The 72,089-nt window shown below is 49.8% G+C and overlaps 1 long non-coding RNA gene across 9 annotated transcripts; it reads left to right on the top strand.

Moving 5' to 3' along the window:
• The first annotated feature begins 23,726 nt into the window (after positions 1 to 23,726).
• LOC120644390 lies at positions 23,727 to 29,554 on the top strand. 9 transcript variants are annotated; one of them, XR_005663697.1, is made up of 11 exons: positions 23,727 to 24,260; positions 24,332 to 24,487; positions 24,623 to 24,702; positions 24,967 to 25,030; positions 25,413 to 25,450; positions 25,556 to 25,618; positions 25,783 to 25,881; positions 25,991 to 27,122; positions 28,253 to 28,574; positions 28,809 to 28,899; positions 29,321 to 29,554. It is a non-coding gene; the product is annotated as an uncharacterized LOC120644390 (long non-coding RNA). The 9 variants fall into 9 exon arrangements; XR_005663694.1 differs by adding an exon at positions 24,790 to 24,854 and having other exon boundaries at positions 23,728 to 24,260; positions 25,783 to 27,122; XR_005663691.1 differs by having other exon boundaries at positions 23,729 to 24,260; positions 25,783 to 27,122; positions 28,253 to 28,394; positions 28,473 to 28,574.
• Positions 29,555 to 72,089: the final 42,535 nt, after the last annotated feature.

Genomic DNA, 72,089 nt, shown 5'->3' on the forward strand with positions numbered 1-72,089 from the left:
TATGGAGTAGAGGGCCCACCAGAGCAAGAAACCGACATTATAAAAGCTAAAACCCATGCCAATGACAAGTGGGCCTAGCAAGGAAGCTATGGACCAAAAGAGAAGGTCGGTGGGACCACTGGGAGGCCGGCCGACCTGCTGGTCGGCCGACCTGCCGGTGGGCCCCACCAACTTAAACTGGACACATGGAGAAAGCTGATTGGATGCTTAAGTTGGTTCGCCAAGGATTAGATGCTGAAGATGCCTCCCTCGGCCGCGGCTCCCTCCTATAAATACAGAGGGGAGGAGAGAAATGAAACACATACACAACACACCCTCTCAACTCACCTTTCTTCCTAGGAGCCTGAGGCCTTCATCCTAGATGCTTAGGTAGACTAGGAGGTGTAGAAGAAGAGGAGGAGAGTGAGTAGGAGTCGGGGGAAGTGCCGGGTCTGTCGGCACTCTTCTCCGCTTGTACCTCGACGGATGATTATTCGGTTGTAAGTGTTCGAGACTTTCTTTGTTTGTTTATTTGGAATTAGAATTTAGATCACAAGTTATCATATCTGCCTTATATTAGTTGATGTGTATGCTAGCGAGTAGCATTTGATCGTAGCTTAAGACCCCGGATAGAAAACGGCAGTCTTGGCCAGGGCTAAGGTTAGTAGGGAAAGGCGTAGACGAGGTGTATAGGCTGGACTATACCACTCAGTTGTCTGATAGTCCCACGATTTGTAGAGGTAGCCGGCAGGTGATGACAGCCCTGTTCGCGCCCTAGTAATCCTCCACGTTCGGATATTGGATAGAGCATCATATTGGAGCTATCGGCTTGTATAAGCCAGTCGATACCTTTAGCTCGAAGTATAACGGTGACGTGATCTCTTCTTCTAAGCATAGATTCTAGATATAGAAAGTCCTCTCTTCTGTCTTCTTCACACCGGCATGTGTGTCCTTGGATGAGCCTGAACCCATAGATAGCGTACTCACATTCCTCAGTGGATACGATACTCTAGAATACTCTTGGGTGAAAGCTACAGCAGTATCCGTGCGCTTGCGGATTTTATTCGTGACGTTGCAATATACCAACAATAGCCTTGCATACCTCCGGGGAATTGTTAGTTACCTTGCACGTACCAATAGAAAGAGACTTGATACCAATTGAAAATCAAAATCAATTGAAAGTCTTTGAGTGAGAAGCATTTGGTACACCAAGGTGAGCAAATGTATGAGCACATAGCCTATGAACTTAGATATGGAAATTTAAGTTCAATAGAGCATGGCTCAATATGTATGAAAGCACACTATTTTATCTAACCACTCTTATAGAGTTGTCAAATCACATTGAGCGTGAATAACATTCTCTTACAGTGTTAACTCCTTTAAGAAACTACAAAAAGATAAACTTGCAAACATGTTAGTCTCAAAATCACAAACCATAGGATGAACTCCCCCCTAAATGTGTGCATTTAGTGTTTGAATCACCAAACAAATGTATGCACAATATTTTTGACAATAGTGGGAAGTTTACCCTATAGCTTGGGTTCATGGTACACAAATGAAATACATATCTTTTGAAATCCAAGTACCATGAAGGGTAACCTTGTGTAGCTTTCTACACACTTATCAAACCATGTAGGTTGCTCATGGGTTAAATCATGACACAAACAACCCACCATATATAACACTAGGGAATGCAATGCATGCAAACATCCTAGCAATGGTAATGGAGCTACATGATGCTTGAATTGAAATCTAGCTACCATTACCTTATGGGGGACTTGGCAATAAATGTCCAAGTTGTGAGCTTGGCTTCTTTTGCTTGAATCATCTCATCTTCTAGCTAGCCAAGCCTCCAAATCCTCTGAAGCCGTTCCTTGGGCTTCAAGTCTCCTTTGGAACCCACAAAATTTGAGGCCCCTTCATGTTGGTGATGACTTCCTTGGGCACCCAAATGGAACGGTTCTAACTCCTTTTCTTCTTCCCAACCTTGTGAGCAACCACCTTGCATTGGTCTTCTTTTTTATCACATAGGAGGTGCTATTGCTTTTGTTCCTCCGGTTGGGCTTGGTGTAGATGAGAGAACTCTTGATTGTTAGTTTCTTTTTGTTCTTCTCATCTGGAAGCTTCTTCCTTGGTTGAGGGCACTTGTTGGACTTGTGGCCTTCTTTGTGGCACTTAGAGCAAGTCACGGTGGACCGCTTCTCAAGCTTCTTCACTATGTCTTCACGGTTATCTTGAGAAGGTTGGACATTGCTCTCTATGCTCTTGCCCTTTAATCTAGCCAAGTCCTTCATGAGCCTTTCTACTTCTTACTTGAACTCATTATTTTCCTTTGCAATGAGATCATCACATGTTTCTACAACAACATCCTCAAAGCATTTCTCATTGCAAGGGTTAGATCAAGATTCGTCAATTAAATCAATGCAAGAAGCTGAAGCATCTACCTTAGAGATAGGAATTGCACAAGGGATATATTGCTTCATTTCCAAAAAGTCATTAGTTTCATTAATTTTCTCAAATTTTAATTTGAGCTCTTCATGCTTCTCATTAAGCAATTTGAATTCGCATAACAAATCTTCATAATTTGTAGCAAGAGAAGCATTAAGATTATTAAGAGCATTAATATTTTTAATTTCTTTTGATTGCTTCTTAATAACTTTTTGGTGCTCATGTACTAAGTCAAGAAGTTCATCAATTGAAGGAGAATCGGAGTCGTCATCACTTACATCGCTTTCCATACCTTTGGCCATAAGGCAAGTGTAGGATGATGACCCCATGAAGTTGCGAGTGGTGAATTTCTTGTTTGACTCAACACTTGAGCTTGTGCTTGACTCTTCACCACCACTTATCCATTCACCAAAGGTGGCAAATAATTCATGCTTAGGCTTCCTCTCCTTCTTTCCTTTCTTGAACTTGATCCTCTCAACCTTCATGTGTTGATGGTGAGTCCCATATTTGAGGAAGACCATGTACCCCATCAAGTTGATTTTCTTCAAGCATTTGTTTATCTTCTCCAATTGCTTGTAGAGATGGGGTTCATTGGCTCTTTTTCATCATTTGAGAAGTTTCTTGCATCCTTTTCTTCCTCATCACTTGAGCTACCTTTGATGACCATCTTCTTCAACTTCTTAATTTACTTGCATGCAAGTGTACTATGTGTTGGTGAAGAAGGTGGTGCTTTTGGCTTGATTTCATGGTGTAGCTCATGGGCGGTCACCTTGTTGATGACTTGATTTGGTGTCAATGTGTTGAGATCCTTCTCATAGAAAATTGTAGTCACTAAATCATAGTCCAGCCTTCATAGTGAGTGAAGGATCTTGCGATTGAGTTCCGCATCTCCAATTTGCTTTACACCTATGGAATTAATCTCATTCACAAGAATATGTAATCGTGAGTACATAGATTGTGCATTCTCATCATCAAGTTGCTTAAAGCTATTAAGTTTATCAATGAGAACATGATAACGTTCATTGGGAACATCCTTTGTGCCCTCATGATTCTCTTTGATAGTCTTCCATAGCTCTTTAGCATTTTCACAAGTAAATACACAATTGAACACACTATCACCCAGAGAAGACAAAATTATACTTTTGGCAATAACATCATTTTGCTTCTCCTTGCGACTAGTTTTAGCTACTCCTTCACTAACTACACTCCAAACATCAAGCCCCATTGTTTGGAGATCAGCTTCCATAAGAACTTTCTAACGTTGGAAGCCCGTGCCATCGAACCGTGGAGCATTCCTAAAGGAATCCATCCATTCCCTAAAGAGCTAACTCACTAGGCGGTGAAGCCTAACAGATCTAATGAGCCGATAAACACAAATTACTAATGGAATTAGCTTTCTTTGTGAAAGAAGTGAGTCCTGGCTCTGATACCAATTGAAAGGGGCGATCGGGTGCTCTAGCCTAAGAGGGGAAGGGGTTGAATTAGGCAATTTAAAAACCTTAACCTATGGCTCCAACTAGTTTGCACAAAATTTAAACTAAAACAAGCTATCTAGATGTGCAACTACGGTTCTACTATTGTGAAACTCCCATCCCAAAAGAGTTTAGCGACCTATAGCCAATCCTATCAAGATACTACTCTAAGAAAGTAAAGGCACACAAGTTGCAATATGAAATGCGGAAGCTTAAAGGAGGGATGAGAGGAAGCAAACTCTCGACACGAGGATTTATCCCGTGGTTCGGTTAGCCACAAAGGCACACCTGCATCAACGTTATTGAAGCACTCACAAAGAGTATTGCTTCCTGGTAATCAAGTCTCTTTCATGAACACGATCACGGTCACCTTGATCCTGCTTTCCACTAAGGAGCTTGTTGGGAATCTCCACGTCCCCCGTACAAGACTGTACGCTAAAGACGGTGGAGCCCGCTGGTCCATGCCCTGTACCACTCCCTTTACCGACGCGCGCGGTGCAGATAGCCTGAGATGTGTTGACGACCAAAATTGGCAGAGACCGGTCTGACCGGTATGTTCAGGCGGTCTGACCGGTCGAGGCATCTGTAGCCAGTTTGACACGACCAACCGGTCTGACCGATGGGTCTGACCAGTCAAGGCAGAGTCCGAGTACAACTTGTGATTTTCATAGATTTAGATCTTGTAATATGAATTCTTGCGGGACAAGTCCACTCCACCCTATAAATATAAAGGGCCACGGCCGATTGAGCATCCAACCCAATTGAATCTATCAAATCAATCAACTTTTTATCGTCTTTACCTTTTATCTTTACCCTAGCTTTTCCAACCTCAACATGTTGTTCTTCCTTCGTCTCCATGGCATTTGAAGATGCCCTAGCTGGCCTGCCGAGCCTAGGGCAATCCAAGGTGCGACTGCCTCGACGGGGTCCCTCCCGGGTGGGCGTTCGTTGGATCCTCGCCGGGCTGCCCCGACGAGACCGGTCTGACTGGTTTGGTGCCGCGGCGCTGCAAGGTGCGCCGTTGCTCGCCGCACGTTCTAGTGCATTTGTGTGTTGGCCCTGATTCGGCGCCAACATATTTTGGCAACTCCACTGGGGACGAGAATGAGGCTATCATGGCCAATTTGTCAAACCCTAGTAATACGACATCATATGAAAAAATACTTGAAAGGCATCGGCGAGAATACGACAGAGCATTCGAAGGTCTATTTTTGTCCTGCTACCGTACAGGAGGACAAGGAGTCGTTAAGATAAAGGAGCCACAGATGCCATCCACCATCGACGCATTAAAAGAGGTACAATGTTCAGATAATCCTTTCCAATATTTGATTGATACAGAAATTCAAAAGTTGGCTATTAAAAAGCCGGCTGATAATCCTTGCAAAGCTTTGCCTATTGTTACTGGTCACAATGAAATTTGGCCGTCTCAAGCCGAATTTGTTGACCCAGAATCCACTAGAAAGAGCACAGAGACTAGATCTAGTACTTCAACGCTCGGGTGGCAACAAAACAAAGGCAAAGACGCCGGTTGCACCGCAACCAGTCTGACCGATTCTCCAACCGGTCTAACCGCCTCGTCTAGGGTTTCGCAAAACAAATCAAAGCCAAAGATGGTTAAACCCAAGAAACCCGAGATTGGTGTTTGGAAAACTATTGAATCCAAAAGCCGTCATAAGCATGAAAAGGAAAAGCTGAAGCCAAATAAGAAGTTTCTGACTAAATCTTCAAAACAAAAAGATATCAAACATGCTAGTCGGGCTAGAAATTTTAACAAAACTCCAAAACATCAAGTCCATCATCGAAATCGGCAAAGAAATAATTTTCCTACATCAATGCCGTTTTCATCATATATATCACTTATGAATATGCCATGGGGTGCTTATTTCAATACACCTTATTCTTGTGCACCATGGTTTCATAATTCATATATGCCATCTCTTCCTACATATTTGTGCCCAAATTATATTACCTATAGGGAGCCGGCAATTAGTAAGCCATCACTTACCAATAATGACCATTTTGTTCAGAAAAATCGATCTGTGCAGAAAATGAAACGCAAGGTGATTAGACAAATCTATCGTGTCAAGAGAGATGCTAGATTAAATAAAAATTCAGATTTGACACTAGGTAAAGAAAAGCCGATCATTGAAGAAACATGGGCTAGTTCTATTTATCAAATTGTCCCTGATGTTGAACATGTTTCGAATGATATGGCTGAACAACAATCAAATTCGGCTAGGGGGCAAGATAAGAAAGAAAAGACCAGCGACAAGCCAACCGGTCAGACCAGTTCCTAGACCGGTCTAACCGGTACACCGACCAGTCTGACCGATGCTCAGACCGGTGTGACCGGTGCCTCCAGCAGGTCTGGAAGTTCTTCCAAGGCCAAAAATAAAATAAGGCCGAGCATCGAGTTCTTGGCCAAATATGAGAAGGAGGGGGCTGCCCAGAAACAGAAGAGACAACAAACAAAGTTAAGGATGCAAAGTCAACATCAACATCTAGTGAGCAATCGGATTCTCGACCATGTCTAGGTAATTGTGCTGCTATGTCATACTTAAGGCCGGTTGCTCCATTGTTTTTGCCTTATTCCTATTATTACACACCTTTGGATTATAGTATGATGCATATGCAATCTTGTTACATTCAATATCCTTCTATGTATCCAAGTTGTGTATCACCAAGGCCGGTTGTTACTAGTAACAATCTGGTCAAAAGAGATCTTAATTGCAGCAAGGAGGGTGAGAAGGACGTGAAGGAAAGTTCAAAATACTTACAGCCGAGGTGGTGTCCCTCAGGCTTAACTCACACTCAAAAAAGAAGGCTGCAATGTTTGTGCAAACAAGAGTCGATGGAGCAACAAGTGGAGGTCGAGCCAACAAAGCCAGTAGCCACAAAAAAAGTTTGGAGGCCGAAGCAAATTGTTTCATCATCAACTTGAAGAAAAGCAAGTCATGGCCGATAATTTGTTATCGCCCTTAGCACAAAAATGGCCGATGTATTAGTAACCATCACCCTTAGACAATTTTGGTCCAAAAGAGTGTTCTTTGGCATGCAAGCTTTGCCAAAGAACAGGGGGCATATGTTGACGACCAAAATTGGCAGAGACCGGTCTGACCGGTATGTTCAAGCGGTCTGACCGGTCGAGGCATCTGTAGCCGGTTTGACACAACCAACCGGTCTGACCGGTGGTCTTGACCGGTCTGACCGGTCAAGGCAGAGTCCAAGTATAACTTGTGATTTTCATAGATTTAGATCTTGCAATAGGAATTCTTGTAGGACAAGTCCACTCCACCCTATAAATATAAAGGGCCATGGCCGATTGAGGAACCAACCCAATCAAATCTATCAAATCAATCTACTTTTTATCGTCTTTACCTTTTCTCTTTACCCTAGCTTTTCAAACCTCAACATGCTGTTCTTTCTTCGTCTCCATAGCGTTTGCAGATGCCCTAGCTGGCCTGCCGTGCCTAGGGCAACCCAAGGTGCGCCTGCCCCGACGGGGTCCCTCCTGGGCCGGCGTTTGTTGGATCCTCGCCGGGCTGCCCCGGCGACACCGGTCTGACCGGTTGGTGCCGTGGCACTGCAAGGTGCGCCACTGCTCGCTGCACGTTCTAGTGCATTCATGTGTTGGCCCTGATTCGGCGCCAACAAGATGCTGCCCCCCCCACCCCACCACACACACACACACATCTCTACGTTGGCTTTTGGCGTGGCTCGACATTGCCTCATTGCCTCTGCCGGGGCCGGGCCGGGAAGATCCATCCACTCTCTCAGCAATTGCTTTTGAGCGGCTACTAGTTGCGCCGCCTAAACATTCGCCATGCATGCTTGGCCTCTGCACTTTCCATATACTCCCTCCGTCCCTAAATAAGTGCACTTCTAGCTTTGTCATAAGTCAAATTGTCTCCACTTTGACCAAGTTTATACAAAATAATACTAATAGTTACGGTACCAAATAAGTATCATTAGATTCATCATGAGATATATTTTCATAGTATATTTAGTTGGTGCCATAAATATTGATATTTATATCTGCAAATTTGGTCAAAGTGGAGAAAGTTTGATTTATGATAAAGCTAGAAGTGCATTTATTTTGAGGCGGAGGGAGTTCATCTTCTTTCGAAAGGTCTAGGGATGACGTGCGTGCGCTGGCTGGCTGGCGAATTTTTATTTTATTTTAAGCCTTTTAATCTAATATTTTAATAATAATCTGTATGAATCTAAATTTTCAAGAAGTAGCCCTTTTGGTCACGCTAGAACTCGTGGCGCAACTCCCTAATGGATCGTGCCAAATGTTTCGGCGCGACCAACCTGCCAACAACATGGCAAGGTGAGTCGCGCCACATTCTTTGGCGCGACTCAGTCACGCCATGCGGCTCGGCGCAACTGAGTCGTGCCATATGGTGTGGCGCGACTCAACTTAATATAGGTCTACCCGGCTGGCCTCCTCTTCTTTTCCCTTTCTTTTTTCCTCTCCTCCCCACCTGATCCGACCTCCATGGCACCCCCCCCCCCCTTCCCCCTCTAGATCCACTCCATCCTCCACCCGATTTGAAGGAGAAAGGAAGGGAAATCGATCCTCGAAAATAACTCCTCCATTCTAACCTATTGATTTTCCTCCATTTTGTGAATTTTCTAGGATTGATTTGGTTGGGTTTAGGTAAGGTTTGAGTTGAAAATAACTCCATTCTAACGATGAGCGCCACCATGGCAAGATTTACTAGGAGGGTACGGAGATGAAATTGTAAATGAATCTTAGTGTGTAGGATCAGTAATGTTGGCACCTACCAACGTCACCACTGAGTGACAGTGATGACACCCGCAGACGCCAAGGGGGTGGCAGGTATTTCATGAACCACGAATAAATCCGTAAGAGCACGGAATACCACTGTAGCATTTTACTCGGGAGTAAACCGGGGGTGTCATTTATATTTCCGCAGGGAAGGCGGCGAATGGAAGTACATAGGCTAGTTAATGAACTTGATCTAGATTGGATATTCAATTATATAAACAGGGGTAAGATAGATAACATGGTAGGAGGTAGTGTGACACACACAAACTACCTTCAAGATGAATAAACAAGAAATGATATAGGCAGGGAGAAAGGCAAAAGCTAGAGCTCAAGTCAGATGTGCTAGGCTAGCTATATCTATGCTATCTTATGGTTAGATTGTTAGAGATTAAACTACACAACCGGGAGACCGCTTTCTAACTAACGGGAGAAGCCCGTCACCTAGGCGGCTTTATGTACCTCCTACCCCCCAATCCGAATGTGGAGGATTACTAGGGCTCGAACAGGGCTGTCACCACCTGCCGGCTACCTCTACAAACCATGGGAAAGGTTGATATCCAGCAACACTTATCTAGTCTAGACACCATGTCTACATTAGTAATTGATACTCTAGTATCCCGCGCGGAGCCCTCACCCTCCGGATAGACAAACATCATACTAGAGCAAACATACGAATACTAGAACAGTTGATAGAGTTCTAAGGCCAATATGTTAACCATCGCAAACACAGGACGATCACGCAATGCAAGCATCGAATGATAATGCAACCAGATCACGAAGCATATATCTGATAACTCAGAACATAGTTCAAGCAGATATTGGTAACCATAGTCTAATTCTATTACAAACGACCAAATATTACAAGAGAGAACTAGAGATGAACCCATACCAGAACTCCCAAGCAACTCCGGGGACTCGATGACTCCTAGACTTCTCCTAAACTCCACTAAACCTATAGACTAAGCAAGAATGAACTTGAGGTAATGAGAGGTGTGGTGTGTGTGTGTGTTCTAATCTCTACCCCCCCTTGTATTTATAGGAGGGAGCCATAGCCTGAAACCTGCAGAACCGATTTCTAGGACCAGTGAGGAGCTGCCACGTCGAAGGAGTAAGGTGGTGGGGCCCATGGACTGGCCGACCGACCAGGGTGGTCGGCCGGCCACCCCGTGGCACCAACCGCCCCCAGTCTTCTTCTGGTGGGCATGTCTGGGCCTCCTCTTGTCCAAAAGTTGTGGAACGGCTTGTCTTAACTGGATTTGCTTCGGTTCTTGGGCTACACTTGGTCATTTGAGCCTGAATCGGTGCTCTGATATTTTTTGTGATTTTATGTCTGGCCAAAGTGTGCTTGCAACCTGTATATTAGCTCAAAAACACATCTTGCATATTCTAGAAGTGAAGTGTGGTTTAGGGATTTATTTGGATGAAGATGCGTGTAAGAAATGCAAACTCTCAAGATTTTCTGATCAAGTTGACGTCTGGAAATGATCATTAATGAGTGTCAACAAGATCCCCCAAGCTGTCCTTTGCTCGTCCCGAGCAAAGCAGGACAAATCAGGTTGTTGATCAGAAAATCACTTTGACTCTTACTTACCTGTCATGTCATAGTCTATAGCGAAGATATTCATCTATAAGCTTAAATGAGTTGGCTCTCATACCTTAGCTCTAGTACCTTACTCATCCATGGGGATTTTTAGCTGTCTCCTCGTCTTGGGCTGTTGAGAGTTAGAATGGTTCACAAAGAAATACTCACTTGTTCATAGATCTGCGATCCATCTGGAGATATTTTTGAAGAAGATTTTTGAAAGCGTGGCCAAGTTCCCCAAAATGATTCCCTCGAAGCACTCAACTTTTATTGTCCTCACCAGGGCAGTAACTGCCTTCGATCTTCCCTACTATAGATACGGCTTTTGTGGAGCTCAAGGTGGGGTAAGAACAGGGCATGCTTCCATTCTATATATTGTAAAGTCAAAGAGCGCATCCATGGAGAAACAATTCATGCAATCTCGATCAAAAGATGAAAGTGTGTGGATGAATGGGTGGATGAATGAATGGTGGTATGACTTACTCCTTAAAGCATTGACTCCCTCTCTCTTTTATCATCCCTTGATTTTTTTTCAGACATGGTTACCCCTCTCTCTTTTGTTTTTGAGTCATGCTTCATTGGCATGCCATCTTTTCTCTTTTTGGGGCAACCATAATCTAATACTATATTTTTATTTTAGGGATGTTCTAAGAGAGAGTTTGCCAAAAACATGGAGCATTTATTGATGGATGGTGGTGATGCTACAAAATAGCAGAGTGCTTAGCATATGAATTAAAAGAGTTCAGCTTACATAATGCTAAGAATGACAAACGTACCAAGCGCTGTTGTGCTTTATCATTACGGATTGGAGCACTTCTTCCAGTACTGTCCACATTTCTGAACCCAGATTTCATTACGACATATGTGTTTAGAGTGCCAGCCTTCTCTGGACCAAATTTATATTCCTAGAGGACCATTCACTAATGTTAAATCATGTTATAAATTGCAGCAACAATATCTAAGTAATACATGAGGATCTCATCCCAGCAATTGTTGTGTCTCTCCCCCATGGCCTTGAACCTCCTCTGTTCTGGGCAACATCTCTAGAATTCAAGCGTGCTGCACGAGCCACCATCCTTCTTGCTTTGTACCTTTCAGATGCCCAGAACTCGGCTAAGAGAGCCCAACCATCCATAGGGCACCAATCAAGCCTGCAGCTTAAGTATTGTTCTTCTATTAGATGAATGTTACATGCTTGATCATCATCACAGTCCTCATGAATTTTTACAGCATATAAACGGGCTTGGTATAACACATCAGATACTCTTTTTGCTAAATAATTCTCCAAATTGCGGTTGGCTTATCTTACATTGCTTTGTGTAACTGTAAATACACTCTGAACAAAGACAAATTTAGAAATTTTCAGTAAAATATGGTAGGAGGTTAGCTGCAAGTTCATTAGTTTAATTACCCAAAGGAAAAAGACAAAGTCACAAATATCCAATAAAATACAGTAAGAGGTAAGCTGAAAGTTCATTAGTTTAATTACCAAAAGCTCTTGCTTTACAAGTCTAGCATTTGTCACTCCACGTTCATCATTTTTGCAGAAGTAATCGAACCATGACATTGCTGGACATTGACCAACAATGTTGCCTTCTTCATCACGAACATCAATTGCACCAGGGTATAGCTGAAACGACCCGGGTTTCCAAAAGGAGAACACGAATTCCTGTATCGTCATGATAGTCCCTGTATCAGTAGCTATCATATACAGAACTAATTTCAATTAGATATCACAGGCATACAATGTTGAAGATCATTACATGGATTTAATTATTACATAATACAGAGGATTGTAATACAAAATCAAAGTACAAGCCCCTTGGGCTAAAGGAAAGCAAACAGAAATCGGAAGCGATAGCTAGTCTTCTGGGCATCCTTCTTCTTGATGTCTCCTCTTCCACAGGCAAAACTCGAGCGTAGCACGAACCGTCCTTAGATTCAACCTTCGTCTTCGGGCTTGATCTGCGAGTCGAATCCTGCATCGACCAGACTATCCCCAAGGACGGGATTGGTTCACGTCAACATCCGTATGCAAGCTTTGAGCCGATGCAATAAGGTATAAAAAAGTAGCCAATGGATAGGCTGAGGTTTCCTATATATATATATATATATATATATATATATATATATATATATATATATATATATATATATATATATATATATATATATATATATATATATATCACCCATCCCAGGTCGGTGCAGGAACTCCCTCTCCCTGCACCTCATCTGACTCCACAGGGGGAAGTGGACTAGAGGGAGGTACAAATATCAAGGCACAATAAACTAGATGAAGTAACAGAAGAGTAGAAATGTACATGACCAAGTACGCGGCTATATGTATAGTTTTCACCCTGCAGGGGTTGCGCACCTATACCCACTCACCCCAACGCCAGCCAGGAGCGACCTGACTGACCCCGAAGCACCGGTCTACTGAGAACGAAACTAACCGCTACGACACCATCCTGTCCCCCCAGGATGGGATGCATCCTCTCGCAAGAGGTCGCCCTGGAGTTGTGAGGCCCTCCCCTTGCTATTCGGAGTTGTACAAGTGCCCATGCTACTCCCGCATTAGGCCTCCCCTGCATGATCCCATCTTCTAACAGGTCTGGTGACGTGCATAGCTAGCTCGGACTGGGTCCACCCGCATAGTGGATAAGTGGTGTGAACGTTTACAAAGTCCCACAAATCATAGTTACCGCATATGTCCTTACGAGTCGGGGCAAGCTCTCCTCGCGCAGTCCTCCGCAGTGGTCCGCCAAAGGCACCCATAATAGGTATTGCCTCTCCTTGGGCACCCATAATAGGTATTGCCCCTCCTCGTCCCACACCCGCCACAGGTGCTCCTCAGAATGTGCCCAATCCACATTCCCGGCTAGTCGCTTGCCCCCGCTAAAAGCCCTATTCACTGGCTCCTCACATGGTGGATCTTTATGCATGCCAAGACTATAATATCATGGATTCTCATACCCATTCACTCTCATGGTAGCCAAAGCATTCAAGAATCAATCAAGGTAACATAGGTATGCAAGGAATACGGTAAATAAATAGGCCATGCAGGTTCATCTCACACACACAAAGAAATAGCAATTCTAGCAAGCAATGCCTACTAGGAATTCAAGTCGTAGATGGGCATGAACCGGATAACTCTTTGTAGTCTTCTGGAGTCTCGGGAGCTTCTCGTAGTCCGCGACGTCCTTCTGGGTCTTCTAGGCGTCCGGGGCGTCGATCAACTCCTTCTTGCAGGGACCTAATCATAATTACGTATAAACATAGGGACCAAAGTGCAAGAAACTACTCAGATAAGGTCCAATCACACAACAAAACCTACTCTAACGTGTAGAGCATGATTTTAGAAGAATTATGAAACTAGTTTCATAATTTTCGGAGCTCCGGTTGATTTATTATAAATTTTCTAAGCTTAAAAGCATTTTCTAAAATTAATAAATGATTTTCGTAAAAAGAAAAACACACAGCACGCCACGTGGTAGCCCCTGGGCGTGCCACGTGTTATGCTGACATCAGCATGACGTCAGCACGGGGTCAACAGATGCTGACATCATCATGATGTCAGCATTGACTTGGTCAATGTTGACTAAGTCAACAGCCAACGGGTCCACGTCCCGGTGGGTTCCACATGTCAGCGACACTGTGTCACTGGCCAGTGGGTCTAGCATGTCAGCTTGGTTTAAAAGGAAAAAGGAAAAAAAGGCGAAACAGGGTTGGCTTGGGTACTGGGCCGAAAGGAAAAGGCCGGCTTGGCTTGAAGGGGTGGCTCGGGTTCAACAGGCCGGCTCGGCGGATTGGGCCAGTGCAGTGTTGGCTGCCCATCTTCTTTTCTCCTTCCTTCTTTCTTCTTTTTTCTTCACGTCCTCCTCCCACTGACAGACCAGGCCCGCGTGGCAGCGCCTCTCCTCCTCTCCGAAAAGTGGGGGCCCCTTGTCGGTCTCTGGTAGGATCCATAGTGACGGTGCTGATCCTGTGTAGCAGCTTCATGTGTGGCCAAGTGCGCGTGTGCCAGGCTTGTGTGTGCGTGTGTGTGGTGCGGCCTGGGTGAGCGTGTGCGTGTGCACGCGAGGTGTGGCGTGTGCGCATGCTCCACTGCGACGCGGCCACGATGAGGTGTGGGTGCGTGCGCCTGGACTCGCCCTTGGCGGGACCACGGCACGGCCGGGCTTAGCGGCTCGCCTTGACACGGCGATGGCCGGGGCAAGGCAGTGCGGCGGCTTGGACGGCGCGCGCACGGGACAAGGCCTGAGCATGGCACGGTTATGACGGCGTAGGATCGACAACGAGGCCAAGGCGTTGCCTTGGGCGACATCAGGGCATGCGCGCGCTAGCCCTCGGCAAGGCCGAGGCGGCGGCGCGGCGGTCGGGCCAGGCCAGCGGGTTGGGTGCGTGGTCGTTAGCATGGCCAAAGGGGCACGGTTGGGCAGTGTGGCAGCTCCAAAATAGGCATGCGCAGACTAAGGCCACGGCGTGGTGATTTGGCGCACAGGCACCCGGCATCCTAGGGCCGCCGCGGCGCGGTCGAAGCAATGGGGTGGAAGGTGGTGGGGCTACAGCGGCGAGGCTTGCCGCGGTGAGCGATGGCATCACCTTGGCGGCCAAGACCGCATAGTGCGCCTGGGGAGCTAGGGCCACGGCAGTGGCGAAACATCGGTGTGCGGCGAGGCTCCTGTGCGAGACTAGGCGACAAGGATCCTAGGGCCTTCTACGGAGGTTCATCGGCACCAAGGCTTCACGCCGGCAGCACAAGGGAGTGTGGGAGCGGTGGCGACCTACCGGACGGATTGGGGAAGAAAAGGGGCGGCGCCGTGACGAGTCGAGGCAGGGGAACATCGAGGCCGTGCAGGACGCGTAGCAATGCCGATGTAGTTGTGCAGGGCGCCGGGTCGACGAAGCTCTGGCGGCGGCGGCGGCCCTCCTTCTCGAGCTCGGCTCCTTCTCCTCTTGGCGCTCCTCCTCTCCTTCTTCCCTTTCCTCTGCTTCTCCTCTGTTCCGCGGCGGCCGATTGGGGTTTTATAGGCGGTGGCCAGGGCTTCAGCTTGGGCTCCAAGGCGGCATGGACGCCGAAGATCGCCCAGTGGGTGGCGGTTCGCGGACGGCACTACATGGCGCACATCCGGGGCTTCTCCTCCTCGCGTTTGGTGTTGCGGGCGTGGGTGGCCGACAGCGGAGACAGGCGCGGGCATCAGTGCGTCAAGAGTGGCCGGCGGAGGACGCGGCGTGGGTGCGCGGGTGCTTGAGGCCATGGCGGCATCTCCGCGGAGGAGAAAGGGGAACAGGGAGAGCTGCTGACCGGTGTGGCCATGGTGTCGGCGTCAGCAGGCTGGCATGAGGGCAGCGGCGGCTTGGGTTGTTAGCGGGCTGGCGCAAGGAGGCTGGGCCGAGGCGCACGTGGTGGCGAACGGGCCGGGGAAAAGGGGGTTGGCCGCTTGGGCTTAGGGCAGGCCGAGGGCGGTAACGGGCCGGGCAGGCCGGTTAGGTTAGATGGGCTGGTTAGGGGGTTTAGGTGGGTTGGGTTAGGTGGGGTTTTGGCTGGGGTTTAGCTGGGTTTAGGCCCAAAGCAAGTTAGTGATAGTTAGCTTTTGATTTTAATTTGAATGGCTGAATTCAAATTAAAATCCACACAATTCCAAACAAAAGGAAATATTCAAGGTGGGATTTGAAACAAGGTAGATCCAATAACTCCAAATAAATCACACTAACATTAGAGTCCTTATATTTAATTAACTTTTAAATTTTAGGAATTTGGGAGAGTTCATATTTATTCTTATATTATTCTAGCTATTTTCACAACCACACAAAAAGTTTTTGAAAACTTACATTTTTGGAATATATAACATTCTGTAAAAATTACGAGATGTTACAATAGCCGCTTCAAAATAACTCCAGCCTGTGAGCCATACTTGTAGTCTTTAGGGTGATAACTTGCATAGGTGAATTGCCTGTAAATATAGAATTTGACATGTCAACATAGTATTAGTTCATATCAGATAGTAGAAATTAAAAAGAATTAGTGTTGCTGTCTAGATTTTGCTGTATTCAATAATAGGTGAACTATTTGTAATACAAATTGAGAATTAGTGTTGCTGTCCAGATTTTGCCATATTAGTACTGCTGTCCATATCTAGGGTACTACTAATTACTATTACTACTACTGTCTAGAGATTGAGAAACATATACTCACTTGCTACCCTTAGGCACCAGCTCAATGTTCCCACCACTAGGAGGTAATCTAAATTGTGTCCTATTCTTCTTGCCTCTGCCTCTGGGTTTTCTTGGAGGATCCTTCCTAGCATCTGTACTGATCATAGCTTCATTGGAGTCATCACCAGCACCACCACTTATTTGGGAGTTCACAACATCAACATCAAGCCTCTGGGAATTAGCAGCAGCACCACCACCAATTCCTTGGGAGGTGGTAGGATCGGCCTGTTCGGAGCTCCTAGTCGTGGCTGCATGTGGCCTTTGTGCAAGTCTTTTAGGTTGAAGGCCGTGCATATCCTGCAATATATTTTAGGTTGAAGGCCGTGCATATCCTGCAATATAAAAAATTCAGTAAATCTAGTCAAAAATTTTACATCACATATAAAAGGCATGTAAACAGAAGGCTAAAAATCAGGTACAATGGTTCTGCTGCTGCCCATACATATAAGAGACACATGAAAAATACATAGAAAAGCAAGAACAATTGTTCTTGGCATTCCATACATATAGTAATACAATTTATTTCTAGAAACAGAAAGCTAAAAAATCATTCGGGTCATTAGGGGCATATTCAGGTAAATCATCCTGGGCCTCTTCTTCATCTTCAGACATATCTTGGTCATCCATATATTCCTCAACTCCATCTTCAGTATTCATTTTGGATAGAAATTCCAAATCTTCTTCATTGGTTATCTCATCTGAGACAGCTGAAGTCATATTATCTAGATCAGCCTCTAAATCAATGACAAAAGTGCCTGGCAGCCCATCCTCTTGATAAAATGACACATCTTATGCTCAGTGGTGGATGCAGGAATTCAAGATTGGGTGTACATGCGTATTACCAAAACCAAACAATCATCGCACATAAAAGATAGAGGTTCATGAAAATAAGGTTAAAATTACATGATACAATACAAATGATTCCTTAATCTATTATCCATACAATAAAAAAGTTACAAATTAACTCGACGAGGTGGCTTTTGGAAACGGGAGATGATGTCTTCATCAGCAACACGTAGAAAAAATTCCTTCTCAATAAATGGAACCAAGCAATCATTTAAGTATTGATCCCCCATGCTATTTCTTAGCTTGTTCTTCACAAAATTCAAAGCTGAAAATGCCCTTTCAACACTTGCTGTTGCAACTGGTAGCAACAACACTAATTTCAAAAGCTTGTACACATATGAGTGTATGGCATGTTTATCTGTTTCAACAAGTAAGATTGAAAGCTTAGCAATATTCTTCACCTTCCTAAATCTTTCATCACCACGCACATCAATAATGAATTTACCAAGTTGATAGGATAGACGCCTCAACTCAGTGACTGAGAAATCTTTGGGATAAAATTTAGCAAGTTTCATCAAGTTCTCCTTGTCAAATGCAGCAAATGAATCCTTGGGATTCAATGATGACATATAGATAAGCAAATCAGTGTTTACCTCATCAAAACTATCATTGAGCTCCTTAAGTTGCCTATCAATGATGCCTAAAAACATGTCAACTTTGAAACGATGATAATTTGTGAGTTTGACATACTTCCTCTTTGACCTTCCAGCTGCCTTGTATATGTCATCCATATTGGGAACATCTATCTTGCACTTCACACAAAAAGAAGTAACATCAGCAAGAAAGCTCTCCCATCCATTATCCTCCCGCAATAACTCAAGCTGAGTCTTTGTTAAATATATGAGAGAAATAGCATTGACAATGTCTTGATCCCTCTTTTGCAAAGCACAATTAAGGTCATCTGTGTAGCCAAATATGGTGTCCAACAAATGTGCAAGGAACACAAAATCAAATGACTCAAGTGAACACAAGGCCATTTCAGCTTTCCCTGATTCTTTGTATTCAGGATCATCTCCAATTTCTTGCAGCACCTTTCGGATAGGCTCATACATGAGAATAATATGTTGTATCGTTTTGTAGTGAGACCCCCAACGAGTATCTCCAGGCCTACCTAAACCCATTTCTTGATTCAAACCGCGGCCACTTTAGGAGGGGACCATGCATCAGAATGTTCATCACTTCACAACAGGAGGGAACAGAGGAGCAGGTTTAGGGCAATGTCAGAGTTGATCGGCAGTCGTGGTACACGAGAGGCCGCCCTATGAATCGGCAGTTGGACACCTGATCTTGCTGTTCATCACTCAAAATCAGTGCCGATACGCAATATGTGTTCTTTTTTCCTCTCTTTTTGAAGTGACATTGTTTGCTTTTACGTATCTATCAGTTCTATGATACGTGCTGCCAACCGAGAGAGATGCAGTATATTTTTCTTGTTCAGAGCATTTCTTAATGTGCCATGGCAGACGAATGCTCCATTGTACTAGCTACTATATACAAGGAACATAAACCAATGGATTCTACGTTTTTAGATATGCTGTAACAAAATATTAATAATTCCCAAAAGTATGATGTGGAGATGGACTGAATTAATATCAAAAGTTAATTCTTTCTATGATTATGTGCTTACACGGATATCGGAGGTCCATATTAGACGTAGTTGTGTTCTTACTCCTACTTTCCACTCGAACTACTGCAAACGTGTCTCTTTTTATAACTTAGCGATTCTGTCCCTTCTTTTCCATTCTGAACAGGCTACTCGCCCATAAGGAGGAAAGAGAATGAAATGATTTCTCATGCTGAAAACTATACGCACGCGAGAGAGAAAAAAGAAGAGAAACAGAATTAAGAAACCAGAGAAACTATGCATTAGGATATAGTTTATATATAGGGAAATTTATTTCACAATGCTTGGGAAGGAATTGGGAGGCGTTTCATGTGTCTGTGATTCGTGGGCCCAGTATGAGGGAAGGTGTTAGGAGGCATCAATGAGGAGGCGTCGGGAGGCATTAGATGTATCTACGGTCGGTGGGCCCATATGTGCCGTAATGCCTCCAAAGTTAAGAGGATTAGTGATTCATGGCAATTCATTTTCTGTAGTTATTTTTTTAATCAAGGGTAAAAGGGTGAATTCATAATTATACTATAGTGAGATGAATATTTGTTTTAAAGAAAAAGAAAAAAATGATCATTCTTAGGGTTCTTCCTGACCGGTGATTCCATTTGTCGCCCGTCGCCGCCCGACTTGCCTAGACCCTCCCCTCGCTCATTGCCGCCTGACCTGCCTCGGCCCTCCCCGCCCAAGCTGCCTCGGCCGTGGCGGACCTCCGTTGCCCCTCTCCGCCCCAGCTGTCTCGGTCGTCTCGGCGCGCCGCCCGCTCCCCGTGGCTCGTCCCCAGCTGCCAGCCCGAGCATGACTGCAGGTGTGCGCCGGCCCTATTGTGCCACATCTAGTTCCTCTTCTGAATAGTATGTTGTTTGTTCTGTGATGAATCTGTTCTGTACTTTCCGAGCCTGTCGTTTGTCATCGACGGTGTAAAATTTGTTCTTTGAACTCTAATTCTGCGTCTACATCCTTGGTACTCATCTCAGGTTGCCAGTATGGTTGCGTTATGTGTTCCTTCCATTTAGTACATGTCCTTGATGTGTAGGTTTGTGTTACTAGGACTCCTTGCTAGATATTGCCAAAAGTTTTGGATCAGAGTGAAATAGTGATGTTATGCCTTACTTAGCACTTTAGCAGGATTTTAGATTATCCGGGAGCACGGAGGGAGCCAGGCCAGGGCACGGCGTCGGCGGCGTGCGATCGTTCGTGACAGGACGTCGGGCAGTAGTGCCCTTTTATTTGAGGATGCGCAATGACCATACTGCCCTTGGAACAATAAAATTAACAAAAAAAACTATTTTGCGTAGGCGTTGGGAGGCATTGGCAAGTATTGGGAAGTATTTTTCAAACATTGTAAAAGGGCTCAGTATAGTATCTATATAACATAGGAAGTATATAGAAACTATATGTAGTGCCTTAGCTTGGTATTGTGCCTACGCTTCAATGAACGAAGTGGCCGAATCGCATTGTATCACAAATGACTCGGTGTCCACGTAGCCAATCCATAACCAATTCCAAGTTGGTCAATAAAATGAAAAAGAGGAAGTAGCCAACTATGGAGTAGGGCTACGACCTAGGCCCTGTTTGGATCCGGGTGCTAAAAATTAGCACCTTCCCTTTTAGTCCCTTTTAGCTCTACCGGATCCAAATAGGTGGGATTATTTGGAGCTCAAGCGAATTAGGGCATGTACAACAGTGCAGATAACCGTTGTCTTTTTGTCACAAACAGACAACTCAATAGACAGCTTGTACAATGAGCTGTCTGTTTGGCTGTCTGCAGGATGATTAATTCAGGTTTTGACACATAGACTCATGGTGATCTAGTACATAATTGATCTTTGTAGCCACTTTATTGCATACACGAGAGAATGGACAATGCATTACATTAATTCGTATGACTCTTAAAATAAACGTGTATATTATATATATATTTATATGAAATGGTCTTAGAACTTTTATGTATAACTTGTTTCAATCAATTTCTCACGAGATATTTTTTAGCATTACTTTTCACGATATATAACTTACATGTATCGGAGGATTTTTAGCATAACTTTCATGATAATATTATCAAAAAAACTTATCACATAATCTTTATGCATAAGTTCACTATCTAACTTTCCATGAAATTATTTAGTATAATTTCAATAAAATATTTATCAAACAAAAACTTCTTAGGAAAACTAATACATGTGCATGAGAGTCTCCCGCACGGACAAGCTAGACAGCTCGCCTCTGTCGCATAGACGTACACGAGTACGACTCTCACGCAGAGCATAGGCAAAGCCTGCATCGCTGTCTCGTCACGCTCCAGAAAGCTTGCTACGCGCGCTCTTGAAATTGGATTTCCGGAACCATTTGCGCCAAATGATTTCTCTCCCCCGCGCGCGTGGGATCCATGGCTCATCGTTTCCCCGCAGCAACCAGGGCCGTCCCGGTACAAACCGGGGCCCTGTACCAAAGTATAAAGCGGGCCCTAATAGAATAATAATAAATACAATATGATATATTAAATTGCCATGGAAAACATCGAAAGTTATACCTATTTAATCTTAGTTGCAAAATTTTTTACTTGAATAACACCATTCTTTTCATGATTCTCGAAATGAAAATTTCAATGATAAACTCATAATCAATCTTTTACAATATGTCAGTCTTAAGTGCTATCATTTCTATTTTCTTGTGTCATTGTAGAACACAAATAAGACTTCACTACCTTCAGTTTAGAAAAGCTTGATTGCGCTGATCCATAGCTCTATGAGATTGAGTTAAATTCTCTATTCTTTGCTTTTCTTTTCTTCGTTTTCAAGAATCCGAGTCATATTCTCTAGATTGATTTGCAAAAGACATGGCTTGGATCTTGAAATAATAAACGTTTAGATCAATTGATGCATAAAAGATCAATTGATCCATTCACCATCCATCAATTGAAACAAAAGAATTAAAGAAATTAGAAATACATTAAGCCTTGACTTGTAGCAAGTACGGCTTGAAGTTTAACTTGAACGCGTGCACGTACGGACTAACAGCCGATCAGGAATGGATCAGCAAGCTACAAGACGCAGGCGTGCGAGAATTTGAAGCAGCAGACGGCGGCCGAAATATTGGGGCCAAATATTAATAAGCTTAATGGATTGTAGATCTGTAACTTGGGGCCCCTAAAAATTGGGGGCCCTGTTCAGCCGAACCGGCCGCACGCCCATAGGGACGGGCCTGGCAGCAACTCCTGCAACGGGCGCCTTTACCGTCGCCAAGCCTGGGAATACGGGCCTTGAGCCGCAGTCGAACCAGACAATGCGGGTCGAAGGGGGGTTCTTGCAAAAATTACCTGCATGTCTACTTCAGTCGACGGCCCGTTGTAATGCTCTTAGCACCTAAAAAAATTAGCCCCTCCAAAGAGTGTTTATTGGGGCTATTTCTGCGTAGGCCATACACACGCTGACATTATTGGCAACCCCGATGGCACATGATTGCTCAAAACTAAATCACTGTTTGTTGCAAAATTCTCCAGAGATCCTGGCCAAATAAAAACCCCCGTGGCTGTTTGCTCAATTGCCGACCGCAGCCACGGGATCCGCGGACTCAGGGTAAAGTGCAGGGTGTCCCGCCCCGCTGGACGCAGCAACTGAACCGGCGGCCATTGATGAAGACGCTGAGCATGGGCAGCATCTATCCTGGACGGCGGGATGTCCATGGCCTCGCCGGCGCCGGCGACAGAGACGAGACAGCGCCGGCCGATTGATTACGCGTCATGGGCAAGCATAGCCACTGCTCGTAGCTCCAGAGAAAGGTCGCCGGCGGAGCTAGGGATCGAGTGCCATCTGGGTGGAGTGCCCAGCGCGGGGCTTGAAATAAAGGGGCAAGTGATTTCGACCGATCGATCGAGTACGTGGCAGCGCTAGTGAGCCGGCGGGCCAGACATGATCAAGTGGTTCCAGCGAACGTTGCTGCTGTTCAAATCAAGCCACTGCCTTCATGTTCCGAATTTGGCCCACTCCAACTACATGCAAGGAAGAGTACTATTTTATACCTCCTGTGTAGGTACAGCCGTACAGCTGTAGCAGCATATAAATAATTAGGTATACACGCACATACCCCTTTCCTGTACACGTTTCTCAGGTATATTTTAAATTCTACATACTACACATGCACTTTTTTCTAGGATCACAACTACAAAAATGATTTGTAAGAACGCTCCCTCTTTCTGGGACCACCGAATTTGTGACCCACTACACAAATACAAGTTGGTTACTGCAGCTTTTCGAGCCACCTTGAAAATACATTTTTAGCGGCGGGCGACGGCATCACCCACCATTTACAGGAGCGGGTGATGACATCACCCACCATTTCCAAAGGCGAATGCATTTCCAAGGGAATACTACATGTGCACTTTTTTCTAAGAGCCATACGTCAAAAACATTAAAAGTAGACACTCATATTAGTGACGCGAAAATTTCACACGTCACTAATTTAAAATTAGTGACGGCTATATATCGTAAACATCACCAATGCCACAATAGTAACATTTATCTTATCCTGATACACGCATATTGTTGACGGGCACTGATTACACGCATCACTAATTAGTTAGTGGTGACGGACAACTTTAACGCACGTCACTAATTATGACATATAATGGTGACTTATAAATTAGTTACACGTCACCAATATATCACACCATATATCATCTTGTCTGAGAAAGGAAAATTGACGGCAACCTGGGCCTGGGCCACAACGTCCTTTCACCCGGCCCAAAACAGACCCCTCCACCTGCTCCCTCCGCCTCTCTCTCTCTCTCCCTCAACCACGCCGCACCCTCCCAACCCTAATCCCTTCGGTCCCCGTGACAGATTCCGTCGCCGCGCCGCCAACGTCGTCGCCGGAGGTGGTGGCCGCCGACTCCGCCGCGCAGGAGGGGGCCACGGCGAGGGTGGCGAGGAGGACGTCGGGTGCTCGACGATGTCACGAAGCGGGATCTAGGCGGACTCGGGGAGGCCGCGGATGAGGTCGACCGTCTCATAGCTGTACGCCTCGATGGCCTGCGTCGCGCCTGCGACGACGAGCTCCCCGAGGAGGCCGTGCGATGGAGCGCCCTCTCCTCCTTGTCCCCTGCGCCGCCCCCTCCTCTTCGTCCCCTGCGCCGCCCCCCTCCTCCTCGCCCACCCCCAGGTGGTCGATTCCTCCTCCCCCCTCGTCCCTGCGCCGGCTGCGGGGGTGAACTGGGAGCTTGGGATGCGGTTTCGTCCCTTCACGGCGGCCTCACCTGCCGTTCTCAACATCTTCGACGGCGGATCTGCGAGCCCACGCCGGCGTCTGGTACGTAACTCTCTCACTCTCTCCCTCCACTCCTCTCTTCCCATCTCAGATCCAGATCCACACATGCATAGACACACGACAGATGGGGCAAGCGGCAGCAAGGGCTAGCAGCTAGCGCGGCACAGCGGAGGCTAGCTCGCCGTGGAGCAGCGTGGCTCATCTCCATAGCAGCCTGGGCACAAGGAGCTGAGTCTACTAGCGGATTGTTAGTCTGTTTGTTTTCTCAGGTCGGGTTGTTTAGGCCTGGTGTTTGAATTGCAGATGAAATTAATTCTGTTCCAACTTGGAAAATTTTGGTTCCCATTCACATGCCTGATACTTGTTTGTTTTCTGATGAACAATTCTGATGTGGGCCGGGACAGCATCATGAGCGCTGAAGAACATGGTGGCATCCACGTTGACCTGAAGAACATGTGAGTGGATCTCACCAGTCACCACGAAGGTAACCATTGAGTTTCTTCTCCTCTAGTAGGTCGAATGACAAATTCAGTAAATCTGTACTGTTCTCATATATCTGAACTCCTACCAGATGTATTTCAAATTGCAATAACCGAGTGATAGCCCTGATGAATTTTGTGATAGACTGATAGTGAGGTAGGGTACTACTATAATGCTAGTGCTTGCCCTGCCTAGCTGGTGATTTTTTTCTCCATCAAATTAAATTGTGACATGTTTTAACGGAACAATTGTGACACATTTGTTGTAGTATGGACGCCACTGCTTCTGCTTCAAAATTTCAGGACAGTCATTTCACCTTTGCCAGTACCATGGTATTTTTCTTATCACATTTGTGATTGCTTCTGCTAGCTCAGTCCAAAGGTGCATCTGCATTTGTCTGTGCATGTACACAGTTGATTATTGCTTTGCAATTCAGTTAATGAAATTGATTGTGATCTAATTTAAAAAGCACTAAGATAATTTACTAGATAAGAAGATAACTGCATCTGATTCATTGTTGACTTGTCTATATATCTTCGCTGTGAGAGTTAACTTTTGGTGGATGATTAGTCTGATCTCAATTAAGGATGAGCCATTGGGTTCATCATGCAGACCTGTTAGTTGTGATCTGATTGCACCAACCTGATCTGTTGCTTTGTAGTAAAATACAATGCCATCGTTAACATAATGGAATCATTTATATAATGTTCTCAGGTTATCTTTTTTCTGTGGACTCCTACATGAATCTTCAGGTACTAATTTGACAGTTTGGCTGTCTAACCATTATATCTACCATCTGTTGATTGGATATGAAGTGACATGCAAAATTAATTACTACCTCTCTCTACTGCCTGCAGCTTGCTAACACAGGAGTACATTGATGGGCAATTCTCCAGGAACATGGGAGAGATTTTGATCAGGTATACTTGATGTGGTCAGTTCCTACTACTATTTAATTATTTGATGTCGCCAGTGCCAATTACATGCCAAAGTTATGGTAAATTTTACTGCCTGAGGGGTTGTGAGCTATACAAGAAAAAATCATGGTACCTGTAATAATATGTGGCCTCTGATATGGTTTTAGGGACCTTCCATGCATAAAGAGCTGAAGAAAAGAGAAGACCGTTGCAGCCTGTGCAAGGCGTTCTGGGCCAAGTACCGGTGATGACAGCTCCAGTGATATGTAAGATTTTGATCCTACCCCTAATTCTATATGGATTTTTAGTTCCCTTGTCAGGTTCTCACTGATTCGATTGAGACTTCAGTAATGGGCTGGACTTCGCCATTGCTAGGTCCATTAAGGCAGCTAATAGATATCAGGATTGAGTCTCGACTCCCGACTCCCCCAGTTGGCGTCTTCTTCCTCCAGACGTCTCTCGTTCCTCGTCTACAGTAGATCGGGGCAAACCAGGGGCAATTCGTTTCCCGGCGTCGATTTCGTCTGCTTCTCTTCGCCTCCAGTGGCCGTTCCGGCGCTGGAGGTGAAGGGAAGCTACGGAATCGATGGCCGGTGTACATACCTACTCCTATTAGTCTAGGTTTCTATAGGTTAGGGTTTGCCTACTCCGAATCGAGGTCGCCTGTTCGGAGTTTATGTCCGTTCCCCTCTTCCGCGGCGACGGCGTCGGCTTCAGCTTCGTCTCCGGCGACGGGGACGTCCGGCAAGGATCCGTTTTCTGTGGCCAAGATGGGGTATGTTTTCTTACCAATCTGTGGAATTGGGTTGGTTGTTTGTCCCACCGTCTCTGGTGGTTTACTTCCCCTTCGGGGTTCTTGTTGTCCGGCCACCCGGGGTCGTTGTCTGAGGCGTCAGACTCCCTGGTTTCAGCGATGTGATGGCTGTCGGCCATCTCTCCTGGCCTGTTCGTTCATCGTCTTCAAGGTGCATTGGTTCTCTGATGTGCTGCTCATGGTGCCTTTCAAACTTCATTTCCTTCGTCGGTGTGGTGGTCGGCTTCATGGATGGCTCCAATCGTCGGCGACAAGGAAGACCGGGGATTCTTTCAAGGATCTGAATGTAACTTCCGTTTCTTTCAAGTTTGTCTTTGTAAGATGGGTTGTAAACTACCAGTTTTATTAAGAATGAAAATCCCGGTTCCTCTCAAAAAAAAAAGATATCAGGATCCATTGAGGCATTGAGATGGTGGGTTCTCTTCTTTTGATTTATTCAGTTACCTCTTAATGTTGTTTTCTTCAGGCAGGCAGTATGTCTAGGCTGAATCTCCTGCTTTTCTTGTCACAATTGAAAACTGTTTGCGGATGCGAGAGGTCAGGGCATTCCACGATATTCAGTTTTGACATATTGCAATATCTGCTATTTTTACCGGAATAAGAATAGTATAAGATCCATGACTTTGCTGGAGGCTGTGATAAAAATGAAAATGGCATCCCTCCTACCTCGACATCCATGCCTCCTCTAATGTGGTAGGGTTCTTGTACGCATAGTAATTGTCGTGGTGCTGCAAACCACAGCCGGGTGGCGGAAGGCACCCGCCTAAGCTCAGAGGGTGTGTACTCGGGTGTTAGCTAGTCCTAGTTCGATCTCGCTCAAGAACACGATGAACACAGCGGGATTAGAGTGGTTCGGGCCGCCGGAGCGTAATATTCTACGTCCACTGTGTGTTGTATTACCTTGCCTCGAGAGAGTCCGCGAGAGCTTGTGTGTCTGGAGAGCCTGTTTTGTACAGCGAGCGCCTCCCTTTTATATCTCAAGGGGGCGCATACATGGCCGTTGGGACCCCGACAGGTGGGCCCAATGATGTAGTACAAGATAATGTATTGTTCATAATTATGGCGTCGCAGGCGAAGGAGATCTCTCTTCTGGATCCCATTGTCTGCTCCTGGAGTTCCCCGTTCAGCGTGTCCAGGCGCTGTCTTGTCGGAACGGCGCCAGGTATAGCCAGCGGTGTTGCCCGCCACGTAGCTGGACGGGCCGCGTAGCTTGCGGCGTAGGCGGCATGATGGAAAAGTGTCGTGCCGTCGTATCCAATTAATGCGGCAGGCGGGCTCTGAGCTGGTGCAGCACAGACGGCTACACTGTGTACCTTGGTAATACCCGATGCACAGTGAGGCCTGGCAAAGGCTGTCCCGCGTGCTGCGACGTCAGAGCACGCCTCAACCATCCGCATTAATTGCGGTGGGTGGGCGAGTCTTCCAGCGGAAGGCTCGTGCACGAGCCCGCGCCCGTGCCTCCGGGACACGTGGCGGCTCCGGACCCCCACGCAGTAAGGGAGGTCCGGATGGGCGTAGGAGGTCCCGGACCCCTATGGGGGGTCCGAGGCCTCGGCTGTCAGCTCGGAGCTTTCCTTTCTTAGGGATACGTGGCGTCTCCGGACCCATCCCAGGCGGGGAACGGGTCCGGGGCCATTGGCCTGGTGAGGAAAGAGCCTGATCCGTGGGGCCTGGCTACCCCGTCCTCCACGCGCAGTTACGGATAACTACGCGGGTCCTGCCTTGCCGCAGTAAGAGTGGGTATCCCTGTTATAGGGTACCGACAGTAATCATCATTTGCATAGGATTCATGCAACCAACTTCTGTGTAATTGTTATGCTTAGCTTGTTGATATGCAGAGATGATGCATAGAAGTAATGTGCCTATCTTGTTGATTATTAATTATCAGTCCTGGTTAAGTACAATGGATTGCTCATCTCTCTAGCTTGCAGTACACTGGATAAAATCGTTTACTGTTCTATGCCAGTAAGTGGTTATTCTTTTAGATGCAACCAACTGTTGCTGGTCGCTTCCTGTTCAGTCCTAGATGATTTTGGTTCCAAGTGACAGGGATGGGATATGTTAGACCAGCACCTGGGTGCAGCTTACAATAATACTAAATGGATGTCATTTGAAAGCACTAGCTGCAACTGAAGCAGACTAAGGGTACACCAATGCTTTTGTTTGTAACTTATTTCATTTTGCTAATCTGAATATACCTATACCTTGGGCTGAAATTTATTGTAAGCAAATGAGCCTAAGTTTCCTATGTAAGTTTGGTAAAAAAAAATATTGCCTATGTAGTTAAGTTGGTTCCTGTTTTGTTCTGTCTATTCAGTGCTACAGTATTGATCGTGTGTGTGTTCTCCCACCTTGATACTATTTCTCTTATATTTCAAGGCCACTGGATTCGTCAGACACTCTGCTCCATCTACTGCTTCCAGTGCACGCAGAGTGTGCAAGGCATATATGCTTCACCAAAGATCGGCAGGTATGTTCTTCCTCTGACCATTCAGCTTTAGGGACTGATGTGCTGCTCCTCATCTATGAAGCTCATTGCTCGGACAACTCTGCCAATGCAACAAAAATTTGCTATGCTATAATGTGCTTGCCATGCATATAAGATTCCATGCTATTTGGTCGTCCTACTTTTATAAGCTGTACTTGCCTTTTCTACTTGTGTCATCGATAATAGTCTGTCATGATAAATTCTAACATAGAAATGAGAAGGATGCTATCTTTATAACCAGGCTGTGAATTCTTTCTGATATAATACTAATTTGCACTTTAAGAAATATGCACCAATTTAAGGAATTACTGTAAAAATTCGTATCATAACTAGTTGGGTCACTAATCCAGTCATCTAATATGTTTACAATCATTAAAGATTTCCACAAATTGTATTATTTCAGGTGGGAAGACTGAAACTAGAGAAGGCTATTCTTAGACAAGCAAAAAGTATTGCTAGAGACTTAGTGGATTTGGTTGTGATGTATATATATTGAGTAGGAGTGATTTATGTATGTGGGATGAAATGAGTAGCCAGAAGCTACATTGTGTGTATATATATTCATATTTGTGTAAACAGATGAAGTAGCCAGAAAGCATTGATATTTGTAATCAATACGATGCATTTTTTATTGTAATTTTATTTTTTTATTTTATAAATTCACATTGGTGATGGGTGATGCTGTAGCACGTCACCAATAAGAAAATAATGAGTGACGAGCTATATATTGGTCCGTCACTGATAACTATTTTTAGTGACGTATCCCTATAGCCGTCACCTTTATGAGTCATTGGCGACGTGTAAACTTAACAGCCGTCACCTTTGCAAGTCATTGGTGATGGGTAAACTCAATAGCTGTTACTTTTTGAGTCATTGGTGACGGGTAAACTCAATAGTTGTCATCTTTGTGAGTCATTAGTGACGGTTTTTTCGGCGTCACTGATGTGTTCACATTAGTGACGAAAATTTAGTGATGCGCGTTTTAGCCGTCACTAATGTGGATTTACAACCATCACTAATATGGTATTATGACGTAGCGCTTCTCTTTTGTCTGGGACGACCGAAATTGTGATCCGCTGCACAAATACAAGTTGGTTACTGTAGTTTTTCGAGCCGCCCTGGAAATACATTTTTAGGGGTGGGTGACAGCATCACCCACCATTTACGGGGGCGAGTGATAGCGTCACCCACTATTTCCAGAGGTGAATGCATTTACAAAGGCGGGTTGTGGCAGCACCTGTTCCTACAAATCAATTTCAGAGTTAATACAAATCTCTTCTTGGTATATTTTTATTGATTACTAATTCAAGTTTGCAGTAAAGAGTAGATCTAGAAAGTGTAGAACCTATAGTTTGTTGGCTGAAGGATACTTATTCTTCATAGACCTAGATGTTTATTTGTTGACCGATAGATACCTGTTCAGATAACTAGAGCTTTAATTTCTTTTAAAAGAATTGATGACTTTTATTTGTGAATATGACTAGATGAGTTCCTGTTTAAAGAATTTAGATATGCAATAGTTATAGGTGCTAGTTTGTTAAGTTCTGTACATTTTTCAGGTGAACAAACATGTTATTTGCTTTAACCACAGTTTCCTGCAACTGAACTGAGTTAAACATGTTAGCCAGCAAATGATTGTAGTTAAGAACTAATCTTGCCAAGTAAATTCAAGGAAACAAAATTGCATACCCCATGTACTGACATTTCTATTTGTCATAATGCACCGGTATACCTCTTTTTATACAAGATTAACTACATTATTGCTAGATCGAAGTCTGATTCTGTAGTGGATCTCATTGCTTCCTGTCTTCATCATCACTGACGAGTTTTCTGCTAGCTCTAATGTTGCATTGCAAGCCACGCCAGCATGCTTGGGTTCATGTATGCCGCTACCGCAGAGATGGCACTGCTCAAACAGTTTTCTTATGTGTTAATCTGCGTTCAGTTAACTGGATCCTCTTTGCTCTCATATGTGCTATCGTCATTATAACTGTATGCAATATTTTCTTTAGAATGAAAAATACAGTTAGGTGTCTCTGCTTCCATTCATCCAGTTTACCATGCAATTGTGTTCAATGCTTTCATTCATCCAGTTTACCATGTAATTTTGTTCAATGCTTCTATTTACCCATTTTTGCATAGATCTGCATTGTAATCTGCAAAAATAAAACATGCATTTGAAATATGTTGGATTGGCGAAATCAGTAGAGACTAGAGAGTTGTTTGGGATTCTGAACCTGAAGCTTTAGAAGAAAAGGTGTTCATTTTTTCATTCTACATCTAGCACTAACAGCAGCAGCATCATATACCTTATTTTGTGCATTTTTTTTACTCTTTACCCTTAAAACTGGGTGCCTTATTCTCCTGCATCTTTTGCCTATAAAAATATGAGATTTGATCTAAACTATGTCATCATCCTGCATTTCTAGATGCCGGCTAATAGTTAACTTGGCTACCATGGAGAGTTACTATCTAAGCTGAATCTTCTCATTTAAAAAAAAACAAATAAGTTGTCTTCATTTTGCACATTAGCAAAGAAGATGGTGTTCCGTTCATGTGTCATTGTAGAAGCTAGCATTTTTTTTAATGGTTGCACTCGCGCCATTTTTCTATCTATCCTGTGCTTGGATAAGAATTTGAGTCTTTGACCCTTTTTAGTCTTAAGGATGAATATCAATAATTTTGCTTGGATGGTTCTGCCGGTCTGGTCGTCTGGATGAAGCCTCCACCTGCAGCTGCATCTGCAGGAACAATCTTAATTGAAGTTCTACATGACCTCAGATGCACCTACAAAAATCTATATACAAATGTACCGATTGTAGAACTAGCTATTGGAAACTTTGTACCTGTAAGTAATGTAATCAAGGTGTTGCCGTGAAATCTGAAATTTCAAGTACAATGTTGGATACTTGACCATAAAAGTTAATCATCATCGTTCGAGAAAAAAAGGTTAATCATCATGTGTTGAAGAAACATTACGATATAACCTTATTTGTTAGTGCTCGTGAATTTGGTGGGAGAAGATCGATCTTGATTGTTCTTGTTCCACATGCAGCAGACCGTGGATGTAATAAAGAATAATTAATTTAATCTATAAGCTAATGCATCGACAGGGCAAAACAAATTTATTGCAGACGCAGGTTTATAACAAGCGTCTCCGGTATAGGAGACGCGGGCTATTTGTAGAGGTTTTTTAGCCGATTAATAGGAGACACGAGTTGTTAACACGCGTCTCCAATAAAATATAGGAGACACGTTTAGAAACCACGTCTCCTATGATAGTGTCTTCTTTGAGCATTTCTTGTATAGTGAATACGGATCGCAGCTGTTTGTCTATGTGCACGTGTAGTATGTAAAATTGTTTAAAATATATGTGAGGGACGTGTATAAGCAAGTGGTATGTGCGTGTATACCTAATTATTCTTATGCTGCTACAGTTGTACCTACACGAGAGGTATAAAAGAGCATTTTTTCCTTATATTTAGTGGTTGGAGTGGGCCAGTTTGGAACATGAAGGCAGTGGCTTGAATTTGAACAGCAGCAACGTTCGCTGGAACCATTTGATCATGTGTACAGGCAAGTTGCTTGGCCTAGAGGTCAATTCGCGTAAGGTGCCCTTCGGGCCGCCGTGTCTAGGGTCATGACTCATGACCAACATAGGCAGGTGATGAGCAGTGACGGGCTGCACTGGAGGCGGATGGATTCCTCATTGGCCTTGTTTTCCAACCAAGCATACGTTTAGATCAAAACTAGATTTTTAGAAGAAATTTAACCAAGCTTCAATCACTACCAGCGCTTCCTTAAGCCTGAAGGCTCCTCCCGTCTATAAAAGAAGAAGCCAGACTCACGCATTCGACAGACGACGAGCCGGACGAAGAAGAGGAGAGAAGACACCGAGCCTAATACTCAGAGCGCATCCACCACCACTCCACCTAATTAGTAGCTATCTCACTTCCATTGTAATATAGAAATAAGGGAGAAGCTGTAATCGCTCTTTGCCTGTAAGGTAATCCAAGGTTGTGTAAGTGCTTGGGGCTTCCCGAAAGGGAAAGCCGTATGTAAGTTTGCTCTGTGGAAATGGATTAAGCTTTCCTGTGAATTTCCCTGTTTTCCTTTGAGCTCGTGCATACGGGGTGATGTCTGAGTGCGTGATATTAGTATTTATTCCTTTGTATAGTAATAATTAGAGACGACGAGCCGGACGAAGAAGAGGAGAGAAGACACCGAGCCTAATACTCAGAGCGTATCCACCACCACTCCACCTAATTAGTAGCCATCTCACTCCCATTGTAATATAGAAATAAGGGAAAAGCTGTAATCGCCCTTCGCCTGTAAGGTAATCCAAGGTTGTGTAAGTGCTTGGGGCTTCCCGAAAGGGAAAGCCGTATGTAAGTTTGCTATGTGGAAATGGATTAAGCTTTCCTGTGAATTTCCTTGCTTTTCTTTGAGCTCGTGCATACGGGGTGATGTATCTACGCTAGGGACCCTAGAGGAGAAACCTCTGCGTTGAGTTGCTCTCGTTTAGCCCATAGAGAGGCGTCTGAGCGAGCCTGTGTCCGCAGAGAAGTGTTCCCTTCGGGTGGAACTGCCTGGGGAGACGGTAGAGCCTGAGTCCTGTGTACGCGTGGCCGGGGTTAGTTGGGGAGAAGACCGGGTAGGCCTGGTTCTGAAGCAAGCTAGCGATGCATGCGGTGAGTACCGAGTAGGATTTACACAAGCATAAGACACTCCACCGGCTGAAATTTTGGTTTCGCCAACCTGCCAATATCCTAAGAAGCACGCATTACCCATACTCTGCATAATCACTAATCACGCGCAAATAATCACGCACTCGTCCACCACGAGAGGTCACTATCGTTGAATAGTCGGTGTTTGAATATTAGCTGTGAAATATTACTCTGCTAATTACCCGCATAACAATCACGCACTCATATCCACTACCCACGCAAGTCGCTTTCATCCAATAGTTAGTGCCTTGAATAGTAGGAAGTTTGGGTGCCTGAGCCACTTTCTGGTGAGTGCTCGTGTGCTATTCATATTCCGAATTTTGAATAGTACCTGATATTTTGAATAGTGCCACGAATTTGAATAGTGCCGCTGAATTTGAATAGTGACGTGAATAGTAACTCAAGTTTTTGAATTTGCAATTTGAATTTTCGAATTTTTCCGCTCGTTCCGCTTTTGTCCCCCGTACTGGTATCAGAGGCGAGGTTATTAAAATTTGAATTTAAGGGAATTACAATACTCTATCAAAATTGAAAAGCTACATTATTTGAATTTAGAGGTCAATACCGGAAAGACTGTTTGTACTAAAGAAAATATTAATATTAGGTGCAGAATAAATAGTTCTGAAGAGCATACTTGGCATACCTCTCACGGTCAGATAAATTTAATAGTAGATTTAATTCATAAATTTTACATAACTTGGGGTAAAAGACAAGACGATTTAGAATTAAAATTTGAAAGATTACAGAAAGAACATAAGCATCTAGAAGAGCAATATTTAGTAGCAAATAAAAAATTAGAATTAGCTTTGCAAGCATTGGAAGAAAGCAAAATATTTCTAGGAAAGATTAGTCAAAATAGTGATTATATTAAAAGGGATATATCTTATTTATTCAATAAACTAGAAAGTACTAATATTGCTGAGCATAGTAAAGAAATTGTGTTGTCATCATCTGGAATACTAGAAGTTACTAGATCATTAAATTCGGATAAATGGAAGTATCTGACAGCCTCACTAGAAGAGACCAGTGTCTCCAGGTAGTGCAAAAAGATACTAGGCCTTTAAGCCTAATGGATAAATTAAAAGGAGGATGTGATGAAATTGAAACTTTAGAAGAAATGATAGATGTAGAAAGTGACCTTGAAAGATACCAGAAGGACACTTTAAGGAAAATAAGACCCCAACAATTATATCAAATGGGTTGGTTTGAGTATAAAAGTGGATTATACAGAATATCTAGAGAAGTTGAATTAAGTGTTTTAACAGAACCTGTTTAGTTAAGAATTGTTAGTAAGCAAATTGAGAAAAGATTGAAATATACTGGATATAAATACATACATCAAGGAATGTATATTATAGGAATTAAAGGAATGACAAGGAAGAAATTAGGAACAAAAGTTTTAATCACTCTATTAGATAAAAGATGGAAATCAGTACACAAAGCATCATTAGGATTCTTAGAAGGAGACATGAATGAAAATATGCTAATAACATATATAGCTCCAGATTTAATAATGCCAATAAAAGAATTTATAGACAAAATGGTATTTGCTTTTCAGACCAAAGGTTATGAAGACTTTAAAGGTACCAATTTATTAGTAAGCATAGAATTCATTGGAAGATTAACCAATAGAAGTGGAACTCGATATAAAGTAAATGTGAATAATGTAATAGAAAGTATGCAATCCAAAGGAATAAATTTTAGGAGTCCTCTTAAAATCAGCTCTGAAGAAAGAGCAGGAGAAGAATGGAATATTGCTGCCTTAATAGAACCAAAGATTTTAAAACAGCCTGAAGATTACATATGTAAGAAAATAGAAGATTACATAAGCTTACATAAGAAAATAGAAGATTACATAAGCTTACATATGTGCAAGTGTACATGCAAGGCATAAAGTAAGTGGTTCTAACACCGGTTAACACAAGTGTGCATATTTCGTCAAAAAATTGTACCTCAGTAGTAGAGTGGCGAAATTAATTTGAAGAGGTGGTTCATACCCTAAGTCCCTAACCTACCACTACAAATACTGGTTCTAGAGCCCTAATCTTCCACTACAAATACCTATTGTAGAGCCAGGTCACCTGCCCCTTAAAAATATTTTAAGAGCCGATAACAATGCTCCTGTAAATAGTATTTGTAGCCGCGAAAAGTAGGAATGGATACCGCACCCACCTTGTAAATATGGTTTTATCTGCCCCTAAAAATTATTTTTTATAATAATGGATTTAAATGAGCAAGATTGTAGGAACCATCCAAGATCCTGTATGCATGCAAGTCCAATTCTAAGAGCATCTTCAAGAGCTCTTGTATAATTTTATCTACATTTAAAATTTTACAAGCTTTGTAAAAAGATAGAAAATCTCCTATAGTATGTGTAAATCAACAGACTCTTTAAATCTGCACTTTATTTTGCCAATGAATCCCACGTGTCATACTTATTTTTTATCTTCTTCCCCACCTCCTCTTCTCTCGCTCCGTCACCGACGAGCTCCAACCACCGGCGGCACCACGGCCTTCCTCGACCTCGCCCTCGCCTGGAGCTCATAGTAGATGGCGTAGTAGAGCAGGCACACCCCCATCACGAGCTCCAGCACATGCACCACTCATCTCCGCACCTGCTGCTGTCTGCTTCTTCTTGTTCCTCGGGACTGCCGGTGCAGCCATGTCGCCTCCGAGCTTATCGCCACCCACTCGTTAACCCAACAGTTGTATCTCGAAGAGGATCCAGAAGATGAGCAGGTGGCCGAACCTGGGCGTGCACATGGCGTTGAGCAGCAGCGGTGGCAGTGCGCGGCGGCCCTGCACGAGGGCCACATCGAGGTCCCGCAGCAGCGGCGGCAGGGCGTGTCGAGGCCGTGCGGGCGGGATACAAGAGCCGATGGGCTCGGTATCCTTGCCCTGCGGCACCGTTAGATACAAAACAAGCATAAAAGATGAGGTAGATAAAATATTTGTTGGATGGGACTTTTTTGTCTCATTTTTTTTAGCCAACTTATACAAGATACAAGAGCTCTTGAAGATGCTCTAATAGATAGTAAAAATTTGCATATTAGCAGATTAAAATCATGCACTTGCATTGCAAAACAAACTGCGAAATGGAGTAGATTTGATTTAACAACAAAATATATAGTTTGAACTAAGCCAATAGCCTCTAAGTGAATTTAATTATAGTACATAATTCGAAATTTTATTTTAGAGAAAAGTTTAGTATGGTGCAACTTTTCAAGTTGAAATTGATATAAATATAAATATACTACTCTAGCGACATTTGTTGTTGTAAATTAAAATTTGGCCAAAGTTCTTTAAAAAACTATGTCGTGGCTCAAGGAGAAGGGCCACAGCCGGGTGGCGTAGTGCACCCGCATAATCCCAGAGGGTGGTACTCGGGGAAGTGCAAGCGATTCGACAGATCTACTTATGAAACGAGAACACATGAACACACGGGGATTAGAGTGGTTCGGGCCGCCGGAGCGTAATACCCTACGTCCACTGAGAGTTCTACTGCTCTTTGTGTCGGTGGAAAAGTCTATCCTTTGCCTCTAAGTCCCTCCCCCCCCCCTCAGTCCTTCTCTAGCGGGCGTCCTCCTTTTATAGCGCAAGGAGGACGCGTACACAGGCGTTGGACCCCGACAGGTGGGCCCAACAAGGATGTATAGTTTACCATGAAAAAGACATTAACAGTGCCTTGCGAATCTCTTTCCGGATACGCTTTATCGCCCTGCAGACTCTCTGACCGAGGGGGGGTCTTCACCTGTCCCATCGGCGAGGCGCCCGTTGAGGCGGTGTAGGTCGCAGCGTAGACTGTTGGGTCTACCGCGTAGGCGTTATGATACTCCGTCGCCGAGCTGTCGTGTCTAACTGGTGTTGCAGTCTGACGCGCGTGGCGTGGGCGGCGCCAGAGGCTGCACTGTGCGGCTTGGTAACGCGCGGTCAATAATACAGCCTGGCAAAAGTCACCTCGGGCTCTGCTGTGGCAGAGCGCACTTACGTCTCCCGCATTGAATGCGGTAGGTGGGCGAGTCTTCCCGGGGAAGCTTCGCGGTCGTGTGCGTGCCAGCGCCTATGGACACGTGGCGGCTCCAGACCCCCCAAGCGGGGTGTCTATTCCCTCCCTGCTAAGGGGTACAGATAGTATTTGGGGGTCCGGGACCCCGGCTATTTTGGCTGAGCGCTCTGTTCTCCGGGTCACGTGGTGACACCGGACCCATCCCCGAGCGGGAAGCGGGTCCGGGACCGTTGGTCTGGTGAGATGGAGTCAGACCCCCAGGGGTCCAGCTGTTCAGCTCTTTAGAGCGTAGTTACGGATAACTTCGCAGGTCTTGACATAGCAAGAAGGGGTACCCTAGTCCAGAGGTACCGACAGTGGCCCCCGGGCCCACCTCGGGGGAGGTTCGAACCCGCAGGTGGGGCCATTAACATGTCATGCTCTGACGCAATCCTGGTTGCGTTGACGTGCTCATATCGAGAGCGGGTGCTCAGGACCCCCTAAAGCCCGTAGCACTTGTTGCCAAGTTCAGGTACTGGAGCGCTCTCCGCAGGGCGGCGAAGGTGCAGGCTTAGGGTATGGAACCAGGCTAAGCGGCTGGACGGACCTCTAACTGCCCAGGGAGCGAGCACCACTTCCCCGGCCCCAGCTTCAGGTGACCGTGGCGAGCGGTCTCCGCCAGAGCGGGCCACCGGAGTGGACTTGGGCGACCGGGGCGAGCGGTCTCCGCCGGAGCGGGCCACCGGAGTGGACTTGGGCGACCGTGGCGAGCGGTCTCCGCTGGAGCGGGCCACCGGAGTGGACTTGGGCAACCGTGGCGAGCGGTCTCCGCCGGAGCGGACCACCGTAGTGGACTTGGGCGACCGTGGCGAGCGGTCTCCGCCGGAGCGGGCCACCGGAGTGGACTTGGGCGACTGTGGCGAGCGGTCTCCGCCGGAGCGGGCCACCGGAGTGGACTTGGACGACCGTGGCGAGCAGTCTCCGCCAGAGCGGGCCACCGGGGTGGACTTGGGCGACCGTGGCGAGCGGTATCTGCCGGAGCGGGCCACCGGAGTGGACTTGGGCTGTCGCCATCGATCCAACGAGATACGTTACCGGACCTCGCGGTAGGGCATAGGAAACCACACCTTATACTAGAAAGGAGTCCGGACCTCTAGGTACGGCAGCCTCGGATACTAGGGTACCTGTAACAGGGCGGTGAAGTGCGTAGGCTTAGGGTACATTACCAGGCTAAGTGGCTACGCAAAACTTCTCCACCCCAGGATACATGCACCACTTCCCCTGAGTAGGTCCCTAGAAGTTGGACCGCCTCCCAGCTAGAAGGGGTGTCCCGACCTGACCACAAGCCAGCAACTAAATTTGGATCGTTAGCGAAAGGAGAAAAGACTCCGTACTGGAGAAAAAACATGCAAGCTGAATGGACGAGTGCAGTTAAGTTAATGTAATGGATAAGACTGAGTAAGCAAATCTCCTTTTATTACTTGATTCGTGGTGTACATCAGATGTCGGGATTACGAGGGCGGACATCTACCGCTCTGGACCACTTGCTGGTGTCGCCTGTTTGCGCGATGAAGCCAGAGGTCGGATTTACAGGGGCGGACATTTACTGCTCTGGACCACACGTAGGCACCACATCATTACAAAGGAGAAATACACTCAATCCTATCTTGCGGTAACATGCAGCTATCGCCTCGTAAGGCATGAACGTTCCTGGCCGGAGTGGAACTGCCGCCTTGGAGGTTCTTCTCAGCCGTTGGGGGCGAATGCGCCCTGGACGTGCCTTACAGCATCATCCAGCATCACCTCGGGAGCTTACAGGACCCTCCTCAGCACAAGAACTGTTTCATGCTCAGATAGCATGAGAACAACTTTTTTGGCTTTGAATGGGAGTGGCCCTGCCATTGCCATCTGCTGTCGGAAGCCAGTCCGATGGCCGCTCATAGTTAGCTGAAGCCAGCTTGACACCCTGGCGCAGCGGAAGGACGGGTGCTCGTTTGGACGAGCACGGAGTGTGGAAAAGGGCGGTCGTTCGCCGGCTCCACCTTGGTGCTGGCGCAGGGCCCCCGAGCCTTGCGATGGAGGTCGACGCCTGCCTGTAGCAGATCCAAGGGAGGCTTGAGCCAGGCGAGGAAGAAGGCGACAGACATCCTTCCCGAGCCACAGCCGTCAGCTCCAGACTCCATCTTGAGAGGAAACCTTGAGCCGATGCCGTGCCGCCGCGGGGGACCCCCGGTGGTTGCTTGAGAGAAAACCTTGAGCCGACGCTAACGTGTCGCAGGGTGATGCGCAACAGGCGTCGCCCCTGCGCGCCACCATGCCGGCTCTGAGGCGCCGTAGTGGCGACGCACAGCAGGCGCCGCTGCCGTGCGCCACCGCACCGAGGACGCTGCTGCCTCGGTGCTAGGGCATGCGGCGTAGGTGACGCCGTGCCACTCTTCATTTTCTCGTCGTCGTTGCAGAGGATGAGCTCAACTTCAGAAGCCAGGAGTTGAGCGAAGATCTAGCCACGCTTGCGTGAGTCCCCACGGTCGGCGCCAGATGTCGTGGCTCAAGGAGGAGGGCCACAGCCGGGTGGCGTAGTACATCCGCCTAATCCCAGAGCGTGGTACTCGGGGAAGTGCAAGCGATTCGACAGATCTACTTATGAAACGAGAACACATGAACACACGGGGATTAGAGTGGTTCGGGCCGCCGGAGCGTAATACCCTGCGTCCACTGAGAGTTCTATTGCTTTTGTGTCCGTGGATAAGTCTATCCTCTGCCTCTAAGTCCCTTCCCCCCTAGTCCTTCTCTAGCGGACGTCCTCCTTTTATAGCGCAAGGAGGACGCGTACACAGGCGTTGGACCCCGACAGGTGGGCCCAACAAGGATGTATAGTTTACCATGAAAAAGACATTAACAGTGCCTTGCGAATCTCTTTCCGGATACGCTTTATCGCCCTGCAGACTCTCTGACCGAGGGGGGGTCTTCACCTGTCCCATCGGCGAGGCGCCTGTTGAGGCGGTGTAGGTCGCGGCGTAGACTGTTGGGTCTACCGCGTAGGCGTTATGATACTCCGTCGCCGAGCTGTCGTGTCTAACTGGTGTTGCAGTTTGACGCGCGTGGCGTGGGCGGCGCCAGAGGCTGCACTGTGCGCCTTGGTAACACGCGGTCAATAGTACAGCCTGGCAAAAGTCACCTCGGGCTCTACTGTGGCAGAGCGCATTTACGTCTGCCGCATTGAATGTGGTAGGTGGGCGAGTCTTCCCAGGGAAGCTTCGCGGTCGTGTGCGTGCCAGCGCCTGTGGACACGTGGCGGCTCCGGACCCCCCAGGCGGGGTGTCTATTCCCTCCCCGCTAAGGGGTCCGGATAGTATTTGGGGGGACCGGGACCCGGTGGGAGGTCCGGGGCCCCGGCTGTTTTGGCTGAGCGCTCCGTTCTCCGGGACACGTGGTGACACCGGAGCCGTCCCCGAGCGGGAAGCGGGTCCGGGACCGTTGATCTGGTGAGATGGAGTCGGACCCCAGGGATCCAGCTGTTCAGCTCTTTAGAGCGTAGTTACGGATAACTTCGTAGGTCTTGACACAGCAAGAGGGAGTACTCTACTCCAGAGGTACCGACAAACTAGTTTTAATCTATGTGTGTTTGGTTGGTCCGCCTCCACTGCAGCCCACGGCACTGCTCGTCACCTGCCTCTGTTGGTCACGACCTAGACACGGCTTCCGGAAGGGCATCTGACGTGAAATGACCTCTATCTAGCCCAAAGCTACTCATCCGTGCACCGAGAAACGATGCCTTATTGAAGCCTAGGTATGGGTCGCTCACCCACGTACCCACCAAGCTTCGTCTTGCTGGTGCGGAATGTGTTTGGTTGGAGAGTAAAGTAGGATGAAACGGTTCTGGAATGTGTTTAGTTGGAGAGTGAAGTAGGATGAAACTCTTCTATTCCATATAAGAGAGTTGGAGTGGCTTCATTTTTATATTTAATTGGAGGGATAGAATGGCTCTATTTTTTATTTAGTTGGAGGGATGAGAATCAAAAGGCTCCGCCCTCCTTCCCATCCCCTCCTCTTCCATTACTGACGCAGCTTCCTGCCGCCACCGCCGCATGCTTGGTTTGCTACCGCATCGATCTGCTGCCCCCTAAATTGATTTGCTGCCACCCAGCTTCCCGCCGCCACTGCTGCATGCTTGGAATCAATCTGCTGCTGCACACATCGATCTGCTGCTGCCCAAATCGGTCCGCCCCATTTGATTCGCGTTGCCCAAATCGGCCCGCTGGCAGCCAAATCGATCTGTTGCCGTCTGATTCTTCGCGCCGTCATCTGATTCTTCACGCCGCATGCTTGGAATCGCAGCTCGATTCATTGCCGCTGACTGCTTTCACCAGCGCCACCTGTGCGAGCCGGATCTTGGGCTCGTCGCCGCCCAGCCACCCGCATTTCCATGGGGGCCGGCAAGTCTGACCATCGGGGTCGGGCTCCGAGCAGGCAGGCAGGGTGTGCGCAGAGCAGAGGATTGCTGGGGCAGAGGGAGCGTCGAGAACGAGTGCGAGACGGAAGAGAAGCCGTTGGAAATTTGGAATGGAGCGAGCTGGTTCGCTCATTTTGGCGGAACGAGTCCGTCCCGAATATTGAGCGAATATTCGCTTGTTGGGACGGCTCGGTTCTCGGGCTATTCGCACTGGGATACTGGAAAGCATCCGTCAGTATCTTTTACCTGATGGGAGAGCTGCAGCGGCACACGGTAAAGGCAATAGTATGGTACCAGACGGCCTCCCGCATGGCAAACGTGGAGGAGGTAGTGAACGTCCGCAACACACGCGGGCCCACATATCTGCACGCGTCCCAACTGCCCAGGATCCGCCGAGCTCTGCCGCAGACCTCCGCCCCGTCGCGTGCTCGCCGGGCACCTCCGCCATGGCTGCCGCGGAGAGCCTCCCCCGCCATGGCTGCCGCCGCGCGCCTCCGCCCCGCCATGGCTGCCACACCGCGCCTCCGCCCGCGCCAGAGGGGGCCTCGCCGTGGGCCTCACCGGGCCCCGGATCCGGCTGCCGCTCGCCGTTGCGGGCCTCGGAGCCGGCCGCCGCTGGCCCATGCTGCCGTGCGCCGTTCTGGGCCCCGGCTCCGGCCGCCGCCTCCTGGCCCGGGCTGCCGTCCCCGCACCGGATCGAATCGAGGCCGGGTCGCCGCCGCGGCGTAGAGGTGCCCAGCGTGGCATGGAGGAGCCGTGGGGCGGAGAAGGAGCAGGGGAGGGAGGAGTCGTGGGGGCGGCGGAGGGCAGGGGAGGATGGCGGCGTGGCGAGAGAGAACCAGGAGGGGAAGGAAAAGGAGAGAGTGTCGTGGTGCTGCAAACCACAGCCGGGTGGCGGAAGGCACCCGCCCTAGCCCAGAGGGTGTGTACTCGGGGGTTAGCTAGTCTTAGATCAATCTTCCTCAAGAACTCGATGAACACAACCGGATTTAGAGTGGTTCGGGCCGCCGGAGCGTAATACCCTACGTCCACTGTGTGTTGTATTGCCTTCCACGAGAGTGAGAAGGTGCGAGAGTTTCAGCCTGTCTGGATTGTGGAGATTGTCCTGTGCACTGCGGGCACCTCCCTTTTATATCTCAAGGGGGCGCGTACACGGCTGTTGGATCCCCGACAGGTGGGCCCAACGATGCGATATAAAATAACGAGGTGTTCACACCTTATGGCGTTGCAGGCGAGGGGGATCTCTCTCTTGGATTCGCTCGCCTGCTCCCGGAGCCCTCCGTCCATCATGTCTTGGCGCTGTCTTGTCGAGACGGAGCGCGACGCAGCTAGTAGCATCGCCTGTTATGTAGCTGAGCGGCTATGTAGGGAGCGGCGTAGGCGGCATGATGGAAAAGTGCCGGGCCGTCGTATCCATTTAATGCGGCAGACGGGCTCTGCGCGGCGCGGCTCAGGCGGCTCCACTGTGCTCCTTGGTAATACGCGGCGCGCAGCGGAGCCTGTCAAAAGGCTGTCTTGTGTACCGCGGTGGCAGAGCACGCCTTGTCCATCGCATTAAATGCGGTAGGTGGGCGAGTCTTCCTGCGGAAGACTCGCGCACAACCCCACGTCTCCGGGACACGTGGCGGCTCCGGACCCCTACACGGTGAGGGGAGTCCGGACGGGCGCAGGAGGCTCCGGACCCCTCTGGGGGTCCGAGGCCCCGGCGGTCAGCTCGGAGCTTCCCTTTTGTGTAGACACGTGGCGTCACCGGACCCATCCTCAGGCGGGGAACGGTCCGGGGCCGATGGCCTGGTGAGGGAAAAACCTGGCCTGTGGGGCCTGGCTACTCCATCTTTCCCGCGCAGCTACGGGTAACTACGCGGGTCCTGTCTTGCTGCAGTAAGAGTGGGTATCCCTGTTACAGGGTACCGACAGAGAGGAAAAGAGAAAGGGAAAAAAAATGGCACTGTAGCACAAAGCTAAAAGGGGGCCCGAGGTGCTACGGCCAACTAGAAACATGCGAAGCTGGTGAAGCCCCTAGCTTCACTAGTTTCGTGCTGCAGTGCGCTACAGTTCATGACGAAGTTGAAGCACGGTGAAGCTATGCGAAAATTAAAGATCCCTAAGGTTCTCGTCCACGTATATATATTCTCGCTTCCTAGATGATTGTCTAAATTCTTATTCGCCTCTTAATATTAAATTCTAGACCATTTGCTCTGGGAATCCAACACCCCTTTCGTGGCATGACCGATAGGCGATAGCGGGCTCTTAGCACCGGATACATGTTCTTCATCACTTTCTTAGTGAAGCGTCCCCTCATAAGAGAAGACTTAAATGTGATACAAAGCACCGGTCCCAGGAGGCTGATGCCACATTTATTACATCAGATGGTTCAAAACCGTACAAACCTTGGAGGACACTCGATACAGATGATAATAATGATTAACCAGGCTACGACATAACACCAGACCGCGAACCACATAGGGTCTACCACGGGCTCAGAGTACTGCGACAGCGGAGGCATCTTGATAGGGCCGGTACCACAGGCAAGGTTGGGTGTAGAACGATAACCCTAATCGGCGTCGTCTGGAACGAAGTCTGGGTCTTCTTCTGTAAAAAGTAAGAGTGGGGTGAGTACAAACGTACTCAGTAAGTTCAACCACACCCACGGAGGGGGTTATAACAGAATAATATGCATAGGTAAATCAAGGTTAAGGTTACGGTTTAATTTGCAGAAAAACGACATTTTAAGCAGGGGTTTATTTTACGGAAAACCTTTTAGAAATCAGTTTTTGCAGTAACACAGAATTCAGGTTTTAAAACTGCTACCGGACTCCCCGTCCGTCGTAGCACACGGCACAACTGCCGGACACAATTCCGAAACAACTCACACCAGCCCATCCCAATGAAACACTAGTTATGTGACCACACCGTAACTCGCCCAATACCGTGGGCACGGACTATTCGAATAGATTCTTAACTCTGCAGAGGTGTGCAACTTTACCCACAAGTAGGATACCACAACTCGAACACCGTCGTGTCGGTGTAGATCCCAACATAGCCATTACCCACCATAGCTAAGCCTGACTAGCCATCACGGGATGCACCAAGGGGTCATTGACCGTTCACTTAGGTATAACCGGGCATAAGTCACTCGGGGCTTATCCCTTTTCCTTAGTCACCCGTTGCTCTCAGCTCTCCTGATGGCTATCACACCAACTAGTGGGATTTATGCTACGCCGTTGCCCATTCAACGGTCGAGTGGTTTGCACGATAAAGGAGTTAGGTGAGATGACACACCAACTCGGTCCTTAGACACGACAAGATGGATATCTCCCTTCTTTGCCCTGCCACACAGGCATAAGCACACCAGTCGGCAATTCACACAGAAATGCCGTCCATCCCGTCCATACTCATCTTTCGAAAATCCACGTTTTATCCCTTCCCACACGCACACATTTTCTTTAACAAATAAATTATGTTATGAGTAAAGTCCTAAGCGTTCTAATATCGATTAACGTCCAAGCAAAATCAGACATTAATCTAGGTGGTCAAGGAATGGTCATCACAAATCAAGGGGTGGCTATCCAACCGTGTTTTCATGCAAGTAAAACATATGCAACTTTTTAAAACAGGCCATTGGGTTGCGTTTATAGAAAACTAGGACAGAAACATGCATCAAAGGATGGGATTGAACTTGCCGTCTTCGTAGCCTTCGGGGAGGTCTTGTCCTTCGGGCTCGGGGTCGCGGAACGGGTCCTCGTTCACCTGCTCACAGCATTGCTCATCAACGGGTTCTCCTTCATTCACTCCGTGGTCTACAGCGCACACAACAGGCACACAATCAAAACACAAAAAATAAGGGTCTATCGTTGAGCTCGAATCGGAAACACATAAAATATAGGGCAAGGAGTGGTATATTTGGGTGTGCTTCTAATGGCATGGTCAAAACTATATTAAGAGAGACGTGGTCAAGTTTTGGGTAGATCCGAGGTTGTTAGGCGCATAAAATGATAGGTCAAAGGAGTGTTTAGGCCCTAAACAGGGGTCCAGGGACCTAATTGTAATTAAGTTTATGAGGGCAGGGGCTTGGTTTGTATTTTAGAAATTACTTGGGTTAATTTAAAAGAGTCAGGGGCCTATTTATAAATATTTTCATGAAATGGGGGTCTTAAATAAAACAAAGGACGGGGTTTCTTTTGCAAAGAGTGGAGGGCTTCTTTTCTGAATCAAGGGAAAGGGAGGGGCCTTTGGGCTAAATGCCCTGTCCTCTCCCTCCTTCCACGCACTGGAAAGCAGGGGAGCGGGGAAGGCTCGCCGGCGGCGGCAAATCCGGCGGCCAGGGGCTTCGGGGGCGGTCCGAGGTAGAGGGAAAAAGAGGAGGGGGCTGGGAGGATTCGATCCCCGGTCGTGGCTCAGACCGGGGTGGCCCGAGGTGGCTTAGCCATGGTGGCCGGCGGCAACGGGCGGCGGCGGTGCTTGGCCGGTGGCCCTGGGCCATGATAGCGGATGGGGGAAGGGGAAAAGCGGAGTGGGGAGGTGCGGGGTCCGGTTACCCACCTTGGCTCGGGCTGGGAAGGAGCAAGGGGGCGGCTCCGCGATAACCAGCGGCGGCGGCGCTAGGAGGGCAAGGAGGCGGCGGGCGGTGGCGCTGCGGTTTGTGGGAGCGCCGGGGGTGCTCCTTGGCCCCCTTTATACGTGGAGTAGGTCGGTGGGGAGGGTGAGAGCGGGGCGACGGCCGGCGAGGTAGCTCTGAGCGGTGTTAATGGTGTGGGGCGGCGAGGCTCTGTGCGGGCGTCAATGGGGAGCTGAGGCGAGGTGACGGCTTGACAGGCGACGCTGTGCGTCGTCAACGGCGCCAGTGGGCGGCGAGGTGACGCGAGGCGGCGACCAATGCAGGCGGTGCTGTGCTGTGGTCGCCGGCGCTGTGCGCCAGGGCGACGGCGTGGCGTGGCGTGGCGTGTGTGCGCGCGCTCGGGCTGGCGGGGTGAGCGGGCATGCGTGGCGAGCGGCGCTCGGGGCCGGTCGTGCGGAGCAGGGCGCGCGCGGGGAGGATGGGCGGCGCTGGAGCGGCGTGCGGGCGGGGTCGGGCTGACGGGGATGCGCGGGCACGGCCGTACGCGCGCGGGCGGCGAGCAGGGTGCCGGGCCGAGCGGCGCGCGGGCGGGCCGAGCGGGGCGCGAGCGCGAGGGGGAGCGGGGCAGGGCAGGCCGGGGTGCGCGTGGCCGTGGGGCGAGGTCGGGAGCGAGCCTGGTGCGCGCGCGGCGAGCGGCACGCGGGGCGTGCTCGGGAGCGGGCCAGCGCAGAGGGGGGGCCGAGCGGGACCGGGCGAGAGAGAGAAAGAAAGAAAGGAAAGAAAATGGGAAAAAGAAAAAGAAAGAGGGAAAAAGGAGGGGAGAGAAATAAAGAGAGAAAGAGAGAGAGGGGGCGGGTGAGCGCGTCGGCGCTGATCGCGGCCGCGGTCGGCCACGCGTGGTGTCGGCCGCGTGCGACGCGCAGGCCGAGGGCCAAACAGGGATGGGACAGCGGAAGATTTGGATGTTGCCTCGGTTCCTCGGGAGTATCAGGAAATCAGGCGGGAGATGAATCAAGTAGGGGATCGAGCTCAACGACGAAACAAAAATTTTAGTAAATTTTTGGGATGTTACAAACCTACCCCACTTAAAATGAATCTCGTCCTCGAGATTCGACTGGTTCCTAAATAGGTGGGGAAATTCCTTCTTCAGAGCATCTTCGCGTTCCCAAGTAGCTTCTTTTACTCCGTGTCTGCTCCACTGAACTCTGCAAATTCGTACTTCGGAGTTTCTGGTCCTCCTGGTGACGGTGTCTAGAATCTTGACCGGTACTTCCTGATAACGCAGGTCTGGCTGCAGATCTATTGTTTCAACCGGCACATGTTCCACTTCGGGTATCCTCAAACACCTTCTCAACTGCGAGACATGGAATATTGGGTGTATATCCGACATTTCTTCTGGTAGCTCCAAACGGTATGCTACTGCTCCAACTTTCTTCAGAACCCGGTATGGTCCAATATACCGAGGGGCCAGTTTTCCTTGCACCTGAAATGTTCGGGTTCCTCGAATGGGTGATACCTTGAGATACGCGAAATCTCCTGGGTTGAAACTTATTTCCCGTCTTTTCTTGTCCGCATAGCTCTTTTGTCGGGACTAGGCTGCTTTTAGCTTTTCTCGAATCTCAGCGACTCTTTCTTCCGCTTCTTTTATGAGTGTGGGCCCGACTAGGGCACGTTCTCCAACTTCTGACCACATCAGAGGGGTTTTGCATTTTCTTCCGTAGAGAGCTTCGAACGGCGACTTGCCCAAGCTTGCTTGATACCCGTTGTTGTATGAGAACTCGGCATAGGGTAGACTTTGCTCCCAATCTTTGCCGTACGTGAGGACACATGCACTCAACATATCTTCCAAGATCTGATTTACCCTTTCTGTCTGACCATCAGTCTGTGGGTGATAGGCAGAACTAAAGTCTAGCTTGGTGCCCATGGCTTTATGCAAACTCTTCCAAAATCTTGAGGTGAACTGGGTCCCTCTATCTGAAACGATCCGACTAGGCACACCATGCAATTTCACTATGTTTTCTATATAGAGCTTGGCCAGCTTCTCTCCGCCGTAGTTGGTTCGTACGGGTATGAAGTGAGCTGATTTAGTAAGTCGATCCACTATTACCCATATGGAATCGTGTCCTTTCTGGGTTCTGGGCAAACCTACTACAAAATACATCCCTATTTCATCCCATTTCCAAACCGGGATGGGTAGGGGTTGCAGCAATCCTGCCGGTTTTTGATGTTCCGCTTTGATTCTTTGGCAAGTATCACACCGGGCGACAAATCGTGCAATGTCTGCCTTCATCCCATTCCACCAATATTTCTGTCTTAAGTCCATGTACATTTTGGTGGATCCTGGGTGGATTGAGTAGGCTGAGTTGTGGGCTTCATCCATGATTATCTGCCTGAAATCTCCTTTCTGGGGTACACAAATTCTGTCTTTATACCACAACGTTCCCTTATTATCTACTCGAAAGTCTGGGGCCTTGTTTTCTCCGGTCTGCCTCCGGATTTCCATCAATCCCATGTCCAATTTTTGGGCTTTCCTGATTCTTTCTTCCAGGGTGGATTGAATGTTCAGCACTTGGCTGGAACCTCGAGGGACAATGTGCACATTTAATCGTGCCATTTCCTCTCGTAAATGGTCATTCTTGGGCCCGTAGGATTTCCGACTTAGGGCATCGGCTACTACATTGGCTTTACCTGGGTGATAATGAATTTCCAAATTATAATCTTTGACTAATTCCAGCCATCTTCTCTGCCTCAGGTTTAGGTCTGGTTGGGTGAAGATATACTTCAGACTTTTATGATCGGTAAAGATTTCGCACTTATTTCCAATCAAATAGTGCCTCCAGATCTTAAGTGCGTGCACTACGGCTGCAAGCTCCAAATCATGAGTCGGGTAATTTTGCTCATGAGTCCTGAGCTGACGGGAAGCATATGCAACGACTTTCCCATCTTGCATCAGCACACAACCCAATCCTTGTCGGGACGCATCACAATAGATGACAAAATCCCGATGAATATCCGGCAGGGTTAGCACTGGGGCTGTCGTCAATCTCCGCTTCAACTCCTGGAAACTTCTTTCACACGACTCCGTCCAGGTGTGTCGGTACCCTGTAACAGGGATACCCACTCTTACTGCAGCAAGACAGGACCCGCGTAGTTACCCGTAGCTGCGCGGGAAAGATGGAGTAGCCAGGCCCCACAGGCCAGGTTTTTCCCTCACCAGGCCAACGGCCCCGGACCGTTCCCCGCCTGAGGATGGGTCCGGTGACGCCACGTGTCTACACAAAAGGGAAGCTCCGAGCTGACCGCCGGGGCCTCGGACCCCCAGAGGGGTCCGGAGCCTCCTGCGCCCGTCCGGACTCCCCTCACCGTGTAGGGGTCCGGAGCCGCCACGTGTCCCGGAGACGTGGGGTTGTGCGCGAGTCTTCCGCAGGAAGACTCGCCCACCTACCGCATTTAATGCGATGGACAAGGCGTGCTCTGCCACCGCGGTACACAAGACAGCCTTTTGACAGGCCCCGCTGCGCGCCGCGTATTACCAAGGAGCACAGTGGAGCCGCCTGAGCCGCGCCGCGCAGAGCCCATCTGCCGCATTAAATGGATACGACGGCCCGGCACTTTTCCATCATGCCGCCTACGCCGCTCCCTACATAGCCGCTCAGCTACATAACAGGCGATGCTACTAGCTGCGTCGCGCTCCGTCTCGACAAGACAGCGCCAAGACATGATGGACGGAGGGCTCCGGGAGCAGGCGAGCGAATCCAAGAGAGAGATCCCCCTCGCCTGCAACGCCATAAGGTGTGAACACCTCGTTATTTTATATCGCATCGTTGGGCCCACCTGTCGGGGATCCAACAGCCGTGTACGCGCCCCCTTGAGATATAAAAGGGAGGTGCCCGCAGTGCACAGGACAATCTCCACAATCCAGACAGGCTGAAACTCTCGCACCTTCTCACTCTCGTGGAAGGCAATACAACACACAGTGGACGTAGGGTATTACGCTCCGGCAGCCCGAACCACTCTAAATCCGGTTGTGTTCATCGAGTTCTTGAGGAAGATTGATCTAAGACTAGCTAACCCCCGAGTACACACCCTCTGGGCTAGGGCGGGTGCCTTCCGCCACCCGGCTGTGGTTTGCAGCACCACGACATTTGGCGCGCCAGGTAGGGGCCTCTAGCTGGTCGCATTCCATCATCTTCTTCGTCCCCATGGTTCGCGTGGACGACGTGGAGATGACGGAGGGGGTGGCGTCCTCCACGCCACATGCCTCTCGCGTCCCTGCTCCAGGGGCAACTGTGCCTGTGGAGCAGGCACCGTTGGCGGTGGCGCGTGCCACCCGCCGGCAAGAGTCAGGGCGCCCGTCAAGGGTCCCCTCACAGGCTGCGAGCGGCGGAGCGCTAGCAGCGGCTAGGGAGTTGCTTCGCAACCCCCCGGCTGAGGCAGCCTCGCCAGACGCCCTGAGGCAGTGGCGGGACGACGTCGATCGTCTCCTCCATCTGGCTCAGGCCTCCCCCAGTTCTGCAAAGACTGGGCAACGACCTCCGCCTGGCAACGCGGTGGTACCTTACCATCAGCGTCAGGGCGGTGCATCGGCATCTGTGCGCTCCCCTACCGTGAGGGGTGCACGAACAGAAGACTTGCGGGCGGAGCTCAACCGCCGGCGCGCGGGGTAGGATGCCCGCATCGCTGTCGAGAGGGCGCGAGAGCGCCGCCTCAACTTTGAGGGACGCAACCTCAATGCTGATCTGGACGCGGCGGCACCCAGGCCTCCGGTGAACGCCCGGATTCAGTCGGGCGCACCGGTGGCCGGGGTGGGCTGTGCTGCGCTTGCGGAGCACCTCCGCGCCGTGGCGTGGCCACCCAAGTTCCGCCCCCACCTGCCGGAAAAGTACGACGGTACTACTAACCCATCGGAATTCCTGCAGGTGTACGTTACCGCCATCACAGCGGCTGGTGGCAACGGCGCCGTCATGGCAAGCTACTTTCATGTAGCCTTGTCTGGGCCAGCCCGGACCTGGCTCATGAATCTCACACCCGGGACGATCCAGTCCTGGGAAGAGCTCTGTGCGAGGTTCACAGCGAATTTCGCCAGCGCCTACCAGCAGCATGGTGTGGAGGCACACCTTCACGCCGTGAGGCAAAGACCCGGGGAAACGCTTCGGGCTTTCATCTCGCGCTTCACCAAGGTACGGGGTACCATTCCTCGTATCTCCGATGCATCTATTATTACTGCTTTCCGTCAGGGGGTACGTGATGAGAAGATGCTCGAGAAGCTGGCGACGCACGAGGTGGAAAGCGTCACTACACTTTTCTCCCTGGCAGACAAGTGTGCAGGGCCGCTGAGGGCCGTGCATGGCACTCAGCCCCCCAAGATGGAGACACCAAAGCTGGTGGCTCCAGTGCTACCGCTCAGGGCGGTGGCAAGAAGAAGAAGAAGAACCGGGGTCGCGGGGAGCCGCATTCCGGCGGACCAGTCGTTGCAACAGCAGCGCCAGCAGCGGCGCCGGCTGCGGCTGCAGCGGCTGGGGGCCAGAATACACACGGCAAACGCCCTCGCCCGCAAGGTGGAAGCGGAGGTTCATGCCCAGTGCATCCCACCGCTCGCCACAGCGCCGCTGACTGCCGCGAGATCCAAAAGCTCGCGAAACGGGTCAGTGGGCGGCGTGAGCAGTCCTCTAAGGATGGCTCACCCCCTCCTCGCCAGCGGGCCGGCAAGGAGAAGGCCTCTGACAGTGGGGCCGCGGCCGGGGAGAAGGAGCTGGGGTACCAATCCCCCGCCCGAGAGCTAAAGGGCGTCTATCACAACGACGACTCCGATTCCGACAACGGCGACCGCCGCAAGAAGCTGTACGTAATGTATGGCGGGAGCTGGGAGCTTGTCTCCCGGCGGGACGTGAAGACCCTTCGCCGGGAGGTCCTTTCGGTGAAGCCGGGGGTCCCGAGGGCGGCGCCGCACCAGAGGTGGATGAACACCACCATCTCTTTCGGGCCATCCGACTGCCCGGAGAATATGGCCGGAGCTGGTGTGCTACCTTTAGTCACCGCCCCTGTCATATCCAACGTGAGGCTCTACCACGTGCTGATTGACGGTGGAGCTGGTCTCAACGTCATCAGTTATGCAGCATTTAAGCAGCTGCAGATCCCAGAGTCCAAGCTGACTCCCTCTCGCCCATTCTCCGGAGTGGGCCCACACCCGGTGTTCCCCCTGGGGAGCATCACATTGCCGGTCACGTTCGGGACCGAGGAAAACTTCCGCACAGAGAGCGTCATGTTCGACGTTGCGGAGGTGAACCTTCCGTTCAACGCCATCATTGGCCGACCGGCACTCTACCGCTTCATGGCCATTGCCCACTACGGGTATTTGGTCCTGAAGATGCCTTCCCCTGCCGGAGTCCTCACCGTGCAGGGTGACCGCACCGCTGCCGTCGCTGCAGTTGAGAGACTGCATACTCTGGCGGCAGAGGCTGCACGCTCCGAGGAGGATCCGTCCACCTCGCAACCCAGGGCGCCTGCAAAAGCTCCCAAGGTCCAACCATCTGACCCGGACCAAGTTCTCGTGAAGTCAGTACAGATTGGAACAGACTCCACCAGGACCACCCGCATCGCGGGAAACCTGGAGGAGAAATAGGAAGACGCGCTCATCGCTTTCCTCCGGGCCAATGTCGACGTGTTCGCCTGGGAACCGTCACAGATGCCCGGGATCCCCAGGGAAGTGATCGAGCACAATCTGAGGATCTACCCTGACGCCACGCCGGTGCGCCAGAAGCCTCAGAAGCAGTCCGTGGAGCGGCAGAACTTCATCCGCGAAGAAGTCCACAAGCTCCTACACGCCGGCTTCATCGAGGAGGTCCACCATCCCGAGTGGTTGGCCAATCCGGTCGTCGTCCCAAAGGCCAACGGGAAGCTCCGGATGTGCATCGACTACACCAGCCTCAACAAGGCATGTCCAAGAGACCCCTATCCTCTTCCGCGTATCGATCAGATCGTGGACTCCACCTCCGGGTGTGAACTTTTGTCTTTCCTAGATGCATACTCTGGTTTCCACCAGATTCAGATGTCTAGAGAGGATAGGAAGCATACTGCCTTTGTAACAGTAGATGGGCTTTATTGCTACATTGTCATGCCGTATGGTCTAAGGAATGCCTTACCCACGTTTGTACGAGCTATGAACAAAACCTTCTGTAATCTAATTAGGAATATTGTTGAGGTTTATGTCGATGACATTGTGGTCAAGACTAAGGTAGGGTCAACACTAGTAGAGGACCTGTCCCTCGTCTTCGACCGTCTTCGCGCCACGCGCACCAAGCTGAACCCAGAGAAGTGCATCTTCGGCGTCTCAGCGGGGAAGCTGCTAGGTTTCCTGGTCTCACATCGAGGCATTGAGGCAAACCCAGCCAAGATCAAGGCGATCGAAGCAATGAGGCCTCCTGGCCGTATCAAGGATGTCCAGAAGCTTACTGGATCTCTCGCTGCTCTTAGCCGCTTCATATCGAGGCTGGCTGAGAGGGCCCTTCCTTTCTTCAAGCTGTTGAGGAGGTCCGGTCCATTTTCATGGACCGAAGAGGCTGAACAAGCCTTCCAGGAGCTGAAGCAGCGCCTCACCTCGCTGCCAGTACTGGTGGCTCCAGAACCCGGTGAGCCGTTGTTTCTGTATCTTGCTGCATCTGCGGAGGCGGTCAGCATGGTGCTGGTCGCCGAAAGGATGGAGCAAACTCCCCAGGGGAGCACCAAGGACTCCTTGGCCAAGGGTGGTGAGCCGGACCCCGGGCACGGGGGCCCGTCAGCCTCGCCCCAGCTTGAAGGTCCGGGCCCTGCACAGGCAGGTCCGGGGGAGCCTCATTCCGGTGGGAACCCAGAACCACTGGGGGCCCAAGGGACGGATGTGATGGACAAGGACGAGCCGGACCCAGGGACTAGGGTCCGGACCGTCCAAAAGCCAGTCTACTACGTCAGTGAAGTCCTCCACGAGGCAAAGGCCAGGTATCTTGAGACGCATAAGCTTATCTATGCAATACTTATTGCGTCCAGGAAACTGCGCCACTACTTTCAAGCACACCGAGTTGTTGTAGTGACCTCTTACCCATTAAGAACGATCCTACACAACTCCAACGCCACAGGCAATATCGCCAAGTGGGCAGCAGAGCTGGCAGAATTCCAACTGGATTTCCAGCCACGCCACGCGGTCAAGAGCCAGATCCTGGCTGATTTCATAGCGGAGTGGACTCCTTCCCCAAGCAACCCTGGGGGTCCGGTCATAAATGCTGGACACCCGGAGCCGGAAATCAGGACACCAGTCTTCACCGAGCCTCACTGGACACTCTTCTTTGATGGGTCCGCCCGCGAGAAGTGGTCCGGGGCTGGAGTGGTCCTCATCGACCCAAACGGAGATCAGCTGAAGTACATGGTGCACCTTGAGTTCAAGGCCACTAACAACATGGCGGAATACGAGGCTCTGATCTTCGGCCTGACGCAAGCCCTCTCATTGGGGGTCCGGCAGCTTCTGGTGAAGGGGGACTCCCAGCTGATCATCAAGCAGGTCCGAGGGGATTGCAACTGCAACAATCCCCAGCTCGCGGCATACCTCATTCACGTGAGGAAGCTCGAGAAGGACTTCGACGCCTTGGAGCTGCAACACGTTCCCCGCGAGCACAACTCAGCAGCAGATGATCTCTCTGCGAGAGCATCTACCTGGGCACCTGTGCCCGAGGGTGTCTTTGAAAGACGGCTGCTGAAACCTACCGCCCAGCCTACCGAGCCGGGTGAGGGGGACCAAGCTGGCACCTCGAAGCTAGCGATCCCAGCAGCATTCCACCTAGGGTGCCCAACCGGGGCTGTGTGTTCTGATGAGGAACCTGGTGACCTCACGGAGCCACTCCTACCTGCTTTGGGAGCCCCCGATGCATGGATCTCCGAGATCCGGGGCTACCTGAAGGATAACATCCTCCCTGATGACGATGTGTCCGCTGAGCGCATAGTCCGATTGGCTAAACGCTACGCGGTGGTAGAAGGGGATCTCTACCGCCGTGGCGCCAACGGAATCCTCATGCGATGCATTTCCCAGAGAGAGGGCCGCGAACTGCTCGCGGAGATCCATGGAGGCGAGTGCGGAAGTCATTCCTCCTCTCGCACGCTTGTTGGCAAGGCCTTTCGGCATGGCTTCTACTGGCCAACAGCACTCCAGGATGCGGCTGAGCTGGTAAGGTCCTGCAAAGCATGCCAGTTCCATGCAAAGCAAATACACACCCCAGCTCAGGCCCTGCAGATGATTCCACCCTCATGGCCATTCGCTGTGTGGGGTGTGGATATCCTGGGGCCTTTCCCCCGGGCTGTCGGCGGGTACCGGTTCCTCTATGTCGCCATCGACAAGTTCACCAAGTGGCCGGAAGTTACTCCTGTGGTGAATATTACTAAGAAATCAGCAGTCGCATTCCTCAGGTCCATTGTGTGCAGATTTGACGTCCCAAACCGCATCATCGCGGACAACGGGACCCAATTCAAAAGCAGACTCTTCCAAGAGTACTGTGAGGACATTGGCATTCAGCTATGCTTTGCGTCCGTGGCACATCCCCGCAGCAATGGACAGGTTGAGAGAGCGAATGCAGAGATCCTCAGGGAACTCAAGACCCGCACCTACAACTGCTTGAAAAAGCACGGAGCCAAATGGGTTGACGAGCTTCCGAGTGTACTATGGGGCAACCGGACCACACCCAGCCGAGCTACCGGGGAGACTCCGTTCTTCCTGGTCTACGGGGCCGAAGCATGCCTTCCCCCAGAAATTCACCTGGGCTCCCCACGGGTCTAGGCCTTTGACGAATCCATGCAGGAGCAGCTGCGGTGCGATGACGTGGACTTCGTTGACGAGCGAAGGTGGCGAGCAGCAATCCGAAATGCACGTTACAACCAGGCGCTCCGGCGCTATCATCAACGGTTCGTGCACAGTAGGGAGCTCCGGGCTGGCGACCTCGTCCTCAGGCGGATCCTGAACCGAGCGGGGCTCCACAAACTCTCCCCCAGCTGGGAGGGGCCTTTCAAGGTTACGGAGGTATGCCGGCCCGGATGCGTTCGCCTCGCCACAGAAGACGGAGTGCCGCTGCCCAACCCGTGGAACATAGAGCATCTGCGTAAGTTTTACACCTAGGCAGAGCAGGGAAATAACTTTTCCTTTGTAATAAGATAGAGTCAGCGTGCGGCCCAGAGCGGTTGAGGGCCACCCTCGTAAACCCGACCTCTGGCACCCATCGCACCGACGGCTAACGCGCGACTCAGAGCGGTAGAGGTCCGACCTCATAAACCCGGCCTCTGATATCCATCGTGCAAGCCATGTACATCGAGATTGCAAAGGAAAGAATTTCTCCTAGTTCTATCTTTGTGTCAAAGCTAAATTACGTATTTCGATTCTCGGAATTTTCGCCTTTTTCTAACCCCCGCGGGACCTCCACTCTTGCTGCTGCAACTAAGATCCGCATTGAGCTGCTGGACTACCGTACAGGTCCGGACCCTCTTGCTGCTGGAGAAGGGTCCGGGCCCCTAGAGACCTACTCTGGGGAGCGGGTACTTGTTTCCTAGGGCGGTTCGGAGCCCAGTGTAGCCGCTTAGCTGGTTCCGTACCCAAAAGCCTGCACTCTCCACCACCCTGTAACGAGTGCTCTAGTACCTGGAGCCGGGTAATTAGGGGCCCGGACCTCGTCCCAACTCAAGAGCTGGCTTCCTAAGTCCAACACGGCATGTCCAGCACTATATCTCAAAGGATCGAGCACAGCAAAGTGGCCTCACCCACTGCTGCGAAGGGTCTGGGACAGTGGAGCCAGGTCCGGAAAGATCGTGCTGTTTCCTGGAATGGTCCGGAGCCCTGCGTAGCGCTTTAGCCTGGTTCCGACCCTAAGCCTACGCACTCCACCACTCTGTAACAAGCACTGACCAACCTGGACCTGCGCATCTTGAGCCCCGGACCCTGTACCAGCTTGGCACTGGTCAGGGATAAGTCCCGCGGGCCTGCTACTAAGCTGTGAATTTGAAGTGGTACACAGGTTAAGCCGCCTCTAGGGTGGTAGCCAGCCTCAAACCATTGAGCCTACCTACCAGGGGGTCCTGGCATCCGCTTCAAAGCCTTCATGCAGACCAAGGTCTGGTTTCAATGGTAGACAGACTCAAAACAACTGAGTCTATCTCCCAGGGGGCCCGAGCATCCACCTTGTCCCAGACACCATGAATGGATTCTGCATGCGCCAAACAGCTAAGTTGCAGTATCATTGCTACCATATAAGCAAATTTGATTCTTCTCTCTGTAGTTCTGTATGCTACGCAGGGAACAAGACGCTTGCTCGTCTTACAAACTATGTGACACCTGTGCCCAAGGAGGTCCGGAGTATCTTCTACGGCTCACGTGGCAGACAGGTCCAAACAACTGAACCTATCCGCCAGGGGGCCAGGGGCGCCAGGATGCCGCATACCGCAAATCAACAATCGACAAACAGCTAAGTTGAAGTTTCTTCTATTTCAAAAACTTTCAACTAATACAATGTTTGTTACATAATGCAAAGGAAAAAAGATACAATCCCCAGCCTAAGGGTCCGCAGGCTCTCGCTTGAAGTAGGCGGCGACGAAGTCAACGACCTCCCGCACGCTGTCCCGAGCGGCGGCCTCCGTCTCTGCTACAGGGCCATCGACCACGGGCGCCAGCGAGATGGCCGGGTCGTGGCTCCGGAGGCAGGTCAGGATGTGCTCCGCCACCATCCGGATCAGCTCGCGGCCCTCGGTTTCAAGCTGTCCAGTAAGGACCGGTCCCAGGCGCTGGAGCCTGTCCGAAGCAGAGCTCAATACTGGGAGGGCGTCAGCTATCGAAGCTGGCGGCTCTGCCACCTGGATCGGGCTCATTCCAAATGGCACCAGTGCGAGGCTCGCTTCGGCCGCCCAGTCAGCAATCCGCTGAGCTCCAGTGCGCTGGTCTTCCTGGTGCTTCTGGACCGCCTCCCGGACAGCCTCTTGCACCCGGGTGTCCAGGGTCGCTTTGGCCACCTCCACCTCGCAGGACCTCTCCTCGAGCTCGCGGGACCTCTCCTCGAGCTTGGCCTCCCTCTGCTCCACCGATGCCTTCTGCTTCTTGAGCGAGTCTCGCTGGCGCCCGAGCTCCTTCTCTATGCCGGTGGCGTGGGCCTCCCGCTTAGCGAGGGACTTCCGGCCCTCCTCCAGATCCGCCTCGTCGGCAGCCAGCTGGCTGGCTCTCTCCTGCAGTTGCTCGCGCCAACCCTGCAGAGTCGCAGAGAAGACGTCGAGCTCCTGCCTCCGGAACTCGAGGTCCTCGCTGCGAGTCTCCAGCTCGGACTGTTTGTAACACCCGGTTTATAAAAGAACATAAACCGAGCAATCATATACGTGCCAGGATCAAGTCACACGTATATACAACAGAATGAACAGTATATCATAGCACATATCACGTAAAAAGACATAATAAATCGAAATACGAATGTTATTTATTACAATAATGACAAAATGTCTGATACAGCGGAAGCGAAGTACAAAATACGATAAAGCTCTCCGAAGCTGAAGCAGGGCGCCACAGGGACGTCGACTGGGAGACGAAGCACCTAGAAGTCCTCGTAGTCCTGGTAGCGCTGGACGAACTCCCTCGTGTCGGCAGGGACTGAGCAGCAGTAGCGTAACCAAGAGGAAAAAGTAGAGAAGAGGCAAGGGTGAGTACACAACTTGTACTCAACAAGTATAACACAAACTATGAGGCTCTAGGCTGGCTGACTCAACTGCATTAGCTTTTAAGTGTTGACAAATTTTTATTAAAACTATTTACTACGAGTTGATGAATTACCATTAACCCAGTTGCATAGTAATTAATCAGAATTAATTATACTACTACTGAGAACCATACCAAAACCAAGCCACCAAGGTAAACCCCGAGAAGCACCTCCCTCGTCGGAAGGAGATAACTTCACTAATCAAAAGGAGGATCTGGGCCGCTCATAACCGTGAGCACGGCTAGTATACCAGTTTTACACTCTGCAGAGGTTGCACATCTTTACCCACAAGTCGTGAGCTACGCCAGTTGTTCATCACACTTCCTTAGGTGAGATGGCCAGCGACTCACTACGAGGCCTTTAGAAAGAATCTCGTTGGTAAGGCGTAACCGCGAGAGTTAGGTCGGCGACGATGGGGCCCACCTCCGGGGGTACAAGCACAGGAGCGCAATCCAAGCACAGACCAAGCCGGAGGAGCAGGGACCATTGAAGCTTACTACTCTTGCCCCGCAGGTAAGTTACTCCAAACCAAAAAGATCTAGTTATTACGCCAAGTCTATCCCATTCTAGCCTTGTGGTAGCGCTGTTGTCCCAGGTTGTCGCTCTATGAACCGGTCCTTATGGAGAGTGGCCAACCAGGCAGTAAGCACCGTGCTGGCCCCCTAAACCATGTTTCTAAAAAAAAAACATCTTTTAACGAGAAGTGAGCCACTCAAGCCACACAGAGTGCCACTCTCAGAATTAAGTTCAAGTAAACCATTAATCAAATTAATTAAAAAGGACCAGGGTGTGTTATAGCGCAGCAACCTAGCACAACTAACCAGAATGCAACCCAAAGGTATATATATAGGATATAAACTGGCTAGGAAATCCTTAAAGGCATACAGTATTAAAATGCAGTATGAAAATTGTAATTAAAGTGATAGGTTGTTCATGTTACACTTGCCTTCCTCGTACTGCTCCTGCTGCTGCTCAAACTGATCCGAAGACGGCTGCTCCGGGTACTGGTACTGGGGCTCCTCAGATGGATCAACGTCTACTCACGAACACATGGCCAAAACAATGCACAATAATAAGCATACAAGCAAACATTAACAAAAACTAAGAAACAGTACATCAATACATAAAAACAGCACACTAAACTAGTCCAATACTATTCTACGCGTTACAACGATCGCGTGGATATAAAGAACGCTAAAAACGGAGCTAAAACGCATTTTCTGGGCTAAAAACAAGTTCTAGGGGCTTATTTGTAAGAAAAACAGAGTTCCAGGGGGTTTTCTGCAAAAACTGAGGACTAAAACGTAATTAAACATTAACTCCAGGGTCTAACTCGCAAAAAGGACAGGGCTGGACGGCGGGTTCGAAATCTACAAAGCTCAGGGGCTAAAGTGTTAAATTATGGGCCTGACTGTAATTAGTTTCAACGGAGGTGGACTGCGGGTTAAATAACAAAAACTACAGGGGCTCTTTAGCAATTAAACCAGGCCGAACCGTTATCTTTGATTCTGGGCCGTCAGATCGCGATCTGGCGGATCAGATCGGATCGGCCCTCAATCTAATCGGGGCCGTTGATTCGGGATCTAACGGCTCCGGGCGAAAGGGCGAGCGGCCGGCGGCGGGAGTCGCCGGCGACTCTGCTCCGCGGCGGGAGATCGCCGGAGTGCTGCGATTCTGGGGTTCCCGGGCTTGATTTCGACGCGGCTTTGGCCTAGGAGCATCTACATGGCATGAGTAGTCCTCCTGGACACTCAGGAGAGGGAAAATAGGGCGCGGGACGGGGTGCTCGTCGGCGAGGGAGTATCTGGGCGGCGCACCTCGCCGGCGTGGGCACGTTCCAAGGGTTCTGGTGGTCTACTGGGGACGATCTAGGGTGCAAAAACATCAGGGAGGCAGGCCGAACTTTACCAAGGCGCGGGGTGGTCGAAGTAGCAGCGGAGTGGCGTCGGCGGCGGCGTCTAGCGGCGGCGCTCGGACGGCGTCGGGGGAGAGGTCGAAGCAGAGGCTTGCCGGGCTCCTAGATTGCACGGATCGACTCCAGATGTGCCTGTGAGGAAGATGCGGCGGTCAGGGTGATCGGAGGGGCTCCAATGGCGTTGAATTTCCACGGCGAGACTTGTCACCGGCGGCGGAGCTAGGTGTGGCGGTGGGAAACGGGTTCTGGTGGCGCTGGAGTGCAGGGGTGGCGGCGCAGGGGGTGTGGCTGGGTTTAAGAAGGGGAAACCAGGGATCTCGGGCGGGATTCGGGCGCGGGGCTCGCCGGGGATCGCGGCGGTTTCCGTTGCGCGGGCGAGCGGCTCGGGAGGAAGACGGGGCTGACGGCATGGGCCCACCGGTCAGCGGGAGAGCGGGCGACGCGAGCTACAGGCCGAGCGGGGTGAGGCGGGGTGCGGGCTGAGCGCGTGGCGCGATGCGGGCCGAAACGGAGCAGGCCGGGGCGCGCGTGTGTGGAGGAAAAGGGCCGAGCGGAGGGGAGCGCTGCGCGGGCTGGGCCGGCCGGGTGAAAGGGAGAGAGAGGAGGGGGCGGACCGGGCTGGGCTCGGGAGAGCTGCTGGGCCCGCGCAGAAGGTTGGGCCGCGGGGAGAGGGTTTGGGCTTCCTATTTTCCTTTCCTATTTCCTATTCTTCTCATTTCTAATTCAAACAAAGTTTGAATTCAAATTTGAATTTGAATTCAAACCACACTCAAATAAAATTATGCACCAGCATGAATGCAACAAAAATTTAAACCTATGATAAATTTTAATCAATTAAGGAACAAAAATTAGATTAAATGCCAACTAAACACAATAAACCTTAGAAAATTTAAATAAAGCCAATTAATTTATTAATAAATACTGAAATTTAAAATTAGGGTGTTACATACCCTACCCCCTTAAAGAAATCTCGTCCCGAGATTTAGCTGGGCTGGCTAGCAAAGAGATCTGGATATGTCTTCTTCAACTCATCTTCTCGCTCCCAAGTAGCCTCAGCTTCACTGTGATGACTCCACTGAACTCTGCACATCTTGATGCGCTTGTTCCGAGTAACCCTCTCTGATGTCTCCAGAATCTTCACCGGATGCTCAGTATAAGTCAGATCCTCCTGGACATCGACTCCATCCAGGGGTGCCTGCTCCTCGGGTACTCGCAAACACCTCTTCAGCTGAGATATATGGAAGACATCATGAACTCCTGAGAGGCTGAGAGGTAACTCCAGGCGATAAGCAACTTCGCCTTTCCGCTCTAGCACCATGAATGGCCCCACATAACGAGGTGCTAACTTCCATTTGACATTAAATCTGCGGATTCCTCTCATCGGAGACACCTTCAGATACACATAATCACCGACACTGAAAGTCAGGTCCCTCCGTTTGCCATCAGCATAGCTCTTCTGCCTGCTCTGTGCAATCCTCAGATTTTCTCGCACAGCCTGAACCATCTGCTCGGCATCATCTATGATCTCAGGGCCAAAGAGCTGCTTTTCACCAATCTGATCCCAATAGAGAGGAGTCCTGCACTTTCTGCCATACAATGCCTCAAAGGGAGACTTCTTCAGACTGGCCTGATAGCTGTTGTTATATGAGAACTCAGCAAATGACAGGCACTTATCCCAACTAGTGCCGTACTGAATGGCACAAGCTCTCAGCATATCCTCCAACACTTGGTTGGTTCTCTCTGTCTGCCCATCTGTCTGAGGGTGATAAGCCGTACTGAAACGCAGCTTCGTATCCAAAGAATCATGAAGCTGCTCCCAGAACCGAGAAGTGAACTGAGACCCTCTGTCAGATATGATCTTCTTGGGCACACCATGCAAGCAGACAATCCGAGAGATGTACAACTCCGCAAGTCTGGCACCGGAGTAAGTAGTGTTCACTGGAATGAAGTGAGCAACTTTCGTCAGACGATCCACTACTACCCATATGGAGTTGTACCCTTTCTGAGTACGAGGCAATCCAACAATGAAGTCCATAGTGATTTCCTCCCATTTCCACTCTGGAATCTTCAAAGGCTGCAATAGACCTGCTGGCCTCTGATGCTCAGCCTTGACACGCTGACAGGTGTCACAAATAGCCACGTACTCTGCCACTGAACGCTTCATCCCATACCACCAGAAACGTTCCTTCAGATCATAGTACATCTTCGTGCTGCCCGGATGAATAGAGTAAGCTGTATCATGGGCCTCACTCAGAATCAACTTCCGAAGATCCTTCACATCTGGAACACTGATCCGGTTCTTGTACCACAAGGTACCCTGATCATCCTCTCTGAAATGAGGAGCCTTGCCCTTCTTAAGCAACTCACGAATCTCCTGCAGCTTCTCATCATCTTTCTGATGCTGCCGGATCTCTGCCTCTAGAGTCGGTACTGCCTCAAATGCTGCACTGGAGGTATGATGCAAGAAACCCAGACTCAACTGCTCGAACTCCTCGCATAACTCTGGAGGCATCTGGAAAGCAACGGCCATGTTGACATAACTTCTTCTGCTCAGAGCATCTGCTACAACATTGGCCTTGCCCGGATGATAGTGGATCTCCAAATCATAGTCCTTGACCAACTCTAGCCATCTTCTCTGCCGCATGTTCAGCTCATTCTGCGTGAAAATATACTTGAGGCTCTTGTGATCAGTGTAGATATCACACCGCTGCCCATACAAGTAATGCCTCCAAATCTTCAGAGCATGCACAACTGCGGCTAACTCAAGATCATGAGTAGGATAATTCAGCTCATGCCGGCGTAGCTGCCGTGAAGCATAAGCTATCACTCTGCCCTCCTGCATCAGAACACACCCAAGACCATCCTTCGAAGCATCACAATACACCGTGAACCTCTTCGTCTGGTCTGGCAGAGTCAGGACTGGCGCCGTAGTCAACCTTTTCTTCAGCTCATCAAAGGCCATCTGACGCTCATCAGTCCATACGAAAGCCACATTTTTCTCCAGCAAAGAAGTCAAAGGCTTCGCGATCTTGGAGAAATTCTCAATGAACCTCCGATAATATCCAGCTAAGCCCAAGAAAGACCTGACTTCCTTTACTGTCTGCGGTGTCTCCCACTCGAGCACATCTTTCACCTTGCTCGGATCAACAACAATGCCTCCCTGAGAGATAACATGACCGAGGAATGGAACCTCGTCAATCCAGAACTCGCACTTGCTGAACTTGGCATACAACTGATGCTCTCTCAATCTCTGCAACACGAGCCTCAGATGCTCTTCATGCTCTTCCTCTGTCTTGGAGAAGATCAGAATATCGTCAATAAAGATCACCACGAAAACATCCAGATAATCCATGAAAACCATGTTCATCAGATGCATGAAGTAAGCCGGGGCATTAGTCAAGCCGAAGGACATGACTGTATACTCATATAGCCCGTACTTGCAGGTGAATGCCGTCTTCGGAATGTCCCCAGGACGGATCCTCAGCTGAAAATATCCCGAACGAAGATCAATCTTCGAGAATATACGAGCACCTCGAAGCAAATCGAAGAGATCCTCAATACGGGGCAGTGGATGCTTGTTCTTGATAGTGACTGCATTCAGCTCCCGATAATCGACACACATCCTCTTCGAGCCATCCTTCTTATCTACCAGCAACAACGGAAAAGCCCAAGGAGAGAAGCTGCGACGGATATAGCCCTTGGCTAGCAACTCATCAATAGTCTTCTTAACTTCTTCATGCTCTATAGGTGCCATACGGTAGGGCCGCTTTGCAATAGGAGCTGTGCCAGGCAAGAGATCAATACAAAACTCAATGGCGCGTTCAGGCGGCATACCTGGCAGATCATCCGGAAAGACATCCGGGAATTCAGACACCACGCGAATACCGTCCGTGGGTCTAGCCTCCATCTGATGAAGTAATCCAGAAGGCTCTACTGCACTGATAACAACCTCTTGGCCACTGGAAGCTGATAGCAAGACTGTCCTCTGAGCACAATCTATCCGAACTCCCCATTTGGCCAGAGTCTCCATTCCCAGAATGACATCAATGCCCTTGGTGTCTAGCACCATCAGATCAGTACAGAACTCTACTCCCCTCAAAGAAACACTGACTCTCGGGCAGTAAGTGTGAGACCTCAACTGTCCTCCCGGTGAAGATACTAACAGGCACCTCTTTAATGTGCTAGTATGAATACCATGATGCTCGACAAAAGACTGAGTAATGAAGGAATGCGTAGCACCAGTATCAAAAAGCACTGTAGCTGGATATGAATTAACCATGAACGTACCAATAACCACGTTGGGAGCCTCGGCCGCTGACTCGGCCGTCACGTGGTTCACCCTGCCCTGTGCTGGCACCCTGGGCTGAGCTGGGCGCCCCTGCTGTCCCGCCTGCGCCTTCCGGGGGCAAGCGTTGGCGTAGTGCCCCGGCTGGCCGCAGTGAAAGCAGGTGCGAGGAGGTCCCTGAGCCTGCTGTCCGGTAGGAGCTGCCGGACGTGGAGCCTGCGGTGCCGGTGGAGCACGAGCCGGAGGTGCCGGTAACCTCGGGCCCTGACCTGCCTGCTGCTGTCGAGGCGGGTACTGCTGCGGTGGCCTCTGCTGGTACTGCTGAGGAGGCCGGTACTGAGGCTGGTACTGCTGGGGCTGCTGGAGTCGAGGACGAGTGTTGCTGCCGGAAGCAACGGAGACAACCTTCCTCTTCTTGTCCTCCATCTCCAGGTGCTTACGCTCAGTGTTGAGCGCACTGTCAACCAGATGGTTGAAGTCGTCGAAGCGGAGGTTGAGCAGCGCGTACTGGAGGTAGTCCTCAAGACCCTCCATGAAGTGCTCCTGCTTCTTGCGGTCATCCGCAACCTCGGCAGGGGCGTAGCGTGCCAGCTGAAGAAAGCGATCACGATACTCCGTGACCGACATAGTCCCCTGAATTCACAACGACAGATAGATATCGGAAAATTAACTCAGGATTCATAAGGATAGAACAAGGGGCATAAGCTCAAAAGAAAACGCTGAATGATTATACTTAAGATTACCTGCTTCAGTGCAAGGAACTCCTTCTGCTTCATCTTCATAACGCCCGCGGGGACGTTGTGGCTGCGGAAGCGCTCCCTGAACTGGAGCCAGGTGAGAGCCTCGCGGTCGTGAACTGGGTGGGACTCCCACCAGTCCAAAGCTGCCCCTCGCAGCTGTCCTGCTGCGTACAAGACACGCTCACGGTCATCGCACTGGGCGATGTCCAGCTGACGCTCCACTGCACGGAGCCAGTCGTCAGCCTGAAGAGGGTCGGACGTGTGAGAGAACGTCGGCGGGTGACCCCTCAGGAACTCAGCACGCCTGTCGCGAGGCTGCGGCGGTGGAGGAGGCGGAGGCTGAGTGTGAGCGTGCTGAAGAGCCTGAACAGTGTTGTTCAGGGTAGCCATCATCTGCATCTGGAGCTGGAAGTACTGCTCCGGAGTCAAAGGCGGCGGCATCGGGATCCCAGTACCCGGGTTGTTCTGACCCTGCTGCTGGCCAGAACCGGAACCGGTGCTCCTGGTGTTCACCATCTGATTTGAACAAAAGATTTCACGAGTAAGGATATCGCAGGAATAAACTCAGATGGATATGATAACTCTTTGCGGAAAAAGACTCGGCCATGATAAAGTAGACAGGATAGAGTTGACTGTTTCACCCCCAACGATCTAACTCATTTTATTAATTAGTTAACTTTAACATCTGAGTGATTTTCTTTAAGCAAATTTAAACTACTAAGCTATGCAATCAGTCAAAAAAATCCAAATCAAACATGTAGCATAATAACAAGCAGACATTTTTCACGACTTAGCCGAGTTTAGCAAAAGACTCGACTAACACAACGCGTCACAGAACGTGCTATCGTTTTATTGTAAAAAGGTCACCTAGCTATGCTCATGGTGGTCAGATGACTGATTCAGGCCAAAATCTACGAAACTATTCTTCAGAGAGAGAAATCAAGGCAAGAAGGGTAAAAAGTCAAAGAAGTCAAGGGGTATAATAGTAAAATAATTTCAGCAGGCAAGGATTGGAGAGAAGAAGTCCTAAAACTCGACCAGTTCTATCTAGGCTTCGTCCTACAGTCGATATGGCTCTGATACCACTCTGTAACACCCGGTTTATAAAAGAACATAAACCGAGCAATCATATACGTGCCAGGATCAAGTCACACGTATATACAACAGAATGAACAGTATATCATAGCACATATCACGTAAAAAGACATAATAAATCGAAATACGAATGTTATTTATTACAATAATGACAAAATGTCTGATACAGCGGAAGCGAAGTACAAAATACGATAAAGCTCTCCGAAGCTGAAGCAGGGCGCCACAGGGACGTCGACTGGGAGACGAAGCACCTAGAAGTCCTCGTAGTCCTGGTAGCGCTGGACGAACTCCCTCGTGTCGGCAGGGACTGAGCAGCAGTAGCGTAACCAAGAGGAAAAAGTAGAGAAGAGGCAAGGGTGAGTACACAACTTGTACTCAACAAGTATAACACAAACTATGAGGCTCTAGGCTGGCTGACTCAACTGCATTAGCTTTTAAGTGTTGACAAATTTTTATTAAAACTATTTACTACGAGTTGATGAATTACCATTAACCCAGTTGCATAGTAATTAATCAGAATTAATTATACTACTACTGAGAACCATACCAAAACCAAGCCACCAAGGTAAACCCCGAGAAGCACCTCCCTCGTCGGAAGGAGATAACTTCACTAATCAAAAGGAGGATCTGGGCCGCTCATAACCGTGAGCACGGCTAGTATACCAGTTTTACACTCTGCAGAGGTTGCACATCTTTACCCACAAGTCGTGAGCTACGCCAGTTGTTCATCACACTTCCTTAGGTGAGATGGCCAGCGACTCACTACGAGGCCTTTAGAAAGAATCTCGTTGGTAAGGCGTAACCGCGAGAGTTAGGTCGGCGACGATGGGGCCCACCTCCGGGGGTACAAGCACAGGAGCGCAATCCAAGCACAGACCAAGCCGGAGGAGCAGGGACCATTGAAGCTTACTACTCTTGCCCCGCAGGTAAGTTACTCCAAACCAAAAAGATCTAGTTATTACGCCAAGTCTATCCCATTCTAGCCTTGTGGTAGCGCTGTTGTCCCAGGTTGTCGCTCTATGAACCGGTCCTTATGGAGAGTGGCCAACCAGGCAGTAAGCACCGTGCTGGCCCCCTAAACCATGTTTCTAAAAAAAAACATCTTTTAACGAGAAGTGAGCCACTCAAGCCACACAGAGTGCCACTCTCAGAATTAAGTTCAAGTAAACCATTAATCAAATTAATTAAAAAGGACCAGGGTGTGTTATAGCGCAGCAACCTAGCACAACTAACCAGAATGCAACCCAAAGGTATATATATAGGATATAAACTGGCTAGGAAATCCTTAAAGGCATACAGTATTAAAATGCAGTATGAAAATTGTAATTAAAGTGATAGGTTGTTCATGTTACACTTGCCTTCCTCGTACTGCTCCTGCTGCTGCTCAAACTGATCCGAAGACGGCTGCTCCGGGTACTGGTACTGGGGCTCCTCAGATGGATCAACGTCTACTCACGAACACATGGCCAAAACAATGCACAATAATAAGCATACAAGCAAACATTAACAAAAACTAAGAAACAGTACATCAATACATAAAAACAGCACACTAAACTAGTCTAATACTGTTCTACGCGTTACAATGATCGCGTGGATATAAAGAACGCTAAAAACGGAGCTAAAACGCATTTTCTGGGCTAAAAACAAGTTCTAGGGGCTTATTTGTAAGAAAAACAGAGTTCCAGGGGGTTTTCTGCAAAAACTGAGGACTAAAACGTAATTAAACATTAACTCCAGGGTCTAACTCGCAAAAAGGACAGGGCTGGACGGCGGGTTCGAAATCTACAAAGCTCAGGGGCTAAAGTGTTAAATTATGGGCCTGACTGTAATTAGTTTCAACGGAGGTGGACTGCGGGTTAAATAACAAAAACTACAGGGGCTCTTTAGCAATTAAACCAGGCCGAACCGTTATCTTTGATTCTGGGCCGTCAGATCGCGATCTGGCGGATCAGATCGGATCGGCCCTCAATCTAATCGGGGCCGTTGATTCGGGATCTAACGGCTCCGGGCGAAAGGGCGAGCGGCCGGCGGCGGGAGTCGCCGGCGACTCTGCTCCGCGGCGGGAGATCGCCGGAGTGCTGCGATTCTGGGGTTCCCGGGCTTGATTTCGACGCGGCTTTGGCCTAGGAGCATCTACATGGCATGAGTAGTCCTCCTGGACACTCAGGAGAGGGAAAATAGGGCGCGGGACGGGGTGCTCGTCGGCGAGGGAGTATCTGGGCGGCGCACCTCGCCGGCGTGGGCACGTTCCAAGGGTTCTGGTGGTCTACTGGGGACGATCTAGGGTGCAAAAACATCAGGGAGGCAGGCCGAACTTTACCAAGGCGCGGGGTGGTCGAAGTAGCAGCGGAGTGGCGTCGGCGGCGGCGTCTAGCGGCGGCGCTCGGACGGCGTCGGGGGAGAGGTCGAAGCAGAGGCTTGCCGGGCTCCTAGATTGCACGGATCGACTCCAGATGTGCCTGTGAGGAAGATGCGGCGGTCAGGGTGATCGGAGGGGCTCCAACGGCGTTGAATTTCCACGGCGAGACTTGTCACCGGCGGCGGAGCTAGGTGTGGCGGTGGGAAACGGGTTCTGGTGGCGCTGGAGTGCAGGGGTGGCGGCGCAGGGGGTGTGGCTGGGTTTAAGAAGGGGAAACCAGGGATCTCGGGCGGGATTCGGGCGCGGGGCTCGCCGGGGATCGCGGCGGTTTCCGTTGCGCGGGCGAGCGGCTCGGGAGGAAGACGGGGCTGACGGCATGGGCCCACCGGTCAGCGGGAGAGCAGGCGACGCGAGCTACAGGCCGAGCGGGGTGAGGCGGGGTGCGGGCTGAGCGCGTGGCGCGATGCGGGCCGAAACGGAGCAGGCCGGGGCGCGCGTGTGTGGAGGAAAAGGGCCGAGCGGAGGGGAGCGCTGCGCGGGCTGGGCCGGCCGGGTGAAAGGGAGAGAGAGGAGGGGGCGGACCGGGCTGGGCTCGGGAGAGCTGCTGGGCCCGCGCAGAAGGTTGGGCCGCGGGGAGAGGGTTTGGGCTTCCTATTTTCCTTTCCTATTTCCTATTCTTCTCATTTCTAATTCAAACAAAGTTTGAATTCAAATTTGAATTTGAATTCAAACCACACTCAAATAAAATTATGCACCAGCATGAATGCAACAAAAATTTAAACCTATGATAAATTTTAATCAATTAAGGAACAAAAATTAGATTAAATGCCAACTAAACACAATAAACCTTAGAAAATTTAAATAAAGCCAATTAATTTATTAATAAATACTGAAATTTAAAATTAGGGTGTTACACTGTTGAACTGCGAGTTGAGCTTCGAGGTCGGACCGCTGAGCAGCGAAGCCAACAACCTCCAGGGTGAAGTCCTGCTCCCACTGCGCCATGGATTTCTCCCGGGTCGACACTGCGAGCTCTCGGTCAAACACCTTCTTAAGGCTGGCTCGGTAGGCCTCTTGGTCCGACTTGAGCTTCGACCGAGCTTCCGCAGCGCGGGAGGCTTCTGCTTTCGTGTGCGCTTCCAGGCGGGTGTGCCAGTCGGAGAGGCGCTGGCGCTCGCTCTCCAGTGCAGACCACTCCCGCCGGAAGGCCGCCTCGGCGGAGGAGGTTGCCTCTTCGATCGACCGCCGAACTCGCAACAGCACCTGAGGAAGCGGAGTCGCATCCTCCTCCGGGGATTGGAGCTGCAGGAGCCGTCTGCCAAACACCACCTCCAACTCCTCCTCCGCAACAGGACCGGAGCTGGAGGTAGGGGCTTCCGCTGCGGCACTTGTCTCCGGCGCCTCCGCCGCCGCCGAGTCGGGCGCGGCCGGACCCAGCTCCGGCGCCCCCGCTGCTGCTGAGTCGGGAGCGGCCGCGCCCAGCTCCGGCGCCCCCGCTGCTGCCAAGTCGGGAGCGGCCGAACCCAGCTCCGGCGCCCCTGCTGCTGCCAAGTCGGGAGCGGCCGAACCCAGCTCCGGCGCCCCTGCTGCTGCCGAGTCGGGCGCGGCCGGACCCAGCTCCGGTGCCCCCGCTGCTGCTGCCGAGTCGGGCGCGGCCGGACCCAGCTCTGGCGCCCCCGCTGCCGCCGAGTCGGGCGCGGCCGAACCTAACTCCGGCACTCCCGCTGCTGCCGTAGCGGACGCGGCCGCATCGGGTGCCCCCTCCACCGAAGTGTCAGGAGCGGCTGCGCTCTGCACTGGCACCTCCACCACCGTGTCGGGTGCGGCTGCACCCAGCACCGGCGCCACCGCCGCCGCCGCTGCTGCACTGAGCACTGCAGAGTCTGGAAATGGCATGACAGTCAGCATCGCATCATGTGCCACGAAGTAAGCAGCAGGACGCCGTACCTGAGGGTCCCGCACCTGCTGCCACCGTCGCTGTCGATGCCGAGGTCGCCGCCGCCCGGGCACCTGCTGATGTGCCAACGGTGGTAGAAGAACCGCTGGGGCGGGAAGCCCTGGTAGCAAAGCAGAAAAGCCATCAACAAAAACAAACAGAACACCGGCACAGGCAAGGAGAGCAGGATGACACTAACCCAACAGTACCGGGTACCCAGCGTCCCCGGAGCCCGGGCCTTTTCTCTTGTGGCTGCTGCTGTTGCTGTTGCTGTTGCTGTTGTTGCCCGTGCAGCTGCAATGCAGGCGCAACCCGGGCCTGCACCCATTGCTGCTGTTCCTGCGGCTGCGGCATGGGCGCAACCCGGGGTCGCACCTGT

The sequence above is a fragment of the Panicum virgatum genome, chromosome 8K (assembly GCF_016808335.1).
Source record: "Panicum virgatum strain AP13 chromosome 8K, P.virgatum_v5, whole genome shotgun sequence".
NCBI lineage: Eukaryota > Viridiplantae > Streptophyta > Magnoliopsida > Poales > Poaceae > Panicum > Panicum virgatum.